This window comes from Gastrolobium bilobum, unplaced genomic scaffold, assembly GCF_033153095.1.
Source record: "Gastrolobium bilobum isolate Gb01-03AN ecotype WA unplaced genomic scaffold, APGP_CSIRO_Gbil_v1 utg2530, whole genome shotgun sequence".
Lineage (NCBI taxonomy): Eukaryota > Viridiplantae > Streptophyta > Magnoliopsida > Fabales > Fabaceae > Gastrolobium > Gastrolobium bilobum.
This window is the reverse complement of record NW_026899712.1, coordinates 391,949-462,574: the sequence shown is the minus strand read 5'-3', so window position 1 is coordinate 462,574 and position 70,626 is coordinate 391,949. Positions and strand designations below refer to the sequence as shown.

The 70,626-nt window shown below is 35.9% G+C and overlaps 9 protein-coding genes across 11 annotated transcripts; 3 read left to right on the top strand and 6 right to left on the bottom strand.

The window, feature by feature from the left end:
• Positions 1-1,645: 1,645 nt before the first annotated feature.
• LOC133292854 (uncharacterized) lies at positions 1,646-2,416 on the top strand. The gene is made up of 2 exons (XM_061491332.1): positions 1,646-1,917; positions 2,007-2,416. The coding sequence occupies exons 1-2, from the start codon at positions 1,885-1,887 to the stop codon at positions 2,391-2,393; spliced, it is 420 nt and encodes a 139-aa protein (XP_061347316.1). The 5' UTR covers positions 1,646-1,884; the 3' UTR covers positions 2,394-2,416.
• A 7,864-nt stretch (positions 2,417-10,280) lies between these two features.
• LOC133292874 (pentatricopeptide repeat-containing protein At3g62890) lies at positions 10,281-11,337 on the bottom strand. Its single transcript, XM_061491360.1, is given in 4 exon segments — positions 10,281-10,646; positions 10,648-10,716; positions 10,718-10,837; positions 10,840-11,337. Coding segments are annotated over 4 exon segments (1,053 nt in total).
• A 1,246-nt stretch (positions 11,338-12,583) lies between these two features.
• On the bottom strand, positions 12,584-14,268 carry LOC133292828 (large ribosomal subunit protein eL22z-like). Its single transcript, XM_061491283.1, has 2 exons — positions 13,978-14,268; positions 12,584-12,999 (listed from the first exon to the last, which is right to left on the bottom strand). Exons 1-2 carry the CDS (start codon positions 14,190-14,192, stop codon positions 12,855-12,857), a joined length of 360 nt encoding a protein of 119 aa, XP_061347267.1. The 5' UTR covers positions 14,193-14,268; the 3' UTR covers positions 12,584-12,854.
• An 8,799-nt stretch (positions 14,269-23,067) lies between these two features.
• On the top strand, positions 23,068-24,759 carry LOC133292845 (outer envelope pore protein 16-4, chloroplastic). 2 transcript variants are annotated; one of them, XM_061491313.1, is made up of 6 exons: positions 23,068-23,193; positions 23,291-23,342; positions 23,427-23,458; positions 23,544-23,577; positions 23,665-23,732; positions 24,401-24,759. In XM_061491313.1, exons 1-6 carry the CDS (start codon positions 23,125-23,127, stop codon positions 24,512-24,514), a joined length of 369 nt encoding a protein of 122 aa, XP_061347297.1. In that variant the 5' UTR covers positions 23,068-23,124; the 3' UTR covers positions 24,515-24,759. The 2 variants fall into 2 exon arrangements, with proteins under 2 accessions (XP_061347297.1, XP_061347296.1); XM_061491312.1 differs by having other exon boundaries at positions 24,370-24,759.
• A 3,416-nt stretch (positions 24,760-28,175) lies between these two features.
• On the top strand, positions 28,176-33,258 carry LOC133292830 (caffeoylshikimate esterase). The gene is made up of 8 exons (XM_061491286.1): positions 28,176-28,466; positions 28,577-28,667; positions 28,765-28,797; positions 31,262-31,408; positions 31,508-31,638; positions 31,780-31,917; positions 32,538-32,636; positions 32,755-33,258. Exons 1-8 carry the CDS (start codon positions 28,440-28,442, stop codon positions 33,127-33,129), a joined length of 1,041 nt encoding a protein of 346 aa, XP_061347270.1. The 5' UTR covers positions 28,176-28,439; the 3' UTR covers positions 33,130-33,258.
• A 605-nt stretch (positions 33,259-33,863) lies between these two features.
• On the bottom strand, positions 33,864-37,816 carry LOC133292859 (UDP-glucuronic acid decarboxylase 2-like). Its single transcript, XM_061491339.1, has 7 exons — positions 37,023-37,816; positions 36,762-36,909; positions 36,088-36,167; positions 35,829-35,912; positions 35,658-35,732; positions 34,866-34,958; positions 33,864-34,425 (listed from the first exon to the last, which is right to left on the bottom strand). Exons 1-7 carry the CDS (start codon positions 37,626-37,628, stop codon positions 34,213-34,215), a joined length of 1,299 nt encoding a protein of 432 aa, XP_061347323.1. The 5' UTR covers positions 37,629-37,816; the 3' UTR covers positions 33,864-34,212.
• Positions 37,817-54,450: 16,634 nt separating this feature from the next.
• LOC133292873 (pectinesterase inhibitor 6-like) lies at positions 54,451-55,695 on the bottom strand. Its single transcript, XM_061491359.1, has one exon. The coding sequence runs from the start codon at positions 55,693-55,695 to the stop codon at positions 55,099-55,101; it is 597 nt and encodes a 198-aa protein (XP_061347343.1). The 3' UTR covers positions 54,451-55,098.
• A 6,264-nt stretch (positions 55,696-61,959) lies between these two features.
• LOC133292866 (mitochondrial zinc maintenance protein 1, mitochondrial) lies at positions 61,960-63,664 on the bottom strand. The gene is made up of 2 exons (XM_061491352.1): positions 63,331-63,664; positions 61,960-62,358 (listed from the first exon to the last, which is right to left on the bottom strand). Exons 1-2 carry the CDS (start codon positions 63,572-63,574, stop codon positions 62,282-62,284), a joined length of 321 nt encoding a protein of 106 aa, XP_061347336.1. The 5' UTR covers positions 63,575-63,664; the 3' UTR covers positions 61,960-62,281.
• Positions 63,665-64,212: 548 nt separating this feature from the next.
• On the bottom strand, positions 64,213-67,931 carry LOC133292846 (uncharacterized). 2 transcript variants are annotated; one of them, XM_061491314.1, is made up of 2 exons: positions 67,050-67,931; positions 64,213-64,661 (listed from the first exon to the last, which is right to left on the bottom strand). In XM_061491314.1, exons 1-2 carry the CDS (start codon positions 67,768-67,770, stop codon positions 64,549-64,551), a joined length of 834 nt encoding a protein of 277 aa, XP_061347298.1. In that variant the 5' UTR covers positions 67,771-67,931; the 3' UTR covers positions 64,213-64,548. The 2 variants fall into 2 exon arrangements, with proteins under 2 accessions (XP_061347298.1, XP_061347299.1); XM_061491315.1 differs by lacking the exon at positions 64,213-64,661 and adding an exon at positions 66,590-66,889.
• Positions 67,932-70,626: the final 2,695 nt, after the last annotated feature.

Sequence of the window (70,626 nt, the reverse complement as noted above, 5' to 3'; positions counted from 1 at the left end):
ATGTAGATTGATGTTAATAAAGTTAGTATTTAATATTTATTTATTTATGCATTATGTAATAATATTAATTGTTTGATATTATTTATTTATAGGTAGAAAACTTAGGAGAGAAGAATTTTTTTAAGACCATAGGATAGAAGCTATGTATATTAATGTTAATAAAGTTAGTATTTTTTTTCTTTATTTATGCATTATTTAATATTATTTATTTATATTATTTATTTATAAGAACGAAACATTAGGTTATATTTGTTTTAACGTTATAATATTTGTGTGTGAATTATTTGTTATGTTAAAATTAAAATTTTGAACTATGTTAAATTATTTTTATTTTAATAACTTAGATTTTAGGTCTCTTAGGTAATAGGTTATGTTTTTTTTTCTTCCCTTAGTCCATGTTTTTATAATCTTATATTAATTTATATAGACGTAAATATAATATAATTTTTTCTATAAATAGATCCATGGAGCATCAAGACTCGCCCTAGAGTGTGATCGACCCAGGTCCCTCCGACCGTTCTCTCTTGACATTGCAGGAGAAACACATCTCCACGCATGTCTGGAACACGTTGGAGGACGCAGATGTCCAGGATCATGTGCTTAATGTTAGACATGCTGCCATACACAATCACACAGATATACCATAGGACATCCAGCCGTTCTTGAGGCAGGCTGGGTTTTATCACATTGCGCGTCTGCGTAACCACGAGATTAGTATACGATTATTGTAATGTCATGATTATAGTTTTGTGTGTGTTAAATTTTAATGAAATATTACTATGCACACATTCCATATTCCTATGGATAAGGTTATGATCACCTTATAGGATATACACCATCTGTTGGGTTTGCCCATGGATGGGGAGGTTATATGTGGCAGCGCTGGAGGCCATCCTTTTAGACAGATGATTATAGAGTTATTAGGAGTTGAGCCAGTGCGGTAGCGAGATTTCCATAAAAACTAGTTATCCCGCAACTTTCTTCGAGAGAGAGTTTTCAGCATTACGCGGAGCACGCGAGCACTATTATTGGCCACATGAGATACACGTGTGCTTTGATCATGCACATCCTGGGAGGGGATGTTGTTTGTCGAGACTGCATCCAGCTTTGTGCCGACACCCTATTTATTATTTCTCGATGATTTCCAACGGACTAGTACTTTTTCTTGGGGTTCGACCGTACTTGCATCCTTAAACAAGGAGTTGTGAGGGGTCACAGACCCGAGATGATCCGACATGGGAGGATGGGCTGTGTTACTACAATTATGGGCATGGATGTGTTTCCCGACGATTTCTCCTGGCCTCTTCGATATGGCTGACCTAGATGTGATATACGGAGCCAAGCATCTTATTTTAGGGTTTAGTTGTTATTGCTACCTGTATAGTTTGTATGTTTTATAAATTGTTAATAGTGTTTGGTTCTTTCTTCAGATTTAATGTGTATACAACGCGAATGATCGTTTACCTTCACATCAGACGTTATCATCACCACATTGACGTTATGGCCAGACGCTGAATTCAATGAAGGTCGTATCATGGATTCCCTACACATCGGCCTACAACTGACGAGTCCCGCAGATGGTTAGTTGTATGTCCATTCATACACTACCAGATTGTAGTGTACCAGCAGCCAGATAGAGTTCTCCGGCAGTTTGGTTTACGACAGCTGATCCCTAGTGATCCCATCTTTTGTTTTGAGCTGTTGACCGTCACCCTTACCGGTAATGGTGATGTGGATTGAAGAGATTGTCACAGTCTCTACATTGCGCAGTGGCATTTGAGGGATGCCCTCGTTGTTCAGGGTGTTCGGCCAGACACATCAGATGACCATATATCGGTAAATAGTGATTACATTCAGTGGTATTTCCAGCATACTCGTCGGTGGATGACCCAGAGATCGGCGATCCATTCATATGTGGTATGAATTTGGTTTGGGTGTTATTTCTTTTTTAATTGTTAAAAACGCTGATTTAGATTTAACATTTTTGACTGATTTATGAAACGCAGAGTGATCATATGGAGACGGTTGTCCACGTGTCATCAGATGAGGCGCGAGATACGTTCTTCTTTGGTCAGATTTACCAAGAGGCAGTTCGAGCTCTAGCCGCATTCGATGAGTTTGGTAGGTTGACAGACCCTGGTGATCCTGGATCATCGCCTACCGTTGTTCAGACAGTTGAGCCTCCCTGTCCCGAGAGTCGTAGCCAGCGTGCTCGCCACGAGGAATTACCTCTACATTTTCAGACTCCACCAGTTGAAGATCGGCCTGTGATTTTGCAGACTCTCCATCCCCGTCCCGTGGGCATGTTTTATGCACCGGGGTACCCATCTGGGCCATCGCAGCAGTATTGGTGGCCACCACAGTATGTGCAAGGCACATCCAGTAGTGATTAGCCGGGATTCCCACCATCGCAGTATCCCCCTTGGTTTTCAACCCAATCCATGCCGCAGCAAGGATTTTCGCCACAGACATATCATCCATTTCCAGGCCAGAGTAATGGACAGTTGATGCTGCAGGAGGGATTTCCCGCACAGATGCCACACGTGTTTCCAGGCTAGTCTAGTTCACAGCCGGATCATAGTCTTGACGATTTCATAGAGGATTACAGGCCATAATTTTATGCCCCTGTCATGGCCACACTGCAGGCTTACTCAACTAGTTTCATCCAGTCACCACATTCAGGTCCTACGGGGGTGATTTCGCAAGAGGGTATTGTGGGAGTTATGGAGAGTGTTTACGATGTGGACGGTGATTCTTCTAAGGATGGAGGTGATGACGGTGATGGCATCAGGAGGAGCCCTGCTAGGGAGGCCAGGGTTCACTATGGGTTGTCACCATATAAGCATGAGATGTCACATTGCGCGGGCTATCACCAGTCTAGGAGAGAACGCTAAGTTCTTATTATTGTAGGGGTTTTGTTATATGATGTATATCCCAGTACTCAGGACTTATGTTCATATTTATGCAGTTTGCTTATGTTAATTTGTTTATAATTATGTTTCGCTATGTTAATTTGTTCTAGCTGTAATTTGTTTAATATTTTTAACCGGCATAGTCTACAAGGAAGATAATACAAACAAAATACCTCAAAAACAAGCATCGATTTAATAACGTAGGGTTGAAATAGTTTACAAACAACATTTCCAATTTATAGGTTTCACTGGGCTTGCTGGCGCTGTAACCTCCCTGTCTCGAGCCGGTTCAATTAACATGCATATGATACAAACAGAAACAGCGGAAGACTAAACTTACGAAAATACGAGCTAACTTTTTCTTTTTTCTAGTTTATTTCTTATTCGGCGGAGACGAAAATCGGGCAGAGTAACCTCTGAAAATCGGACAACTGAGAATTTTCCAATCTCACTCTCAAGAGTTCCTGATAGATAGTTTATACAGCATATAAATTCAGAAGTACCAGACATCCAAATATAATCACATACCCATCCATGGGCGCATGCATAACTTGGCTCTGTGCCACTATGTCTAACAGCATACATATTTCAGCACATGCACATATCGGAATACACAAATGTACATGCATCATATATGAACACATATACAAAACATATACAGACCATATACTGTATAATGGATCAAACATCATGATCACAAAATGAATAGAACACTATACAACAATACATATTCTCCAAAAATACATCTAAAATAAATAGTAGCATCCAGCTACCCAGAACTCCATATCCTCGTACTAGTACCTCTAGCCACGGGTAGTGTCCTTGTCCCATGAGGGCTCTTCAATTAACTGTTTTCCTGAAATCATATCCCTAAATGGGGTTAGAGACGAATCTCTAGTAAGCTCCAGGTTTATAGAGAACTCTTCATACCCTGGCTCACTTCCTGCATGACAGTCAGATACATAATATACAAAACATCATATATCATACTATACTGAACATATCTCGTATAACATATCATATAATCAAATATCATAACTAAACAAAGCATATACACAAATCTTATCAGAGATGTACGCAGTCATTCCCAAGGGATGACCCCAAGCGGAAATCAACGCACGTAACAAATATCATATACAAAAATCATCACAATAATCACATCAGAACAAAACATATCATATCCGAGATGTACGTAGTCATTCCCAAGGGATGACCCCAAGCAGAAATCAACATACATGTTTCTAAGGGAGGACCCCAAGCGGAACCAAAAACATATTAGAGATGTACACTATCAGTCCAGAGGGATGACCCCAAGCAGACATTAGTGCACATAGGATCAATGGCCAAAGATCATCACATAACAGAGTGTGCACAATCAATGTCAAGGGAGGACCCCAAGCGGACATCAGTGCACATAGGATCAATGGCCAAAGATAATCACATAACAAAGTGTACACAATCAATCCCAAGGGAGGACCCCAAGCGGACATCAGTGCACATGTTCCCAAGGGAGGACCCCAAGCGAAACTCAACATATAGCAGATATATACACAGTCAGTCCCAAGGGAGGACCCAAGCGGACATCAGTGCATAAACAAATCAATGTCCAGAGATCATTACAGAAATCATATCGAAACATATCAAAGTAAACACATCAAAACATATCAAATTAAACACATCAAAACATATCATATCACATCATCATATAGCTCTATATGAATGCATCTATATCATATATCTCATACATATCATACAACTTGACCACAGTCCGTACATTATGGCGAAACACAAAGTAGGAGCGAACCCCACAAACATAGAGCTTACCTCTTGGAGCTTTACAATTTGCGTACTTGTCGCGCAAGTTACTTATATATCTCCAACGGAAGTTCAAACCCTCTCAATCCCTAGGAACACCTAGAGAAAGAATCCAAAACAAAAATCAATAAAATGCTACCATGCCGTGATTTTTACATAAGGCGTACATTTTATCGCTTACTTTCGTTTCTTTACGGTTTTTTTTGCCAATCTTATGCCAATACACAAGTCAAGACCATTTTATCATTGTTAAAGTTCCCTAAATTAATTAAGTATCCACATGAGAATTTTTAACAAAATTCATGCCATTTTTCTTCCTAAGATCGTGGGTACACATAAAGGGAACTAAGATTTCATTCAACAATCTTAAAGCCATTTCCCCTTCTTTAACTCATCAATTTCATACATTGAAAAACAACACATTTTATTAAAATAAAATGTAACTAAATCTACCCCTACATCACCCTCTAGGCCGAAATCCAAGAGGGAGAAACCAAGGGTTTTCTCTTCTTTTTCATACAATTTTCTTCACTTAGTAATTACTCACATATACATATGCCTATATAGATATATCTCTACAAGGTATCCAACTAAATTTTTGAACATCAAATCCCTCCAAGGTCCCACAAGACCGAAACATAGGGGACATAATTCATAGGATTTTTCCCACATTAGCATTCTTACTAATTCATCAAATTTCCATTTACTCCAACACATTACACCTTTCCAATACATAAGATAAAATTTTTGCACATCACACCCTAATTACTATCCCAAGGCCGAGACATGAGGAGCACAACACCATGGGATTTTTCCAATTTCACACATATACAAATGCTTATTTTACATTCCTATATCCCAACAAAATCAATAATCCATCATCAATTTAAATTTAAACTCAAGGTCTTTCCCACCAAAACATATTCTAATTTTTTTCAAACTTATTACCTCTAATCACTTATGCAAAACCTAGAGAGCAACCTCCAAGCAAAGCTCCATCAAAATTTCAATTTCCCTTCTTTGATGAATAGTGATTCGAATTGGGGAAAGGGAAAAACTTTCTCCACAAGCAAAATCAGCTCAAACTAAGTGGTGGAATGGATTCACCATGATCTCTACTTAAACTTTCATATATGGCACTTTGTGTTTTGGTGGCTAGATGAGTGAGAAAGAGAGGAGAGAGAGAGAGAAAAAAAAAACCCTAACCCCTCCCCACAACCATGAAGCCTCGGGTGAGAGAAAATGAAGTCGACAGTGGCGGGAGCAAATGGAGAAGAATTTAAAGGATTTTACGTTATGTAAAGTTAAGTTACTTTAACTGGATAACAACGTATCTATCTACACACCTCCATTCAATACCAAACTTTACCCAATGAACTAGAATATTTTTCTAGTCATATTTCTAATTTTACTTTCACTTTTCGGGTAACTTTGCTTACCCGAATTTTTACCCCTTAACTGTCATTTTAACTCATTTTTCACCAAAAGTGACTTTATTTCTTTTACTTCTAATTATTCTTCCATATTAAATCCACAACTACTAGTGAGGGTTATTATAGGCGCGATGGACAACGACGTTTGCCATGGCCAACAACCCTACAATAACCACATCTTGCGCGAGTAGTTGATCCTTCATGCGAGTCCATTTTATCATGGATACGTGTACTTCGTGGCCTTCTTTTTTATGTCTCATTGACACATCCGGGAGTATAGTTGGTCCTTTGATGGGTGGTATGAAATCTTCATTGCCAATTAGGTACCATTGTCCAGAATATACCTAACATTGAAATGCAGCACTATATGTTGGATCAATGTACTGCAATAGGTCATGGTTTGTTGATGTGCCTGTTGCAATGACATGAATACATAGGTACCTAAAAGCAGTGAACTCACCACACTGTCATAAGATGTTACCCAGTGTGTTGTATCCTTTTGTTGGTTCTCAACATATGAACGCCAGAGTACTTTGGCGAAACGATTACCTCTGTCTATCTCTTCCCGGGCCTCCTGGCCATGTGTCAAGAAGTATTGATTTAGCCTGGCGTATGTGATCCGAACCAATGGCGTGATAGGTAGGTTTCTGGCACCTTTAAGGACCTTATTAATGCACTCTGATAGATTTGTGATCATGTGCCCAAACCTTCTTCCCTCAGCATCATAAGTGATACTCCACTTCTCCTTGGGAATTCGATCAATCCATGATGCAATATGTGGGCTTGATTCTTTAAATTTTTCTAACACAACATCAAAATCTAATTGCGAGGTAGAATAACCTGCTCATACCAACAAAAATATTAACTATAATCCTAACATCTTAACACTGATACCAACAACATCCATAACTAGAAATGCATACCTAACTTCTTCAATTGCTTCTTCAACATGACATTTTTGAACTTATGATTGAAATTACTCGCCACATGTCAAAGGAAAAACACATGGTAAGCTTTGGGTGGTTGCCACCCTAGCTCAACATTGTTAACTGTCAAGATACCAATATGTCGAGTAGAAATAAGACATATTCCGTGTTTTTGAGCCACATGAATCTGTACCAAAGCCAAAAACCACAACAAATTATCAATATCTCCCGAGAAACAATAGCGAATGCAATTGGCAAGACATAATTGTTGCCATCAACTACGATAGAAATCAATAGCGTTCCCCAGTATTTCTCATACAAATGTGTCCCATCAATATGGATTACATGCTTACAATAATTAAAGGCATCACAACACTGTTTGAATGTTCAAAATACCCTTTTGAACACCTCTTGCGATCCATCGAAACGACCATCAATGAAATGATCATTCAAGTCCAGTTTATAAGCAGACCCTCGAGAAAACAGCAACATGTAATCCAACTACCTTGGCAGGAACGCGTATGACTCATCTCAATCCCTAAAAGTCCTCACAATTGCCTTGTGCTTTGCCTTCTATGCCTTCCTGTATGATATATGAAATCCAAGAATTGATGCAATCCTTTCCTGGATTAGACCAATTTTAATACTGGCTCCTCCTTTATCATTTCTGCATTTTGTCAAACAATAATGTATTAGCAAACATTCTGAATATTATTATAAATACAAAGGCTATTTGACTTTCCAATTATCAATGAACAAATGAAATTTTAGTCTAGTTGTTTGTGATCTTGAGAAAGTGATTGACTAAAACATGTGTGGATGTTGTTCCATGTGCCTATAAATCCTTCACTGCCACCCTTTTTAAGATATGCCCTCATCACTCCATAACCATTACACTAATATCCGTGTAATGGCTTATTTGCTACCAAAACGGTACAGTATCCTCCCATGTTTAATCCCATATGCATGTCGTTACTAATAGTTTTTTGAACTAAACTAAAACCCCACTAAATAAACTCACATGCCACTGGTGATGGGTCATGCGTTCTGACAATGCCCAGTAAAGGAATCAATTGACACAATGCACTAGATGGCTCCCTTTCAAAATCACCATCAACGTCTGTATCCGATAACTCACTGTCAAGAACAAGACCTTCGTCCACCTCTTCCTCGAAATTGTCTATCCGCCACGTAGAATCATACATGTCATGGGCAGGAATCACACCTGAAGGCATTGTTAGTGGGGGTTATGATGGTGAGGGTGATGGTGGTGGAGGATGACACATGCATATCTTCAGGATTGACTAATGGCTCCCTATTAATGTCGAACGAGTAACTGCAAGGGAGGGAATGTTGACTGTTTACTTGTCTACCAGTGTTTAGTTTCGCATACAATTCGATCTTGAGGACTCTACATGTTGTCGAAATGCGTCTACTACTAACTCTACATCTTCATCCTCGACAACCTCCACAGCAACCCACTGCACCGGGTTACCAGAGGCTTATTTAGCAATCAATCGAGAGAGGGATTGACCCCGTTGTAATGACAACTTCTTGTATATTATTTTCTTCAGGTCATTATATTTGCATTGGGGGCTCATGCGGAATATTTTCGTATCTCCTTCAAACACTTGATCATTCAGTTCAAAATATCTCCTCCCATTGTAATATAAAATGGAGATTACATCATTGCTACTCTCACTCGTTATGTCATCAAATATGAAATACAAAATACAAGAAACAAGAAGAAGAAAGCGGAGTTTTTTAAAAAAAAAATGTAGCAGATTTACAAATTGAAAGTGAGGGGTGGAGGGGGTATAAATAACACTGAGTTCGCTATTACATTTAGCGAACTATAACTGTCAGCAGCAAACTCCCAAGGTGCTACCACTTGGTACCTAGTTCGCTGCAGGGCCAAGCGAACAAGGTGAGATGCTGCCACATGGCACATATATAGTTCGCTGGCTCATCCAGCGAACTAGCAGGGAGCTGCCACATGGCATCTAGTTCGCTGGCCCTTGCAGCCAACTAGGTCTGATGCTGCCACATGTCCTACCAACTTGTCAGAGGTAAGGGCATTTATTGCAACCTAGTTCGCTACTTCTAATAGCGAATTTGAAGTCCACCAGAAACGTGTCACATCAGCAAACCAAGTTCGCTGCCCAATGTAGCGAACTTGGACTCGTGGCATATTGGAAAATAACACTGTTCGCGTGACAATTGGGTAAATAAGCCAGTGAACAGTGACATTTTGGGCATTGTTCCTAAGTATTAATTCGCACTCTACCTACTTAGAGAATCATTACCCTACTTTCTTTCCTTTCTTTTCCATCTTGATAAAGTCTCCACCTTACTCCCTTAGCCTTAACCTGAGCATGAGGTAACTTCATTATTTTTACATCCATCCATAGGTCTCTACTTATTTATTTATTTTTTTGATATATTACAATCGATTCATTGTTTCGCGACTAGTCCGATTCAGGGCGGGTGCTGGAATTAATGCTTTAAACTCCTTCCAAAGACGATACTGGGAAGGATCAAACACATGCTCTCATCTCCGACCTGTTTAGTTCCCTGGTGCCAACTGAGCTACCATTATTTGGTATATGTCTCTACTTATGGTTTTAGCGGTTTAACCGACATATTCATTGAACTTCACAATTAACTAAAGGGTTTTATATTTGCTACACCGGTTTTATACTTGCTACACCAAACATTAACTTTGCAGTTGAGACAATGGGAATGTGAGGACCCTACTTTTTTTTTTCTCTTTCCTCATCCCACTTTCTCTCTCTTTTTTATTGTCTTAGCTGCAAAGTTACTGTTTGATGCAACAACATAAGAAGTATAAAAGCGTTAGCTAAATCATCTAATACTTCGATTTTGTTTTATTTATCTCATCGTTGATTATAAGGGTGTTTAGGGAGTCTCAATTTCCCTTGAGAAGTATAGACGGAGGCACTTTGACTAAGGCTATTAGTCCTTGCTATTCTCTTCCAATCAATAACAAAAGAGAACTATGTTAAAGCGACAGCCTTTAAGCAACAGTCAAACTTGAATTGCCAGCTTAAGCGTATAATTTGCTAGTTTACTGTCAGCCTCACTTCTAACCCCGCCACTTTGTAGAGATTTGAAGAGATAAATTCCAAAGTTTCAAAAAAATCTATATTGGACTTTTCCATTATATTTACCAATTACCAGTAGTCTTTGCAGGAACACAGCCCATTTTTAAAAAGGTGAAACCGGTTGCAATCTCTATCAATAATCTCCTTATTAAATTCCCTTGATATCATCTTGATTGCAACATGACAATCGCTACATATCCTCAAGTTCTTTACAATCCGTATTGTGGTACCCGGGCTTGTCCTGAGGAAGCAATATGCAATTGCCAGCTTTTCACTATGAAGAGATAATGCAAACTCCTTTCCTTCCTCATCCAAATCAAGCAATACCTCACTTGTGTTACCTATATAACCATTCTTTTTTAACCTCTTCATAATCTCATCAAGCATCCTATGTATATCTTGGGTTTCGGGATGAGAATCATCCCCTACAAAAAAACTCATGAAGAACACCATCTATCTCAACCAAACTACAACCTGGAACTTTCTTGATGCCACTGACATCCATAAGATCTCTTCAAATGCCTCACTTCCCCCCACCGTCCCAGCTTTGCATACACGTTAGAAAGAAGCACGTAGGTACTACTATTTGTGGGATCCAACTCAAGAAATTTCTTTATTGACATGACATCTCACAAGTTTCAATGTCACCATGCATCCTAGCACCACTAAGCAGAGCTCCCCATATCATCACGTCAGGTTCCAAAAGCATAGATTTCACCACATTCCAAGCATCCTCAATACAACCAGCTCTGCTGTATAGGTCTACCATGCAACCATAATGTTGTATCAGAGGACTAACATCATAATCTTCCATCATCCTCTTGAAATATCGGTTTCCTTCACTAACCAAACCTCCATGTACACAAGCACAAAGAACACCCACAAATGTCACAGCATTAGGCCTCACCCCATCATTTATCGTCTTTGTAAATAGTTCAAGACATTCCTCTGAAAGTCCATGCATGGCCAGGGCAGCGATCATGGCACTCCAAGCCATTACATCCTTTTGAAGACCAATACCATGAAATATGCATTTGGCCCTTTCAATGTTTCCACATTTGGCATACATGTCTATCGACGAAGTCCCTAATATGTATATTTCATAGTATTGGTCTTCATTTGGCATACATGTCTATCAACGAAGTCCCTTTCAATGTTTCCACGTTTCATCTAAAGTTCGCTATTCCAAATACTAGATTTTGACAAACACAAACACTTTAAACAATATTCTTAATATCAATATTCTTTACCGTTCTTAATATCAGCTTTCCATAACGAATTCAACATTCTAAATATTACTTTTTTTTTATTCTCCTTCACCCGTCCCCTGGCTAAGGCAATCTCATTTCAAAAATATAATTAAAAAATGTAAACCAAATCACCCCAATCAAATTCTAGGTTGTTTGTGCTTAGTATATACTAGTATTTTAAAAACTAAATTCATAAAAAATAAAAGATTGTAAAATAATACAAGGGAAGGAGGGGAAGAGAGGGACACAGACAGCAGAAGTTGTCAAGTTTCACGAATTGATATACAAACAGTTGAATAACAAATCTACGTCCAATCAAATCAAATTTATAACCGATGACGCAGCAAATGGAGGGTTTCTCGTGGCAAAGTGCAACGGAATCACAATTCTATAGCGTAAAAAATTGGGTTTACCGCGAGGGAATCACAACTCGTAGCATGATCAGAATGTGTGGGGTTTGGTCTGTTTGGAGCTAGGAGACAGGAACAAGATAACTATCGGGCTAGGGATGATATTGCCAGATTCGTAGGTCAAGAAATGCAATACGATGATGAATAATAGCTTATCCGGTTCACAATTAAAGTCAAAATCAAACAGTTTTTGAATTAGTCAAATCAAACTCATTTAGTCAATTCAAACCAGTTCTTCATTTTAGTTCGAACCATGTACTCGAATCAAACCAATCTTAATGTTAGGAACGGAACGGTTGGATTCTCAGGTTTGTCCGAACCCGCTCCATTTCATGGCCCCTTAATAAGTATTGTTCAGGCACTATTTCAGTGGTAGAACCTTTCCAAACCCTTGCATGTTCCAGTACCCGGAATATAAAGTCTTGAAGTAAACTTTCAGCTGTCTAAATAATGCATTAGTTCGTGTTCATGTAGTAATATTTAATTTTATAGGCCTCGAACGGTCCCAAGTTTGCAGCAGCCATATTGTACTTCTACCGTTCTACGTGCTTATCCACAGTGGACTAAGAGGTAGACAAGTCAATGATGCGAATCAGGAGCTTTCGGTCGAAAACTTTGCCCTGCATAATAACGGTGAATCTAGCATTAAATCCTACGTACTGTGATTACCATCGACAATAAGAGCAATTTTATACCACATTGGAAGAGGAAAAACTCAAAAGCACATCTCTCACTGTAAAAGTAAAGGGTAACAAAAAAAAAAAACGCCATGCCAACATATAAGATGCATGAACTACATCTAAATTTTTAGGACAACTTCTCCAATAATCACTATAAAACTTCAAGAGAGCATAAAGTTGGTTTCCAAATTAAACGCAAGAATACTGAAACAACCAGTAACAAGTCAATTAACAACACAGATAAAAGAGAGTCAACAATAATTATGCCTAATGCAGAATGCCTCTCGACAGAGATTTATATTTTCAGTCTTCCTCTTCACCCTCATTCTCAGCAATGTTGAAGTATCTCAACTCATAGACATTCCGTTCCTTGTTGGAGGCAATCACCCGAAGCCAATCCCTCACATTGTGTTTTTTCAAGTACTTCTTGGTTAAGTATTTGAGATACCTGAAAAAGGGAACGAATAGGAAAGATAATCAAGTGAAGGAAATCAAAAAACCGGAGGAGAAAAGTCTTATTCCCACAGAAAATTGAGCTACGAATAAACAAATTTAATGTCAATGACATGTGAAGGTTCAAACTGCTACTAATAAAAGACATTAAAGCAGGTAAATTAAGCAAGGGCCACCATCCAGTTCAGTAACTGCTCCGAATCACAAGATTAATAACTTTCACTAAAATAAAGGTATATGAGGCAACAGTGGGGAATTTTAGAACATGAAGATTCACACGAGTCATAATTTATTAGATGTTAATTACAAAAACATAAGTTGACAATCACAATGCATGAAAACTGGTGCTGACTAGCATTTCCCTACTTTCCTCTCGCAATAATTGAAGCTTATAGTGAGACAAGGACAGACAATTCCTTTTGTGAACTCCAAGGTCAGATTTTCAAGATACAAGCATACGACCCCCATACAGCAACAACTAGTCTTTCTTCTTAGTTGAGAAGATAACTAAACAGCACATGAATATATATTTACTTATTTTTATTTTGAAACAAACTTAACAACTTAATAAGCAATCTAACAAGTCAAAACATAAAGAAAAAAAAAACACATTTTGAATCGACCATGATGAAGTAGAACTAGTGTACAACTAAACGAAGCATATTCCACCATGATCACTGTATTTAATCTTATGCCTCTAAGCCATTCCCATAATACGAAATTGCTTAAGATATAAGAATGTGTCAAACAATTCAGTAGTAAGCCCAATTCCCAATGACAGGAAGCTTTAACCAATGCTTCCTAACAAATTTTGTTATCAAGCTGATCTAAGTGCTGAATCCCAGTAACAGATAACTAGATCTACTCTCTTCGGAGTTCGAATATCTCAGTTAACAGAACAAAACGATTAATTGATAATGAATAACCAACCACATGGGAAATAAACGCCATTGGTGAAAGAAGAAGACGGTACCGTTTAGAGAAGTTGCTGTCGGAGGTGACGGTGATCTTACTCTTTTCCCGAGTGACGGTAACGGAATCACCGAGTGCACCGGCCTTGCCGCCAACTTTAATCCTCTCCTGAAGGAACTTCTCAAGGGAAGCTATGTCCATTATCTTATCCTCCACCGGCTTCGCGCAATCGATCACGAAGCTCGCCCCCTTCTTCTTCCCCTTCGTTCCGCTCATTTTCGCGCCTCTCTCTCTCTCTCTCTCTCTCTCTCTACCTCAACTCAATCACCACAGACACACAGCTCATAATATAAACTAGGGTTTCCTTCCATCTATAAAAACGCCAACAACTGCTGCCGTTTTACCCGTTTATTATGGTTCGAAGTATTTGGGCCAAATATATTTTGGTCTGGGCCTAAGCCCATGAAAAGAGACCCATTTTGTAAATGTATTGTCTCTAATGCCTTCCCGTTACGCCGCGACAAAGAGGAGATGGTGAAAGCCCTGCCCGTCCTTCCATGCTCCTCAAATATATATATATATATATATATATATAGAGGCAGGATCTTTTGACACCGGTGTCAAATTTAAAGTTTGACACCTCATCTAAGAGCCGTTAGATCAAAAAATATCAACGACTTTGATTTGTAAGCATGTGACACCATTGATCTTTTTTGATCTAATGGCTCTTAGATGAGGTGTCAAACTTCAAATTTGACACCGGTGTCAAAGGATCCTATCATATATATATGATAGGATCATTTGACACCGGTGTCAAATTTGAAGTTTGACACCTTATCTGAGAGTCGTTAGATCAAAAAAGATCAACGACTCTGATTTGTAAGCATGTGATACCATTGATCTTTTTTTATCTAACGACTCTCAGATAAAGTGTCAAACTTTAAATTTAACACCAGTGTCAAAGGATCCTACCTCATATATATATATATATATATATATATATATATATATAGGATTTTATTAATCTCATGTTAAAGGAAATAAGTTATCTCATGTCATAGAGACAAATTTATGGGTCCCATTATCTGAAAAATAAAAAGAAAAGAAAAGAAAAAGGTGGCACAGTTATCGAAGGGTGTGTGGGAGAGAAATTTATCACATGTAGCATGAGAGTAGTATTTCCCATATATATATATATATATATGAGGTAGGATCATTTGAAACCAGTGTCAAATTTGAAATTTGACACTTCATCTGATAGCTGTTAAATAAAAAAAGATCAATGATGTCATATGCTTACAAATCAGAGTCGTTGATCTTTTTTTATCTAACGACTCTCAGATGAGGTGTCAAACTTCATATTTGACACTAGTGTCAAATGATCCTACCTATATATATATATATATATATATATATATATATATATATATATATATATATATAGGGAAAACATTTTCTCCTACTAGTGACTCATAGTATAAGTGGGGTCTACAAAATAGTGGAGAGAAAAAAAAAATTCAAGGTGAGACCCACTTATGCTATAAGTCACTAGTAGGAGAAAAATTTTCTCCTTTAAAAGAAGAAAATATTTTTCCATATATATATGGGTTCGCTTTTTCTACAATCAATGTAGATAACTTATCTACATTGAACCCAAAACGACGTCTTTTTGAGGCGGAAATGAAGGTATTTTTGTAATTATAATTTATTTCAGGGTTATAATAGTTTTTTCAATTATAATTTTTTAATTTTTCAACCCAAAACAACGTCATTTTGAGAGCGAATGTAAATAACTTATCTATGTTCACTTTAGAAACATTAAAGCATATATATATATATATATATATATATATATATATATATATATATATTCAATTTGGTGATGTTATAATTCTGTATTTGAAGTTATCGCATAGTGAAGTTGGAGGATCATATTAAACATGAGTTTGGCATAAACAAGAAATGTTATATTTTTAGTACATTTTTATATTTCAAGATAAGTTGAGCCGAGCTTTGGTCTTAAAAGGAAAATGTTAAGCCTGTGTTTAAATATGTCAGAATGACCAAGCCTGTGACATGTTATAAATATAATTAACGACTTGACTTATTAAAAAAAAACCTGGTTTAGTTTTTTTAAAGAAAATAATAAAATAAAAATTTATCCAAACAGAATATACAATCAACAACACTAGTAATTCCATAAATATTCATAAATTCAATGTATATGCAAACAACATAATATAAAATAAAATAATTCAAAAAGTTTGTTTAACCAATAAAATGAGGTAAAATGGATTGAGGAGAAAAAGAGGGTCATTACTAGTATAAAAATAAAAAATAAAAAAATTAATATACTAGGCCAGCCTGAGAGACTTTAAGGCCGAGCTTTTGAATTAGACCCTGAGATTTTTTTTACAAATTCAAGCCTGATTTCAACAACCAATTTAGACATGTAAGCTTAGGCCTTCACGAGCCGATCCAAAGGCCCCCCTCATTCGTTTACCCCATCTATCCACAACTCAATTACTAAGGGTGTCAATAAAGGTTATCACATGCGGGTCGACCCCGTGACACGTCACAAAAATTTGTGTTCGGGTTGACCCGTAAAAATATCTGTGTCATGATAGTGTTGAGAAAAATGACACGCAAAAAATTCGTGTTGTGTCACATGTCAACAGGCAAACCCGCATGTGACCCGTATTTTTAAGTTATTTACGATTTTGTCCAATTATGTATAGGTGGGTGAACTAGCGCCAGCACGTTACATCTTAAGGGTAATTATGTAATGTCATATATTTTATTATTTTCCACACCCATAAAGTCACCAAGACTTGAAAAACACAAACATTACTAGGGTTTATTTTCTTACCTCTTTCTCATTTCACACGCAGCTGCTCACTCCTGCTTCAAGCTATCTTCAAGCTTCGTTAGGGTTCAACTGGTTTTCGCAGGAGCAGCCATTCAAGCTTCGTTTGAGAAGCTTTTTCTTTTTTTATCTTCGTTGAACAAGAAGTTGCATCACTGGTTCACTTTTTCTTTAATTTAGAAGTTATCGACTTTTTTCCTTTCTCATTTTAAAGATTTTGTTTGTCCTTTAACATTGTGTCCTTTTTTCACCTCAGATCTGAGCAAAAAAGGGGTCGAAGGGACCTAAATTTGTGCCAAGTCCAAATCTAATTATCCTTCGCTGAAATTTTGCCAACAATGTTTTCTCTGTATGTGTTTTCACTTTTGCTGAGGTAATCCATTTATATATTACTCATATAATCTGATTTTCTCTGTTTTTGTTTTGTTTTTTATGCTTAAATTTGTGTTTGCGATTTGTTGTTCTTTACTTTACTTTTGATCCTTTCTCCTACATCCAACCATCAACCCCTATTTTCTTCCTTCTCGCTAGTCCACCTAAATCCAACCATCAACCCCTCTTCACCGATAACGAACACCACCGACAGCCCAATTTTATTTTATTTATTATTATTTATTTTTCAAACCCATTTCATCCACAATGAACCATCTTCGTTCAATTTCCCGAACTGCCTCTATATAACCAATGAATAGAATACTTTAAACATAATAACAATGTGAGATAGATAAATAATTAAGTATCTAAAATCAAGACTTGGGCAATAATGCAGTTCAAAACTTCTGTCCATGTGAGCCTTCACCAATTTCACAGCAAATACATTTTTAGTAAAAAAAATATTAAAACAACAACCATTGTTGGGTGAAGTGGGCAAAGAGGATTTAGACCTTGGTAAAGTCCTACCTTCAAAGCTTAACTATATATCTTAAATAACAGGAAATAGAGTCTCTGATTGATTTATGTTTTTCGAAACCGTTTTTAAGTTTTAAAAACAACAAAACAAAAAAAGTTGTTTGGAAAAAGTGTTTTCACTATATTTGTTTTCAAAACACCATTTGGTTTTTTGTTTTAAAAACTGAAAAATGAAAACAACTAATAGATGTTTTCAAAAGTTGTTCTTTTGTTTTTTTTTGTGCGGTGGCATTCCTGTAAATATAGGGTTTCATTAATGGCATTTTCGTAATTAAATCGATTTTTTTATTTTAAATTATTTTACGGTGGCAATCTTTTAAATATGAGGATTCAATAATGGCATTTATGTAAATAACTACAACTTCTTTATAACTTCAAAACTAACCATATTCTAACAAGTTTTATTGTTTTTTTTACTCTAAAATCAATTTTCAAAATTTATCCTCAAAACAGTTTTTAAAAACAAAAAAACAAAAACACCTTCAAACACACCCAGAATCTCTAGATTACTTTTAGTAATGACCAACAGCAGAAAATAAATAGCCAATAAACAATAAACCATTCAGCGAAAATTTTAACATTCTTCAAAGTTTTTATTGCTTGTATTACTAGTTAGACATTAAATCATAACAGTGATACACCTTTTTTTCAACCACTTTCATTATCTTCAATTCAAATAACACTACAAATTGATGAAGAATGGATTTTTCTATCAGAGTCTGCCCAAACATATTAAATCATTAAGAATTGTTTTAGCCCATTGAAATGATTTTAAGACACAGTAAACATGGTCAAATTTTAGATTACACAGGCAAAAAACAAATAGGTTGTATTAGTTGTGGCCTCCTACGAACAAAGTATTTGTTCCTTTAATAAAAGAACGAGTAATTTCAAATTTGAGAGTTTGTTGAATACTCAATTGCTACATGGTCTATTTACAAAAGACGTGGAAGGTTCAATTTTGTAATTGTAAATAATAAATTGAAGGCGTTTAAAATAAAATCATTTGGTTGAAGTGAAGTTCTTTCATATAGTTACAAGTAGTACAATTTCATACGAAAATTTCTTGGACTAAATCTCACAAATTGATTAATGATCAATCAGTTGTTTTACCTTTGTCTTCCTTTTAACATATTGTCTAAGCTAGCAAATTTATTTGTTGCAGATGGAAATTCAATCAGAAAATAACACACCTCAGTTGGATGAGAATGTTCAGGATAAAAGTACAACCGATTTGGCTGAGACAAAGAAGCCACCAAGAAAAAAGAAGAAGCTAACATCTGCAATTTAGGCTCACTTTGAGTGTATTGCACCAAAGATGGATGGTGGAAAACCTCGATGCAAATGCATATATTGTGGACAAATTTACCAAGCTTATAGTAGACATTAGGGGTGTTCATCAACCGATCCAAACCGATTCAAACCGCGGTGACCGAACCGAAAAACCAAAAACCAAATAAATCGAAAACCGAAAAAAAACCGCAAATTTTAATTGGATTGGATGGGTTGATGAAAACCGATCCAATCCAAACCGATCCAATATATTAATTCTCTTCTACTTACTTGGGTCTTTCCCCAATCATAGCCCAAAAATTTCTAAACCCAAGACCCATTAGGTATCAACTAAACCCAAGAAAAAATCTAGTCACATCTCATCAATAAAATTTTATCTTCGTAGAGCTTCATATCTCATTGCCAAAAAAAATCTATATTATAGTTTACTAATGCTTTTGTATTTAAAAAATAATAATTTACAAAGCCAATATATACAAAAGATGTTATTTGCATAATAATCATGAAATAAATTTTAGGATTTTCAAAAAACCGAAAACCGATCCAATCCAAACCGAAAAAAATTTGGATTGGATCGGATCAGATTTGAAAAAAAACAAACAGAATGGATGATTATATGATCAAACCGAAGGGATTGGATCAGATGATTTTTGCTTCCAAAACCGATCCAATCCAGACCGCGAACACCCCTAGTAAACATGGACGAGTAATTTTAAACGTCACTTAAAATCATGTGTAAAACGAGACAGTCGTGATATTGGGCAGATGATTCTTTCAAATCAAGGTAATAATTCTCTAAGTTTAATTTCTAAATTTGACCATGATAAATTTAGAGAGATATTAGTAGCTCTTATTGTGAAGCGTGATTTGCCTTTTATATTTAGTGAGTGGCCAGAAGTTAGGGAATTATTTCTGCATTTGCATGGGGACTTAAACATTGTGACTCGAAACACTATAAGGACATATTGTCTTAAGCTGTATAAGAGGGAGAAAGAAAGATTGCTTGACAAGTTGAAGGAAAATTCAAGCAGTTTAACATCAGATTTATGGACTTCCATAAATACTGATGGATATATATGCTTGACAGCTCATTTTGTTGACAAAAATTGGCATCTCCATAAAAGAGTTTTAAATTTTAGTTATATGCCACCACCTCATAATGGCATATCATTGGCTGAAAAAATTCACACTTTTTTGAAAGATTGGGGTTTAGAGAAGAAGATAATTTCAATTACATTGCATAATGCTTCTCCTAATAATGTATATGTTGACATATTGAGAGATCAATTGAATTTAGGAGATGGACTAATGTGTAATGGTTAATTCTTTCACCTATGTTGTTCTGCCCATATCCTGAATTTGATTGTTCAAGAAGACTAGAAAGGGATTGACGACTTAGTTGTTATAGTTCGAGAAAGTGTCAAGTATGTTAAAGGTTCACAAGGAAGAAAAGAAAAAAAATTGAGTAGGTTGCGCATGGGCACCTTGACTCTAAAAGAGATTTGAGACAAGATGTCCTAACTAGATGGAACTCTACTTTTCTCATGCTAGATTTTGTACTCTACTACAAACATGCTCTTATGCACCTTGAGTTGAGTGATTCCAACTACGTGCATTGTCCATCTAGAGACGAATGGGATAGACTTGAAAATATCAACAAGTTCTTGGCCGTATTTTATGATATCACATGTGTCTTCTATGGAACCAAATATCCAACCGCTAATCTATACTTTCCTTTAGTATTTACAATATATTTGACTTTAATGGATGGGCTGAATAGTGAGGATCCTTACATTAGTAGTTTGGCAGCCAACATGTTCACTAAATTTCAGAAGTATTGGACTAATTTTAATATGATTTTGGCTATAACTGTCATTTTGGATCCTGGATATAAGATGCATTTCGTTGAATGGTGTTATACAAAGCTATATGGTTGCGATGGTATCAAAGAAGCAACGAAGGTCAAGAACAATTTGTTTTCTCTGTTTAATGAGTATCCACATGGTGGATCTAAAAGCTTATCTTCAAGTGGTTCAACGGGAGCTTCATCAAGCAATGTAAGAGATTATGGGTAGGCTTGGAAATAATGAGCCAACCCATCATAACCAGGCTAAAATGAGCCGAGTTGGGTTAGGAAAAATGAGTTAGTAACTCGAGTCAGCCCGACTCATTTCTGCTCGAAAAAAACCGAGCCAACCCACGGGTCAAACGGGTTGGCTCGCGGGTTATGGATTTTTTTATATAAAAGTATAAAAATTAATGAAGGTAAAGTGGAATGCTAAAACCTAAAATTTCAATTCCAAAGACCCAAACGAAAATACCATGCAGCAGCCAATAAGTCCAAAATCGTACATTAAGGACCTTTTTTATAGTATGTGTGACAGTGTGAATATGGTGGCAACTGCCAATAAGTCCAAGTCCAAATACAAAATTTTCTATGGTTTATCTGTATAATGTCTTTGTATTGAATAAATTAATAATTTAGGAAAAAAATATAGAAGTTATAGCATCAATGGAATTTTTTTTTCCATTTTTTCGAGCCAACCCGCGAGCCGACTCTAACTCGACTCGGGTTGGGTTGAGTTTTCCGGCTCGTTTATTTTTCGAGCCAACCCTAACCCGACTCATTTTTTCGGGTTGAACACGGATTGAGCCGGGTTGGCCCATTTTGCCAACCCTAATGGTGGGACCAAAGCACCCCATGAAACTTCATATTCTGCTATAACTAAACATGTCTTGAGTGTAAGTTTATTTACTTATTGTAGTCTTAGATTTGTTGTCATTCTACTAATTAGCATCTACTAATTTATTTATATAAATATTAATATATGTGTTGAATATGTTGTTAGGAATTTGACTCTTTTAATGAAGTGATTGTGTGCCCAAAGACACAACTTGAACTTTATTTAGAGGACCCAAGGATTGATAGGAATTCTGATTTGGATGTAATGTCATATTGGAGGGCTAATCAGTATAGGTATCTAGAGGTTGCAACAATGGCTATGGATGAATTTGGAATACCTATTTCTAGTGTTGCTTCAGAAAGTGCTTTTAGTGTTGGGGGAAGAGTACTTGACCAATATAGAAGTACACTCAAATCTAACATAGTGGAAGCTGTAATGTGCACAAGAGATTGGCTATTTGGAGGTCAAGGTATTTTTATACATTATTTGTTCAATTTGTTGTATATCCAATCATGTAATTATTATTGAATAATTTACCAAACTTGTGTGTTACTATCTAATTCACTTTTTTTATGCTAGAGCATGCAACTTTCTTGGAGGACTTAACAAAAAATGCCATGGAGGAAATGGCCACAGAATCAAACAAAAATTCAACTCCTTGTGAAACTAATAGTTTCCCAATAGCTCAATATTGATAGTAGAATGTACTTATTTGTCTTTGCACTTTTGTAAGTTATGTGCAGCTTTTGATTAGCTATGTGTTGTCTTTGGAACAATATTAGTTTTGTTCAATACTGGTTGTGATGATTTATTTGGAAAATTTGATGGTGTTGCTTTGGAAATGTGAATATATTCACTTTTGTGATGTTGGAGATCTATATTCTCTTGCTAGCACATAGCTTGATGAAATTTAATGCCCAGTAATGTGATTAATTGATGCGTTAGTGTTGTGCTGCCTTATAAATTTGCATTTATGGATGTAATTGTGCTTTTCGTGTAGTGTCAACTCGTAAAAAAGGTGATTTGTGTTGTGCAAAAAATTTATAAAATTCAATTTGTGTGTTATTCTTGTTGTGTCGTGTCAACCCACAAATTTTACAGGTCATGTTCGTGTTGAAAATTCTGACACGAATAAAAATTCGTGTCGCATTAGTGTTGACGTATTCATATCGTGTCAAATTCATATCATATCAACACGAATTGAGATCTCTATCAATCACCACAGACCCAGAGCTCACAATATAAACTAGGGTTTCCTTCCAAGTTCCATCTATAAAAAAACAACTGCTGCCGTTTTACCCGTTTATTCTGGTTCCAAGTCTTTTTTTTTTTAGTAACTGGTTAGAAGTCTTTGGGTCATAGATATTTCGGTCTGGGCCGAAGCCCAACAAAAGAGACCCAGTTTTGTAAATGTCGTGTCTCTAATCTGTTACAGTTACGCCGCGACAAAGAAAAGATGGAAGAAGACCTGCACGTCGTTCCATGCTCATCCCTCGCCGTTGAGTGTATCATTCGCATAGGAACGGTAATGTCGTTTACTCTAGCTTGCTTCTTATTCTTCTTCTCCATTTGCGAAATCAGAGACGGTGAAGATGAAATGAAACTGTGAATTGTTTCTTTAGGCCGGTGCAATCTGGGGTTTGTGTGTTGGTCCCTACGACGCTCGTCAACAAGGTAAATTTCTGTTATACATCGAGACTCTTAATTTCTATTATGATTGTGAATTCCTAACTCGTAACCATCGTTTTATGTATGCAGGTCTTACAGGCCTTGCCCAGGCTTCTTTTGTGGTAAAGTGTTTTTTGTTTAGTCGATCGAATTCATAGATGTTGTTAGGGTTCTCTGTTGCTGATGATTTAATTTGGGTTGCCATAGGCAAAATCAGCTCGCAATTTTGGGATTCGATGCGGTAATTAAACTATAGATAAGATAAGATGATGTTTGAGCTGTGCAATCATGTTTTGTAACATTAACGTTAATTGATTTGGGGTTTTAGGACTTGTAGCTGGACTTTACAGCATTACACGATGTGGAATTCAGAGTTACAGGAAGCAGAATGATTGGGTTAGTTGGTTCATTCTCTCTTATTTATACTTTTTTAACTAGTCCAGAAAATAAGTGAAATTGACTTTGTGATTGTGCAGGTAAGGTAGTCATTCTTCCAACAATTTTGGACCTGTGATGAAGCTTGGACTCTGTTCTTTAAAGATAATGTCAGAAAATATAATTTCTGCTTCTACCAAGGCAATAGAATAAATATATTTTTTTCAGCTTTTAAAGATTTATCATTCTCTCCTCACTGATCACTGATCAGTGATGGCTCGTTATGGTCTCGGTTATACTGTTTTGTGGCCAAATTCATTTTACCAGAGAACGAACTTCATGTGATCAGTGGTTTTGGCCAAATGATGTGCTTAATGCAAAATAATATAGCATATTTGTATGACTGTGCTGGAACATAACCTATACATTGTAGTTTTCCTGCCAACTTTGGCGTTGATCATTTTATTTTTGACAGTACCAAGCATGTTTGTTGGAACAATCATCTGCACTAGATTTATGTTGATGTGCACTATATTTATGTATCTACATGGTTGCGTGTGTAGGCTCTTAACAAAGATGATTAACTGCAACATGAACATAGCTCAATAAGTTGCTAAAAACTACTTTTAAATTTCTTTTTAATTAACTTCCCCAACAGGTAAATGGTTTGATTGCGGGTGCTGTAGCAGGTGGAGCTGTTGCTGCTAGGTCTCGAAGTTGGAAGCAGGTTATTGGGATGGCTGGATTGGTTTCTGCCTTCTGTGCTGCAGCTGACTATTCCTAGGTTGCGATTGACAAGCTAACAGAACAGAAAAACACTTCCTTTTCTGTTTTGTTCTCTTTTGTGTTGAACCTTTTTTAGTGAAACCTAAATGTATGACTATTTACCCTCATGTCTTGTTCTGCGCTATTTTTAAAACACACCAACATAAAATAGAACTTATCTTTGATCCGTGCTGTTGTAACACATCTATCAAATACTATCTTAAAAGTGCATTTGTTAGAAGGACTGACTGAAAGAACACGTCAACAAGCAAATTGTTTGTTATTTGGCATTTTTGAATATCTTATATTTAGCTATTTACAGCTTATATCTGTGTTTAGATTAATCTTAATTTTGGTTCTCTTTGTAGTTGTTTTCAAAAAAAAGTTTTAAAAAAATCATCGTTATTCTCAGAGTAATAGAAGTATCATTCATTTCAAATAATTTTTTGAATTCGACCTTTAAATCGTAGTTTGTATGTGCTTACACTCAGCGTTAGCACTATTGTTTCGTGGTCATTGAGAAAAAAATATTATAATATATTTTCGGTTCTTATGTCTGACATTTATTTTCAATTTGTTCTTTATATAATTTTTTTTTTTAATTTAGTAGTCTTCATATGTATATTTGATTTCAATTTGGTGATGTTATAATTCTGCATTTAAAGTTATGGCATGGTGATGTTTGAGGATCATATCAAAACATGAGTGTTATGCATAAGAACAAGAAATGTTATATTTTAATTACATTTTTATATTTCAAGATAATTTTCTGTTAACTTTACCGTATTATAATTGTAAATAATATGGGAACCGATATCAAAAAATAATTATAGATATATCGACAATTAAAAACCTCTTTCTAATAAGGATTGTTGTAAAATATTTATGTGAATGACTATATGAATTCTCGTGACTTTTGATGTACCAAGTAACTCATAGTTGAAGTATAACTCGTGATTTTTTTATATACTTGTAATGATAAGATGATTCATAAGTTGATGACTACAATAATTTTTACTTTGATCTTCTTATTTTTTCTCTTTTCTTTATTTTTCTCCCTATAACAAACGTGTTGTGAAATTGATATAGAGTATAAGAAAAAGAAATGAAATTATGAAGAGAAAGAAAATATAGAAATGACAAATAGCAAAAGAGAATATAGGAGAACTTGTGTCAAACATTCAATTTCATGTATCTTTACAAGTTTACAATAACCTATATGTAAAGATAATCACCATAAACATACACAAGTGGTTACACTACAAAGGGTTACTGGAGAATATGTAAAGACAATTAGCTGTAAAGTCAAAGAAGTGAAATATCCACAATTTATTTCATAATACTTCCCTTGTATATTCATCTTTTGTTATACGCTAATTTATACTGGCTTATTAAAAACCTTTCACAGAAAAACCTAGTGGGATACACACATGGTAAAGAAAAAAGAGAGTTGTGCATATAACTCTCCTTTAATTTAGCTATATAGCTACTCCTGGAGCTAAGGAAGTGGAGATATAGTTATAATTTTCTATAATGACTATCTCGTAATCTTCTTCCACTAATAAATTATAGTAATGTCCATTCAATTAAATCAGCAAGCCTCTTTAAAACCTTCTTAGAAAATTCAATAGTGAAAAAAATCTAGCTAAAAAATTGGCAAGAAACCACCTCATTGCAATCTTCTATAATGACTATTTCGGTATCGAAGTATTGCACAAACTGCCTTATTAAAAACCTTCGGCAAGAAAAAAATTTTGAAAAAAAAATGGCAAAGAATAAAAGAGTATAGTAATAAACCTATAGGGCTTCATTCATCAAGAATTTTCAAATAAAAATCATCCTCAAATGATCATGCAGACACAATGCCCATAAAATGTATCATAATTGCCACACTAATCAAGTGAACATAATAAGATCCACTGCGAGAGAATAAGAAACATCATAATTGATGTTGGGTCTCTGCACAAATCCTTGTTCTTCCTTAATTACCTCCTTTCATTCTTTCCTGCCTAAATGCTTTTGGCAATCTCAAACAGTTTTAGGCTCTGGATCTCAATTATATCTTGAGACAAAAGAAGCTACTGAGAATACAATAGTGTCGTCGACGACAGTTATAATATTATCGTATTTTCCTCCAGCATCAATATAATTTATTGCATACGTCAATATCAACTAAATCTGTCGTTTCTCGTGACAAATAGATTCGATCAATTGGTCGTTCCGAGATTGTTGTAATTAGCGGCTCCACTTATTTTATATTCACTTTCTTCAAGATTAACCTCTTCCAGAGGCACGATAGTGACTTGTTTTTCTTTTTTCACAAATTTATGTCTTTAGTCTCTACGGGTCATTTACGCTTCCAACGTTGACTAAACTTCAAAAAATTTAGTCCCAATGGAATCTTCCACGTTGACGTTCTCAAAAATAGTATTTAAGTTTTTAAAACAATAAAGTAAACAAATATATTTGGAAATTGTTGTTTTGAAAAATGATTCCCAAATAATGATTGTTTTTTGGTTTAATTTTTTTTTAAAATTTTAAATTTTTATGGTGACAATTTTATTATTTTAAAACTCCATAATGACATTTTTGTAAATAATTATAATTTTCCTGTAACTTAAAAAAATTCGAACCAGTTCATCCTTCGAATTATATCCAATTCGAGCACTTGTTGAATTCTATTAAAGGGAGCAGTTCTCCCAAATCCAAAATTTTTTATTATCAAAATCAGTTTTCAAAATTCATATTCAAAACATTTTTTTAAAAAAAAATTATTCAAATAGATCTATGGCTCGAGTTTCAAATAAATTTTTTTCAATGAATTAATTGACTGAAAAGTAAATAAATATAATGACATATGTGGTGATAATAGTATAAAAAATAAAAGTTGCTGAAAATAGTGAATTACTAAAACTTCAAATTTCAAACAGATAATTTGATAAAATTAATAGTTGAGTAATATTTTACTATAATTTCTAATTGATTTTAATGTTTTTATTTTTGCTGCAGAAATTTTTTTTTATCACATTTATATAAAAGTAAGTGAAACATAAATATTTTTTCCGTTATAATCTTACCGTAATTTTTATCCTAAATGACGGTCTCATTATTCATTGCCATAATGCTAATTAACATAAACTTTAAACAATCAGAATAATTCCTATGAAAATTCGCATCTCATCGGCTCAATAATTAAATTCCGTAGGTGAAATTTGTGTTTGAAAACTTTGTATATCTAAACTACGAAGTACGAAAGATCAACGTATGTGACGGGTAGAATTCAAATATTATAATTTTTTTTGGATAAACCATAAGTATTCTCACGAGAGTCAATCTTGTTCGGAGCAGGTCCAAAAAATTTCTTCCAAAAATGGTATAAAAAATGATCGAACACATGCTCTCACACTCACCTAGCTTTTATACTTCAACTGAACTGCTATATTTTTGGTCAAATATTATAATTTTAACATTGCTTAATGTCCCTTTTATTCATCAGATAAAACAAAAGAGGATAATAATAGCGTATGCTCGAAGAAGACGGTTTCGGAAGTGTGGGCATGCGTAATATCCACAAATTGTGTTAGAACGAGGATTAGGATAGAAGTTCTCTGCAGATACGGAATGGGCTCTTTCGAAAAAAACGCCCACCACATAACCTTTTTGTTTTGTGGATCTTCTTATTCTAAAAATAGATAAACGCAAAATGATGCAAATTCCTAGATAATAAAAAAAACACTATCACGAGTCTATTTCTCTTTGGGCAAAGGAGTAAGACCCCCCCTCGCCCCTCGCTATTCTTCACAAATTGGAAAAGGCTTTTCTTTGCCCCTGTTTGAAGAACTTCATTATTGCTGCTTTCAACTTAATTTCACTCTTCTAACCAAGGTGTTATTAAAGGTCTATTTCTCGGTGAACGTAACATTCATTAAACTTTCATCGGATTATTAATTTGCCTACCCTTTCATGGATTTGAAGTTTGAATATCAAGAAGTAAATCCTCACCAAAAAACTCATTGTTCTTCTTCTTCTTCTTTTGTGTTATTAATTGTTATTATATTAAATATTCTGGAGATTATTGTATTATACGTAATTAATATCAGGAGTATTGGGAGAACTCAAGGAAAGTGAAGCTCTTCACATGCAAATGGTTGCCGGTTTCTTCTCCTAAGGCCCTTGTTTTCCTTTGCCATGGTTCGTTTGTGTTTTCTCTCCTCTCTCTCTCTTTCTCAGAATCTCTTATTACTATGTTTGATTATTTAACATGGGATTCGGCTGTTACTTATTGCAGGTTATGGCGTGGAATGCAGTAGTTTCATGAGAGGTACGTAATTCATGTTCTTCGACAACTTCCTTTGTTATTTATTTTTTTTTCCTTCTCTTTTCTGTTATTGGTAATTGTTGTTTTCCACTAATTATTACATGTTTCCAATAAGTTATGTTTCTTGATGAATGATTAACTAATTAAATCATCCCTAAAATGATTTTAAGAAAGCGGAAGTGAGTCTATATACATGTAATGTTTCTCATTCTAAATTCTAATAATAGGAAATTATAATAATATCCTTTACTAGAATGGCAAATTTGACACCACCCATTAGGTAAGCAATCTTTTTTTTAGCCAAAACTTTCTTCACCATATACAGTTAGAAAAAACACAATATAGCAACCAGAATTTGTCAAGATTCAGATATAATTATTTAAAGAAATTAAATGAAAGAAATTACCTATTCATCTAAAAATAAATAATAATGTCCACTAATTCTGATGAATATTCTAACAAAATAATTATACTTGTTTATTTTTTTTTTTATCACAAAAAACTGTAAACCGCAACATGGTTTTAGTTTTTTTTCAAGCTAGGTCAAATTTTTCAAAGACAACGATGGATTTGGTACGTACTCAAGTGTCATATAGATATAGTACAAATTGATCCAACTAAAATTTACAGCACTACAAAAATGAATTGGGTAGCTCAATCAATCTTTGAACATAAAACATTGATGAGTAGCATGGATCTATCCAAAAAATAAATCTTGTAGGGGTAACAAATTGTCTTTTCATCTGGGTAGCCACTTGCCATAGCAGCGTTGTGATTTTGGCAACAGCTGCATGTGTGTGCTCTTATCTTATCTGACATTGCCGCTATTATCAGCCAAAGGTGACCTTATTGAAAATTTTATTCTATCATATATCGGTGGTGGTGTTGGGGTGGCCACATTATTCTATCTTATCTATTTGCTAATGCTCCTTAATTTACTCTCATTCTGCCTATCTTTTCCTTCTTTATTATAATATGCCCTTCTCTTTTACCTTTTTTCCTTCTTTATTTCTCTTTCTGAGTACTATTGCATACCTAATTTTCTCTCTTTTTCCTGTTCCCAAGACCAAAAAAAAGAATATCGCGATCAAAATTCAAAACAGCGTCCTATCAAGACAATGAAATTTGTGCACTTCTCTTTCATTTCTATCTTTTATATAAGAGAGAGAGAGAGAGAAGTAATTGATGTTTAGTTTATTTTCTGTTTTAATTTTTAATCGATTTGTTGGCGTTAAGTTTATTTTTTTTATTTCATTTTTAATTGATATATTTTTATTTATAATCATAAAATATTATCTTATTTTCACAATGCTAACTGTTTTCAAGGTGTTGTGATTTTATCTTTTTCGTGAAAATAAATATCGTTTTGTTAATTATTAATAGAAAAAAGTATTTCTCCAGTTACCAGATATAAAGTTATCTCCAGTGAACTCAAAACGACATCGTTTTGAGTTATAAGATTAAAAAAATTATAATGATAAATATTAGTATAACCCTGCAATATATTATAATTATAAAAATACATTGATTTCTGTCCCAAAACGACGTCGTTTTGCGCTCACTTGAGATAACTTATCTCCATTGACTTTACCCTTATTAATAAGATATTATATTAAACATGTTAACTAAAATAAAATAATAAGAGGAGGGGGGGGGGGGGGGGAGGGAGAATGCACTATAGCCTCTGCTATGCCTAGCGATGCAACCTTGCTGTCCTTGCAGGTTACCACTGGGCCTGTGTAGTTTCATTTAACCCAATCGTTTTTATGTTTTTGGTGAGACCCTTTCATCTTCTCACTTGATAAATATTGGGCCTATTAAAGCCCATTGTTTTCGTAGATGAAGACACAGGCGTCCCCGAGTCTGCAATCTGCATGACAGAGTCGTCCAATCAGAGAAGAAAACCCAATATAAAACCACTGTCCGTATCAAAAACCCATAAACCCATATTTCAAGGATGGCGCTTTTTCAACCTAATTAGTAATTATCAACATAATCACTCAAATAATAATAATAATAATTGGAATAATGCCAGATGAAGGCAATAAAAAAATAACAATAAAAAAATAATTAAAATGTAGAGCTATTGTGCAGAGTTGTTTATCTTTTTGTAAATTTACATAAAATAAAATATTACTGTGACCTTAAATAAATCTAGAATTAGATCTAATGACAAACCAATAGAGGTGAATTTTTCTATGCTGTATATCTGACATTACCCTAAAAACTAATACCTCTCATTTTCAGTTAAGAATCTTATATCAAAATTAATTACATTACACGATTTTAGTAGGGTATGGAAGGAATGAGAGAATGAAAATTTTACGAGGTGTGCAATATTTTAAGTAGTGCTATTAGTCCTTGTTCTTTCAGCTACTAGTAGTGCTAAACCGAAGCTCGTAGTAGTGTCAGAATTGAATACATGGTAAAGCCTTTTTATGATTAATTGCTTGCTTCATGGCTCTAGAATGTGGAGTGAGGTTCGCGTGTGCTGGATATGCGGTGTTCGGGGTCGACTATGAAGGACATGGACACTCTGCAGGGGTTCGTTGTTACATAAAAAAGTTTGAAAACGTTGTTAACGATTGTTATGATTATTACAAGTCAATTTGCGGTAGGTATTCAATTTCTTATAGCAATAATAATCTGAGTGTTGAAACATTCAGGAACTTTTTTATGCTGGGTTACTTACTGACTCATTTGCGTGTTTCAGAGCTCGAAGAGTACAAAGGAAAGACCAAGTTCTTGTATGGAGAGTCAATGGGAGGGGCAGTTGCCCTACTATTGCATAAAAAGGACCCTTCCTTCTGGAACGGTGCCGTTCTTGTTGCACCAATGTGTAAGGTATGAATGCCTTTCGTGTGTAGTGATGGACATTCATTCAAAAGTTCCTCTTTCTCTCCACTTTGTTGAGTATAACATGTTTTATTGTTGACCCAAGAAAGTTCTGACAGTGGTTTATACATCTGTTGAAATATATGCCAGATATCAGAGAAGACGAAGCCACATCCCGCGGTTGTGAGCATGTTGACGAAAGTGGAAGATCTTATACCAAGTTGGAAAATAGTTCCCTCAAAGGATGTCATCGATTCATCTTTCAAAGATAAAGCCAAACGAGAAACGGTGAGGGCTTAATGTCCTTTTTCTATATTTAATGAAATTTCCGAACATATACTATAATTGTGGCTTAATGAGTAATGGTTTCAAATAGGGGTGTAAATGGGTTAGGCCGGCCTACAAGAGCCTACGACCTAGTTTATATTAGGTCAGACTTGACCTATTACAAATAGTCAAATAGAACAGTCCTAGGCTTAAAAAAAATTATTTAGAAAGCATGCCATAAGTTTTTTTGTACATGTTGGGCCTATAAGCCTATAGGTCGACCTATATCATATTATTTATTTTAAATAAAATAAATAAAATTATTATTTTAATAATTTTGAATAATAAAGTAATAACATTTTAGTTATTTTTTTAATTATTGAATATTTAATAGGCTTAAACAGGTAAATAGGTCTAGACCAAAGTTTTTAATTTTTTTAATAAGGTTAGGTCAAACTTGTAATTTGAGGCCTACACAGGCTAACAGGTCAGGTCAGACGCGAATTTTTTTCACATAAGTCTGGCCTATTTAAGTTAAAGCCTAGTCCAGCCTAACCTATTTACACCCTTAGTTTCAAATATTATTGTTTTTATAGTGCCAAAGTTAACTATGTGTCCTTTAATGATGTTTGCACTTGCAGATAAGGAAAAACAAGTTGATCTACCAGGAAAAGCCCAGGTTAAAAACAGCATTGGAAATGCTGAGAGCCAGCATGAGACTCGAAAACAGCTTACACGAGGTGATCTGCAATTTGCTTTTTTGAGTCTAATTTGTAATGAAAGTACCACACCCTCTTTTTTTTCTTTGCTGAAAAATCAAATTACCCCTTTTTGGGCCTTATTGTGAGTTTTGAGCAGGTGACACTGCCGTTCTTAGTGTTGCATGGAGAGGAAGATATAGTGACAGACCCAGAAGTAAGCAAGGCATTACATGAGCGAGCCAGCAGCATAGACAAAACCATAAAAATCTACCCAGCAATGTGGCATAGTTTAACATCTGGGGAGCCTGATGAAAACATCGAAATTGTCTTTGCAGACATCATAAATTGGCTGGACAAGCGCGCTAGCAAGGCAGGTTTTGAGTGTTTTCAATCAATTCAAACTTGTGACGATTGCAACGAGAAATTAACAACGGATGCATCACCGGCTAATGTTAACAAACAAGATGTACAGAAAATACAAAGGCAAGGAAGCAATCTTGATGAGTCGCAAGGACGCCGCTCATCAATGTAATGGGAATTTTCAATTGTTGCCATGTAGATACATATTGTTTGAAAATTATGCCTTTACCCTGACCAAATTCATTCTCCCTCCGGAGTAAATTTTCTATGGTCCGGGAGTACCAAAACTAGGTGCTTCCTTCTCACAAATAAGGAGGTTAAAAAAGGAAATAGAAAAAAGAACATGGATAAGATGAGAAAGAAAAAAATTGTGTTTATAAAAAGGACCACCAAAATTTTGTATGATACTACTGACCATACAAAAAAATTTCCTCCCCCTGGTGCATAACTTAACAGTAGCCCCATATTGTTTCCAAAACTACAGCAAAATATTTAAGGCTTCAAAATCAAATCGGTAAAATTTTCATAGCAGTAGAAATATTGGGAGAGAGATTTTCAGAATAGGCACATTCACTGAACACAACCATATGATATTCACGTGGGCGGTCCATTTGGTAGGGCTCAAAGTAGCTCAACACATTTCCTTTGTTTCCTCATATTACCTTACTATTAGACTATTTTTTTGTAGTTGCAAATGAACTATTAGACTATTTCGTTTCACAATCCCGGACTATTGACAAATAGTGGAAATTTGAAGAGAGAAATAGGAAGATTTGATGGCACTGTGATCTAGGTCTGAGAACTAGATTCACAGGATAATAATAATATTTTCGTTTTTCAACATGAGGGTAGCAATTTCAAAAATAAAATAAAATCAAAGAACAAATTGCAAACGGGAGGTGGTGAAGTTCGAGTAAAATAGAATAAGTGAAGGTAAAATGTCAAATTACTATAACTGTAGCCTCTCGAACATACCAATTACATCCCAAAAAGAAAAAAAATATATATAAAAATAAAATATAGATGGCAGGAATTTGATAAATGAAATCATGGCTGGCTACCAATCATGAAAGAGGGTAATAACCCGCATATAAAGATTGACGGAGAACAAACGACACAAGGAACAATAAAGTCTCATGTTGCTGTGACTAATGGACCTTTGGGGGGATGGGAAACACCCTAACTGTTATCCTCGGACTACTATCTTTTCCCTTTTTCACTCTAAGGTGTACACATAACACACTCCAAGCAATAATTAGGCGAAGGTTGCACCTTCCTTCTGGTCACCAAAAATGCGTTGCCGGAAGTCAGAAACCATTAGAGGGAGGCCCTTGTGCAGGTCCACCTTGGGTTCCCAGCCAAGTAGCTCCTTAGCCCTACTTATATCAGGCTTTCTCTTGTGCGGGTCATCCTCTGTGTTGGGCCTGTACTCTATCTTAGCATCTGGGTCGATTGTTTCTTGGACCACCTACATCAGTATCACCAACGAATATAATTTTAACCATGCAATTATGGGTCTCTTGTCTGGGAGACCAAAGCCACTCTCAGTCCACCGACAAAAAATAAATAACTCTTTCATCCAAACTAGCACTCTTCATTTGCATCCACATTGTTAAAAATTGAATTGCAAATCTTGACTGTAGAAATAATCAGGCAACAAGACAAATTGCAACCATCTAACTCTGGTTGTACTTGCTCAGGTAATAGAGAATAGGAGAAATGAAGAAACTGGTATCCCATACCAAGAATGATGTAAAAGTACGAGTAATGCACATTAGTATGAGTAATTTATTCTTATGGCCAGTTTCTTTCAGGCAGGCTAAGGCATGACATTATAGCATAGTTTAAAAAGAAGAGAGTTTCGACCTTTCCCTAATGATTTATAATTCCAGAAAAACCCAACTTCACCTTGGCAAGTTCAAGCATGGTAAATTCACCCGGATTTCCAAGATTGAAAGGTCCCACATGTTCTCCTTCCATAAGGCGCATTAAACCTTCCACCTATTCGAACAAAAGCATCACATTAATTCAGCAAACAGCAGCATTTTGAGCTAGATTCCGAAGGTATAGCAACATCTCACTGCCAATTGATCTATCTAGGCTATAATCTTAGTAATATCCCAGATAATATTTAATTATTTACAATACACGTGTTAGTCCTCAACACCGTGCATTCATCTTACACGTGAGGTTGCCACTTTGATTTATTTATGGCTTCATATTCCATTATTTTCAGAGTTGAGGTTTTACACTTTTTTTAAACTGCATTAATAAGAGCTGGCCCACTTGGGCCTTCAAACTCGCTTCCAGTCACATGAAAATGTTTCTTCGGTGAAATGAGTCACTCATCCCACTACCGCATGGACAATCTAGTCATTTAAACACATGGCAGAACCTTTATTATTTACGAAAAGAAAAGACCCTTTGCAGAAAGCCAGGAATTGTTTTGTTAAATTTGCAGCACGCACATGGGGAAAATTTGCTTTGAAGTTTCGACCAAAAGATCAAAAGCTACTTAAAATCCAAATCCAACCTTGCAAAAACAAACAAGTACCATATACGAACTTATATGGATTGAAGAAAAATGAAATGTTAGCGTTTTCAGCAAACAACAAATATCTGTTAATTTCATTAGAATTAAAAACAAAGTGCAAGCTAATAGCACATGGTAAAAGTAATGAGAAAAGTATATTCACTTACCAAATCAGAAACATACTGGAAACTCCTTGTCTGTTTCCCATCCCCGTAAACCGTCAAAGGTTCCTTCCTTAATGCCTGCATTAAGAACACCGGTTAGAGACATTTACTACAAACAGTGCCAACAAGAACCCGTTGCTTACTAATTCAAATTCAAATAAATAAAAGGGCCACCTGAGCAACGAAGTTACTAACAACACGGCCATCATCTAAGCACATGCGGGGCCCGTAGGTGTTAAAGATTCTAGCAATTCTAACCTGAAAAAAATAAAAAATAAAAAATACATAAGAGGCACGGTTTAAATTTTCACTTCGATCGTAACTTGTGAGTCCATATCAAATAAAGTAAGGCTCAAGCTCAACTCAACAATGGAATTAATTAGCAATGAGAATAGAAGAGAGACAGAAAACAGTTAGGTCCATGGAAAATGACCTCGACACCGGCTCCTCGGTGGTAATCCATGGTCAACGTCTCCGCCGTGCGCTTTCCCTCGTCGTAGCAGCTTCTGACACCTGTCACACTCATAAAACGATTCATCAGATAACGGATCAACACTTTGCACTCAAGTATTCAGCTTTACTTGTCCATTTCTCCCTCATAACTCCTAAAAATAATTAATTAATTAATAAAGTTCTGAGCGTTGCAGGTCACGATCTTACGGACCAAAGTGCCCCCCCCCCCGTCCCTGAAATCAAATCACAAACCAAACCTACATGGTGCTGCCACCCCCGACCCCCACCCTTAATTCACCCCTGCTAATCCTTTCTTGCTTTTTCAATTACAGTTTTACGGCATGGTTTTCACCTTTAACCACCGCAATGCAATGTGAACATGAAGAAAAACGACAACAACTTCATTATGTGGACCCGCAAATCACGGGTTCCTCGACGACGAGAGCCTGAAATTCCTAGAAGGTGGTCCAGTTACCATGTTCCACGTGTATTACTAGGTAACAAAAAAGCCCAGAAAAGAGTTTGCAGTTTCAGAAAGAAAGCACGCAAGCCCTGCTGCAAGGCTGCGATGCTTCTGCCTCGAAAATTCTAATCTGATGCCGGTCACCGGAGAAAAGTAAATATATAAGAAAAAGAGAAGAAGATGGCACTGACCAATGGGATTGACGTTGCCCCAATAAGTCTCCTTCTGAGGGTGCTGCAGAGGATCTCCATAAACCTCACTGGTACTGGTTAGCAAGAACCTAGCCCCCACTCTCTTAGCCAACCCCAGCATGTTTAGGGTCCCCACCACATTGGTCTTGTGAACACAAACACAATTAAGGACTCCAAACACAAGCACCAGATCCCTAAATAAACATTGAATTGAATGCACAAAATAATACTAATAATAATAATAATAATGAAAAAGGATATGATAGTCTTGACTGGGTTGAACTTGTAATGAACAGGGGATGCGGGGCAAGCGAGATGGTAGATCTGATCAACCTCCAGCAACAAAGGCTCAACGACGTCGTGTCGGATGAGCTCGAATCTAGGGTTACTAAAATGGTGCATCACGTTCTCTTTCCTTCCCGTGAAGAAATTATCCACAACGATCACGCTGTCCCCTCTCGCAATCAACCGATCCACAAGATGCGACCCGACGAAACCCGCCCCGCCCGTTACCACGATCCGGAGCCCCTTTCTCTTAATCCCCAACGGCACCTTCCCCACCGAATGCACCGCCGCCATACGGTTCTGATACACCGGCTGCCTCGACTCGCGCTCGAAGTATGAGATCGGAAGCGCCTCGTACGAAGCAGCGCGTGAGGAGGACGATGAGGAAGAGGAGGAGGAAGGCACGAGTGTGAAGAACAAGGAGGCTATGATGACGCCGACGAGGACGAAGACGAGTCGCTGCTCACGGAGCATGTAGCGAATCGGGCGAGTCACGGAGAGCCATGGCTTGTGCGGCTTCGGCGAGTAGGCATCGTTCACTGGTTGGGTCTCGTGCCCTCTGAAAATCAATTCCGAACCCATTCTCTTTTCTGGTTAGTCAATTCTGGAATTTCCTTCGTCCAATGTCCAATCTGAGCCAAACGAAGAAGGGAAAATGAATTTGTGATATGAAGAGAAGAAGAAAAAATCGAAATGGGGGAAGGAATGAGTTCCGAGTTGAGAAGAGACCGGAACTCGGTCACCGGCACGGTGATGACTGTGATCAGATGCAGATGGAGTATGTGTAAGTATAGATCTTTGGAGTATTTAAAGAGAAGCTTATGTGTGTGTCAAAAAGGGTCATGCGATTTCACTGGAATGACGGAAGTGCCCTCACTCAGCTTGGTTGGGTTGGGTTGGGTTGGTTGGGATTTGAGGTTCGGAGAATCTTCAGAAAAAAAAAAAAAACAGAAAAGAAAATGGTGATTAAATAGAGTTAGAATAAAATGGAAACAACAATTAATATGGAGTGAAATAGAGGTATTAAGTATTATTAACCATGGGAATGGTGAGTTTGGAAAGTCTCATTAACCATTAAGACGCTTTTAATGATGGTCAGTTTTGAAAGACTCATTAAGAGTGGGATTTTTTTTTTATTTTTTTTTTTTTAATATTAAATAGGTAGCTTGCTTTGACTAGGCGTCGGAATTGCAATTTGCAATAGGAACTTGGCACTCGTGTCAAATCCTGAATTGGTCTTTTGGTTCTTAGTCAAACATGTATTGTCTGCCGCCACACGTGATGGCACTAAAACACTCCTCGCCGACCCAAGCCAGGCTTTTACTCTTTTTCTCGGAAAAAAATTTAAATATTATTATATAAATAAAAAAATTATAAAAAGATAATATTTTACCAATTAGTTGCACCCAAAATAGACGGATTGGTTTGCGTCCAAATAAATATTAGGGTACTTATTCCTGCTTAATTTAGATGTGATTCATCTAATAATAACACATGACAAAAACAAAAATTAAAGATTTTTTTTGTAAAATTTTAAAATATCGTAACTTTTGATTTGGGTGTTCGAATCATCTATTTTGGATGCGACTGATTGTTATAGATTAGTAAATTAGTTCAAAATATTATATTTTACTAATCAATTATTTAAAAAATAATATATTAATTTTCTCCCTCTTTCTTCATTGTTTTATCCACTAGGCCCAAATATTTATATTTATATTTAACTAAATTAAGTAAAAGTGAACTAAGAATTATAGTAGTGCATAATAAGAATGATGGCGTAAATAAATTATTAAATTGGATAGGGCCCTATATATATTCTAAAATAATTGTAATAATGCAACAATATAAATGCCATATTTTGTGGGTTATGTATCGTAATCATTTTAGTTGGAGCTACTTACTATATTCCAAAATCCAATTTTGTAGTACAGTTCTTGGTGAAGATACTTCCAATGAGTGATATATTATGCTCTGGTTGTTGTTTTCTTTTTTAGACGTGTTGATGATTAGTTTTTCAATTTAGTGGAATCATTGTGTGATACATATGTTGGGTTGGCCCACGATGGATCGATCCAAATTAATGGATGCTCTAATCTCTTGTTTATAAAAGAGGTTAAGATGTTGAGTCGTTAGAGTAAAAAAAGAGAAAATAGAGGGAGACACGAAGAAAGATAAACATGCAAGATAATCCACAACCAGATACAAATATCATTTGAATAAGATCTCTATCCCCTTTATATAGGGTTGGCAAAAACGAGCTAACCCAACGGGTTGGCTCGCTACCCGCCATAAATGAGCCGGGTTGGGTTGGCAAAAATGAGCTGTCAACCCGAACCAACCCGACTCGTTTCAACCCGTGAAAAAACGAGCCAACCTGCGGGTCAAACGAGCCAGCTCACGGGTTGGGTTTTTTTTTATAAAAAAAACAAAATATAATATACAAAAATGGACAAAACCCACACATGTTGTCATCATTTTTCTTCCTTTTCTAAATCTAAGTCTCTAATCTTCTCACATCCCTGCCATTTTTATATTGTTAGGTGTTGCTGGCTCTGTTTGGTTCAAATATCTTACCCACTTGGTAGCAATCGGTTCTGATTGTTTCTGTGGATGTTGATGCAAATTTTTTTTTGGAAATATTTCAATCGGTTCATTGCTTCGCAACTAATCCGATTCGAGGCGGGTTCAGGATTAAGGCTTTAAACCCCTCCCAAAGGTGGTACTGGGGAGATTCGAACGCATGCTCTCATCCCTACCTGCTTAGCTCCCATGCGCCAACTGAGCTACCACCATTTGGTATGTTGATGCAAATTTGTTTTGAAGAAATTTCGAAACTAAAATATTTTGCTTTTATTTCTCATTTTGTAACCTTTTGTTTAAGCTAATGGAAGCCACATAGCTGATGCATTAATACTACAGGGTCATTTAAATAGATTGAAAACGAGCCAACCCGCGAGTAATTTTCGAGCCAACCCGCGAGCCAATTTTCGAGCCAACCCGCGAGCCAATTTTCGAGCCAACTCGCGAGCTATTTTTTCAAGCCAACCCACGAGCTATATTTTGAGCTAACCCGCAAGCCAACCCTAACCCGACTCAGGTCGGGTTGGGTTGAGTTTTCTGGCTCGTTTTTTTTTTCGAGCCAACCCTAATCCGGCTCGTTTTTTCGGGTTGAAGACGGGTCGGGCTGGGTTGGCCCGTTTTGCCAACCCTACCTTTATAGATAGAAATGTTTGTGCGAGACATTTGTGAGTAGATCTATCATTTAGAGGGTGAAATCCCTTGGTTAGTGAGTTAGAAAGAATCTTTTGTAATCTCATTATTCATAGTGGAAGTTTTCTAGACTTGGTTCCATTATTCATAGTGAAATCCCTATCTTTGTTTAATTTATGATTTACTATTCATCAACACTTCCATGAACTGATTTGAAGAAGGTCGGGCTATTTGACATAGAGGCTAGGCTACAAATTGTCGAGCTTCGAGACACAATAGTGGTATAAGAGTCAATGAATGATTGACATGTGGTTATTCGAGTATTTGAAGATGTGGGAAGCCAATGTCTTGATTAGTGTAACCAAGCCTTGATTGAAGAGCCAATGCTCAATGAGAAGTTAAGCATTGATGAACCCCATAAATACTTGAATAAGCCTCTCCTTGTAGGTAAAGAATGTGGGCCTAGGACTCACACTTGAGAGAGAGATATTGAGAAATCAAAGTGTAAGCAAGTAAAATTTCACATTGATTAAAAATGAACTAAGTGAGCCTCATATAAGTGGGACTCATTTTAAGATTTTGAATTTGATTGTGATATCTAAACTCTCTTAATATTATTAGTCACTTAGTCCATAAATAACAATCTCTCCACGCCATCAGCTCCTTGCTCCTCCCAACAAAATATTTTGGTTCTCCTATCATAATTTTAGTTTGGTACTTGGAAACAAGGTAGCGGGCTGCTAGTGTGTCCCCCGTTTTTTAAAGGAAAGAAAGCTGAAGGATGGGAGAGTACGGAAATAATATCTTATATTGATGAATTTCGACAAGTTGATAATCAATATGCAGTTTCTAATTATACCGTTTAAATTCATGAAAATTAACCCCACCAATTCCTACAGTTATTATATGAATGGGTTTTCATTTTATCCTTTAACATAACACAACAAACTTTCCTACACTCACAACATTTTGTGGGGCCCACACTTTTTAAAACAAAAAAATAAATAAAAAATTAAGGCACGCAAAACGAATCTCTATAACATTACACAATCACTTTTCCTACAACATAACTCTTATAAAACCATATATGAATATAATAAAAATAATTAAAGTTTCATTCACTTTATATTATGAAATATGCCCTTTCTTTTTCTCAGGTACCTCTGCAATGACTACAACCTGATTAAGCCAACTGTAAGACTTTTACCCCTTATGTGTGGAAAAAGAGAGAGGAAAATATTGATGCCCATAATGATTTACTGGACTAGTTAAATGGACTGAAATTATTATATAAAACAAATCTGACATATTCTAATAAATTTTCCTCAGAACATAAACCTAGACAGTGGTTTGCCAAACTGGATCCCATTCAGTGGTTATTGACAATCATACGCACATTTTATATTGAAGATTATATATATAGTTGACCTAATACGTTACTGAGCAGGACATGAGAACCTAGCTAACTAAATTTTAATCAGGGTATAAAAAGGATCAAACTAATAGAAAAATCTACAGATACATATATATCCAAATTTTGTGGGCCATTCATGTATTCGCATGTTAACAATACCTGTCGTCATACATCATTTCATATTTTTATTTCCCTTTTCCTTATTAAATTAATTCTATAGGGTACCTCGACAAGAAGAAAATGCATTCTCTTGAGTGACTCTGACTATTTCTTATAATATTTTTGCTTTCAAAAAATAGATGGAACATACGCATTACGCAAATACCTGTTATTTATGTATAACAAAAAATGAGTTAACATTTTCTCCTTCTTAAGCATTATTCTTTTTCATTCAATCACTTGATGAGTTGATAAGAAATGACATTAGTAAAAATGGACAAGAACTTGAGATGCAAAACACTATGTCGGCTTTATGACTTGTAAAAGGTAATTTGGAAATTAATTTAATTAACTTAACCTCAAGAAAAGGTTTGGCGTAATACTTTCATATGCTTCTGAAGAAGGGAAAGTCCTAAAATAATTACAATATGAACTTTATTTAATGTAAAACACCTAATACCCGCACAATGGACCACTAGATTTTGTTAAGACAATGCTGGTGTTTGTTAGCAAATCATGTGCGTATTTCCACTTCAAATCTTGTGATAAGGGCATTTACCAAAGTGGTACGAATCTCAATAAAAAATTTTCATTTTAGCTTAAGGCAAATAAGTATGTTTACACAAGGACCATTAATATATTAGGAACTATCCCATTTCGCATGATGCAGTTCAAAATGATCATATAGAGATGATAATATCCAATTCTGGAATAAGGTTTGGATATCATCCTTTACCATTTTGGTTTGTGGACTGAGCTTATTCACAGGTTTACCAGGCATTAGCTAAAACGTAATTCAAGTTTGGCATCGCATGAGGACCACAAAGTGCCAACCATAAACCAATTTCCAACTATACTGAATCTTTCCATAGTTTGCCAAAGGCAGTTTCTCATTTGGATCAATAGAACGAACATATTATTATCCCACGTTTATCGTATGTTTGAAGGAAAAATGAATAAGCTAACTTATTTGCAGCTTTTTTTTATATTCTTTTGATATTATAAATGATTTTTCTTTTTACTTAATAATGATATTTACTATAACCAATGTATTGAGGGCCACCAAAAATAAAAGTCCCTTAATTTGATTGGTCGATAAATTAAAAGGAGAATGAAAGAGCAATTTGGTGGGGAACTTGGAGTGATTTCGAAGCTCTTTATTTGACTAAACTACAACTTCCACTTCCGAAAAGTGATTTATATGAGTAAAGAACACTTTCATATTTTTTATTCTTAATTAGTCCCTTTCCCTCTACTCTCTATCATGGAAAAGAACAAATTATTTTCACTCCAAAAACCCCTTTACGCGATAAACTAACGGGCCATTAGCTTAAATGAATCTAGACACATCCTTCCTCTTTCCCCCATTTCATTCCAATACAATAAAGTTATGAGTAACGGTTTATACAAGAAGTTGCTATAATGGAGGGTAAATATTTTACAGAAAATATATTTCTCGTATTGCATGAGATAAAATTATTTCATGCAACATGAAAAAATGAGTTGAACTCATTAAGAAGAATAGAGAGAGAAAAATTAGATTACACTCACTTTTTGTATATGGATGAGACAAATTTATCTCATAAATATATTTTATATAGGGTAGACATATAATTAAATTTTTTTAATTAGTTCATTTATTTGAAATTAGGCTTCAATAAATATACTTATAAATCTTTTAATCTCAGCATAAATAATTTATGTTTACTTGGATTGGAAAAGTCAATTAGTTAAAAGTAAAAACAAGTTTATTTAAGTACGAGGAATGAAAAAAGAACAGAATATTACAGAATAAAAGGTCGAGTCACATGACCTTTTTTTTTTTTTTGGTAACACATGACTTTTTTGTGTGTGTTGCTATGCTACTGTTTGTGTTTGACGACTAATGCAAAGCATAATGGTAAAAAGTTTGCGATATCTATTGAATCGGGGAAGGGACTCGTGCACTTAGGATTCAGACTCACATAACATCTAAGAATTTTTTATTTTTTTTAAAGTCTCCATTTAAAATTTAATTTTTTTTGTATCAATTCTAATTATCTGTTTGAGATGAGCTAGTCTCTGTGATATCTCATAATCTTTATGTGTGTATAAGAAATAAAATTATTTCTTACAACATAAAAAAAAAAAATTCTTAAAAAAATAGTAATTAAGAATGTGTTGGGCTGAGGTATGTAATTATGTATGATTGATGATTCTATTAAGGGTCTTTTGGGCTGCAATGTGCACATCGGCGGGTTCTTTGATTCGGAAACGACGTTGACTTATCTTGGTATACGTGGCGCTTAAAAAAAATGCACGTTTCTTCTACCATTTTAGGACCGGTTTATTTCACACCTGCAACCATCATTTATGAAGTATTGACACTTCAAAAATTTTGACGTGTCATGTCCGACACTTCCTAACACTTTTCGAAACTTCAATACATGTTGTAAAAACTCAAAAAAAGTTCAGAGATTGCGTTTCTAGTTCTAACTATTAAATTCATTGGATTACTATTACCATTTATTAAATTTAATATAAATATTTGTGATATCTTATGTTTCTTTGCAAAATTAATGAGTATTATAAGTTTAGTTTCATTTTTGTTAAATTATTGAATATTAAATATAACATATGTAACATAAATTAAAAATTATTTAATATTAAAATGTGTCCTAACGTGTCAAAATCTAATATTTTTTAAAATTAACGTATCGAAATATCGTGTCATATCTCGTATTAATATCGGTGTTACATAGATCATGATTGCACAAAATCTCAACCAATAAGCAATTATTGTTAAATTTCTTTGGCCACTTTCATAGTTTCGCCTTTATAAATCATAAAACCAATAAGTTAGTTGTGCTCGGTCCCTTATCATGGATACATCAACGACGAATATAAATCATGCCATAAATATATTATGTACCAATTAAGTCAGGCTTTGTAAGAAACACTGTCATATTCATCTGGTCCTTTTAGTTTTATATATTATAAGGAAAAAAAAGATGTTCCCTAAGAGGGACCCGCATGGAATAGCATGACCTAGGAAAGGTGTCATCTGCCTATGACCTATGAAAGGTTTGGCATGGAAGAGGCTAGCTCATGCCAAACTCATGAGAATCGTCAAACGAATAAATGAATCCAACGGTGTCAAGTCCTTTGAAAGACTTTTCTAAACAAACGGCAAAACTAAGGAATGGGTATCCCTTTCCCGAAGTAAAGTTTCAGTTTTTGGTACTTCGCCATACAACAATTTTTTAGGCATCTTCGATTGCGCAAGATGATCCGTGATGGTAGGAGACAGCTATCAAGCCCAACATGGGTTTGACTTTAGCAAAATTTAACTGAAGAAACGTCCAAAATAGAATTTTATCAAGTCCAACATATACCATAAATTTCTTTTCTAGAGTAATTAATCATTCCGATCTACTACATGTGATACCGAAGACTCCATTTCCATTTTGTTGTCCACTCTTCAAAATTCTAATGCGATTAATCCCATGAAATTTCAGATGTATCATGCTGTGTTACATCCTGGCACGTAGCATCATTGGTTATATGTATTTGATTGAAAGTAGTCTAAAGTCTAAACATCCTAACTTAAGTATCATCATATCTTTTTGGTAGATTTTTGATTTCGGAATAGAGTTTCTCCTGGACCAATGCACTTGGTCTTATTGTTTCTCTTTTCACATTATAAGTCTTAGAAACTCCTTTTTTTTTTTAAAAAATAAAATTATGATGGCTAGTTTTACTATTAAATTTTTATGAGATCTTCTTCAATCCCAAAATCAAGGTATTTATCTATTTTATTGACATTTTTTACTATTTGGTTGTTATATGTGTATACAATGTTATGTATTAAATATTGAATATCATTATTTGTTTGGTCCTTCTCCAATGAACCGCCTCTTTCTAGCTGCATCTTAACAAGAATATTTGAAATATGTGACTTGATTGATTGAACAGCTAAAGGCTTGTTTAAATAAAGCCATGATACAAAGAAAAATCAAAACAACCTAACTAAAATCTTATCAGAATATTTAAACTATCCTAAAAATAATACAAAAGATTTACACTTATCAAGAAGTACTCGGATGACTGCATCATAATGAGCTTGCTTCGGATGCTGCATGAACTGAGATAAAGAATGGACTGCATAGCTGAGCTCAGGACGGGTGATAGTAAGATATATTAACCTTCCTATAAGTCTTCTATATTGTGTAGGGTCTGAAAAAGCAGGACTATCATCTAGTGCTAACTTTACAATCTGCTCCATAGGAAAATCAACTGGTTTGCAACCAAGTAAACCACATTCTTTAAGAAATCCAGCGCAAATCTTCGCTGGCATAAAAATAAACTAGTAGAGCTTCTTGCAAGTTCAATACCGAGGAAATATTTCAGCTTACCAAGATCCTTGATTTTAAACCAAGTGTGGAAATGTGATTTTACTTGAAGACAAATAGCAAAATTATTACTTGCTAAAATAATATCATCCACATAAACCAAAACTGCAACAAATTTATCACCAGTAGAATATGTAAAAAGTGTATAATCAGCTTTGGATTGTTGAAAACCAAAGGAAATAAGTGAGAGGCGAAGCTTGGCAAACCAGTTTCTAGGTGATTGCTTTAAATCGTAGAGAGATTTTTGAAGTTTACAAGCCTGACCTGGAGAACTATTAGTGAATCCTAGAGGGAATCTCATGTAGACTTCTTCATGGAGTTCACCATGAAGAAAAGCATTTTGAACGTCAAGTTGATGTAACTCCCAACCCTTTGCAACAATCACGGATAAAAAAGTACGCACACTAACCATTTTTGCTACAGGTGCGAATGTTTCTGTATAGTCTTCTCCTTCAATCTGATTATTGCCAGCAATGACTAAACGTGCTTTATAACGTTCAAAGGAGCCATCAGATTTGTATTTTATGCGGAACACCCATTTGCAAGGAATAACTTTCTTTCCAAGAGGCAAGTTAGTAATAACCCAAGTTTTATTTGCCTCCCATGCATCAATTTCGAGTTGCATAGCTACTTGCCACATTTTATTTTGTATGGCCTCCTTGAACGTAGTAGGTTCAATATGTGCACTAACAACTGCAATAAATCCCTGATGCTGCGTAGAAAATTTATTGTTAGACAAAAATTGATCTATATGATACGGTTTACCTGAGGCGACTGAAGGAGTGATGTTGGTAGAAAAGGGTGTAGTCGTGGAATTGCATCGATAGTCACTAAGATAGGCAAGAGCTTTATGCTGTCTTCGCGCACGTTGATTTGGTGCAACCACTGGCAACATGGCAGATGGAGAGCTCCCCCTATCGTGAGAGGTAATAATAGGAGACAAATAAGAAGAATTAGCATTAGTATTCTCGGAAGAGGAAGGCACATTCACCGCTTCGGAAACTGCTGGGGATACCACTACCGCGTCGGAAGCTGAAGTCACCGCGTCAAAAGCTGCAGGAGATACAACCACCACGTCGGAAGCTGTTGAAGACGAACTCACCACGTCAGAAACTGGTTCGGGTAAATTTGCACATGGTGGTTCATAAATTTCTGTATTTGCATGCGGTATACCAGTTTGAGAAGAAGAAAGCATGTTGTGTAGAGCAAAAGGAAATTTATCCTCATGAAAATTAACATCGCGAGAAATAAATACCTCATTTGATTCCAAATCAAAAAGCTTCCAACCCTTCTTATTGAACGGATAACCAAGGAGAATGCAGCGTTTCGATCTAGCAGCAAATTTGTCTGATGGTTTAGGCACTACAGTAGCATAACATAGACAGCCAATAAATCGCAAGTGATCATATGATGGAGCTTTGCCATGAAGAACTTCAAAAAGAGTTTTGCCATCAAGGAGTTTTGGGGGAGTTCGATTTATGAGATGAGCAGCGTTCAGAATGCAATCACTCCAAAAATGAAGAGGCAGATTACCATCAAATCGTAATGCACGAGCTACATCAAGAATGTGACGATGCTTTCTTTCCACACGTCCATTTTGTTGGGGTGTGTAGGTACATGATTGCTTATGAAGAATACCAAAATCTGCCAATAAAGTTTGCATCATAGATGACATAAATTCACTTCCATTATCTGTTTGAATGCTTTTTACTGATGTTTGAAACTGAGTGGAAACCATGTTAAGAAAAAATCGAAAATGTGAATATGTTTCTCCTTTATTTTGCATTAAAAATACCCATATATTTCGACTGTAATCGTCCATAATAGTCAAAAAAATATTTAGCACCAGTGAAGGAGACAGTAGCATAAGGACCCCAGAGATCACAGTGAATTAAATCAAAAGCATGCAAGCTGTGTTTTTTATTTATTGGAAATGGACTACGAGCTTGTTTAGCTCTAGAACATACATCACTAAAACCAGCATTATTCGAGCTTGAAATAAAAGGAAGCAGTGAAAGATAATGTCGAGAAGGATGACCAAGTCTTCTATGCCACAAAGAGGAAGAATCCGAAATTTGTATTGCATTAGTGAAAATTGACGAATTCCTCAAGACATACACCCCTTCCTGCACATCACCCCATCCAATCGTTGTCCTCAAGTGTTGGCCTCGTATGATGCAATTTTTGTCAGTAAAAATTACGTAGCATGTATTTGACTTTATTAACTGAGAGACTGAAATCAAGTTGCAGGTGAGAGATGGAACATATAGCACATTAGTTAGAACTAATGAAGAAGTTAATGAAACAGTGCCACTCTTTACTGCAGTTGTTCGATTTCCATTAGGCAAACCCACAGTACAAGGGGATATAGATCGAATATCGGATAAAAAAATAACGTTACCAGTCATGTGTTGGGATGCATCACTATCAATAAGCCATGAAATAGAAGTATGTGTGTTACCAGAAAGCTTGTCAGATGACTGTTTAGAAGAATCTGTTAGGAATGTGGCTTCCATACTCAAGAGGCGGTGAATTGAGTATTACAAGATTTTCGCAAAAGCCCCCTTCTAGTTTCTAAATAATCATTTCAAACAAACTTTGATGTGTAGAAAGTTAATCAATATATTCATACAATCCGTAATATATAATAAATCATAATTATAGAACTTATACTAGCACATACAAGATATTAGAGAAGCAATTAAAGTGCTAAAAATAAATAGTTTAGAGTTTAGAGAATTGCAAACACAATATATCCTGGTTCGGTCACCACCACTTATGACCTACGTCCAGACTGAAGCCGCTCGATCAACTCTTTCACTAATGGTCAAGCTTCACGGGTGCTTGAAAAACATTTAAAATCTTCCAAGACTTCGGGTTCTTGGATACCTTTCAATCTCCAAGTTTACGGGTACTTGGTAACCTTACAATTCACTCCAAATTTACTTAGGTATTTGGCCACCTCTCAAAGAATGGGTCTCACAACCCTTTCAACTCAAGAATACAAGGAGGGAAATATTTAGAAATGAATATACACTCTCAAAGTGTAGATATACAACTTGAAGCACTATGGGTATATGAATTTTCAAGATATGAGCTCAAATATGTTTGATCTTTGAAAGATATGAAAGAATATGCAAATGATAGTGTAGAAGCTCTCAAAGTATGCTTAATATGTGTAGAAATGATGCCCAATGTTTTTGAGTCGTTGGGAATGCGTATATAGTGTTTCATTGAAAACTAGCCGTTTATAACCGTTGGGATCTCATTTGAAAACTAGCTGTTTATAGCCGTTGGAAAACTAGTCGTTTATAGCTGCTGAGAAACTAGCTGTTTATAGACGTTGGGAAACTAGCTGTTTATAGCCGTTGGGATCTCATTTGAAAAACTAGCCGTTTTATAGCTGTTTATAGCCGTTGGGATTACTTTTGAAAAACTAGCCGTTTTATAGCCGTTGGGATATGTTTCCTAACTTGACAACAACAACACTGTTTCGTATTTTGGCTATAATTTGTGTTATACATGTCGGCTTGATGTGATCTTGGTCTCGTTGGAAAGATAAAAGATATATCTACAACTTTTATGAAGAACACAAAATCCAAATCCATCATCTTAGATACGAAAAATTGTATAGAAGACAGAAGCGAAATTAAGCAACAAATTTTAAGTTCAAATGTGTTCTAGCTTGCTTCCAACTACTTTTTGTGAAAGATCTTGACTAGATAAATATGTTTTGAAGTTATAAAATATGTCAAGGAACTTTTCCATGGATTTTTCAAATTTCTTTCAAGTATATAAAGTTTATGATTATGCAATTTGAAAAACACGTTTAATTTGAGAAAAACTTTGAGCTCATGCAATGCAATCTATCATATACCCTCACATATATTCTAAATATGATTTTAGATTTAGCTTCATGTCTTGTGTCTTGGATCTTTACCTGAACTTGAGGCTTTGACTTGTTGAATATGACAATACTTGACACTTTGTTGGTTTTGATCATTTGTCACCATGGTTATGATATTGAGCTTCTCTTAGATGTTGTTCATTGTTAGTTGTCTTTGATCTTGATGTTGCTCTTCTAATTATTTCTTGTTGCTCTTGATCCAGTGATCTTGCCACTTTGATATGACATCACTCTTCTTGTGTGGCTACATCATACATCTTCAATATCCACATATGGTTGATGCTTTTTGCTCTTGATCAATACTTCTATCTTTTTGTTGTTGCCACTTTGTTATCATCAAAACATACCTTATATCTACAGAATCAACCAGAGCCAGCAATTGTTGAAGCACTTCCGGTGTAAGGCTCGGCAAAGAGGCAGTACCGGTTGTGGAATTTTCTGGTTGGGTGGTGATGGTGTGCGCAACTTGGGCAGAAGAGGCAGCATGACCGCGTCCTCCGGTGTGACGTCCACGCGGTGCTGAACGGAAGTTGTTGCTGCCGTCGCGGTTTGGGTAACCGGGAAGCTGGTAACATTTTGAAACATCATGATAAGGCTTTCCGCAATGAGTGCAGATCACCCTTGGCTTAGAAGAATCAGCGCCATCTTTGGACGAAATCTGAGTTTGTACCGCATACCCAAGAGCTTCTGATGGTTCAGCATGAGAAGAGACGATTAAGTTGTGAGTTTCTTCTTGTGAAAGCATTGCAAAAACTCGATTCATTGAAGGAATGGGATTGGTGTTGAGAATTTGAGTTCTGACATGACCATAGGAGGCATGATCAAGACCCATCAGAAATTGATACACATGATCCCATTCTGTTTCGTCAGCTACGGATTTTTCGAATTCACAAGCGTCTCATGTGGAACATGGACGGAGAGTACGACTGGATTCTAGCTCATCCCAAATGGCTCGCAATTTTGTGTAATAATCGCCCATGGAGGAGCTTTTTTTGCGAAGAGCAGAGAGGTTGCTCTTGAGAAAGTGAGAACGATTGGAAATGGAGAACGATTCCTTCAAATCATCCCATAAACCCTTGGCAGTATCAAAACATTTGATGAAAGGTTGCAGTTGAGGGTCAATGGTGTTATGAATCCAGTTATTCAGCATTGAATTGCATGTATTCCATGTGAAAAATTCATCAGAAAGCTCATCCTTTGGAGCGACTACGTCGCCAGTGAGAAAGTGAGAAAGCCAACTTTGTTTTTGGCTTTGAGAGCAGAGGTGATTAATTTGGCCCAATTATCATAGTTGGACTGACCACAGAGGGGAACTGTAGTAAGAAGAATTCTGGATTATCGGAAGGATGAGTGTAAAAAGGAGAACGAGGATCAGTAATTTTGAAATTTTTGCTTGAAGCAGCCATGGTTCTGGCTAGCAAAGCAAGGAAGAAGAAAGGCCTAGATCTTTTGGCGCTGATACCATAACAAGAATATTTGAAATATGTGACTTGATTGATTGAACAGCTAAAGGCTTGTTTAAATAAAGCCATGATACAAAAGAAAATCAAAACAACTTAACTAAAATCTTATCAGAATATTTAAACTATCCTAAAAATAATACAAAAGATTTACACTTATCAAGAATATTAACTAACAACTCATATCAGCTAACAAACAAAAGAATAACAAATTAATCTATACAATCTTATCTCAGTACATCTCTCTTCCTTCAAACTTAAAGAGAAGAAAAATGTGAAGAATTGAGCCGAAAGCTTGAATTGACCTTTGCCGCTGTAGCATAGCTGGGTTTGCCCAAATTTCGTGACCTTGGTGAAAATGGGAATTAATCATCTTCCCAATATAAATGGGAATTTTTTAAAAGTAGAAATTGAAAACAAATTTTGATCAAATTACAGGAATCAGGACTATATTTATTAAGCAGCAAATTTAACAAGCTACATGCATTGGACTTACCCAAGAGTTTATCGGGGCTTCACTCTAGATTGAAAAGCAACCAGTTCTTTTTCAGGCAAAAACTCTCTCTTTTTTCCTGGTTTTAAAATTTTTGATTAGGATTCACGTGAGATTATTCATTCCCTTAAACCATTAAATTAAATAAAACTTTCAATTGCTTAGAAAAAAGTTTAATTGAAGAAATTAGAGCTAGCAATGAGGAGTTTAAGTAATTTACATGAAATTATAAATTCAAATCTCACTGTCATTATTTTATAAAAAAAGTTTAAATTTAAAAGCAAAGTCAGGTGTAAAATTGAATACATCACCATTCATAAAGACAGCGGTGGAGCCATGTTGGCTCCGGTTAGTGCATTAGTCTTGGTTGATTTTTAAAAATTAGTGACGTTTTAAATGTAACTAAATAACCAAAGCTCGCCACGTTTTAAAATTTTAGTGTTTCACATTGGTTAAATTTTTTTTACCCAGACTTAGTTACTTTGCTGGCTCTACCACTGCATATAGACGTATAGATACTCTCAAGATTCTTGTCATTTTCATTAGGGAATTTTTATCATCTTAGCCAAAATCCTCTCTGTAGTATTGGGATACTATGGGCATGATTGATTTGTGTTTTCAAAAACAGTTTTTAGTTTTTAAAAATAATAAAATAAAAAATCTTGTTTGAAAACCAGTTTTCATGCATCCTGCTTTAAAAACCGTGTATGCTTTTTAGTTTTGGAAATCGAAAAAGCAAAACAAGTTTTACATGTTTTCCAAGTTGTTTTTTGGTTTTTAGTTTTGTGCGGTGGCAATTTGGTAAATAAGATGATTCATTAATGACATTTTCGTAATTAAATTGATTTTTTATTTATTTTAAATTATTTTGCAGTGGCATATTTGTAAATCTGAGAATTCATTAATGGCATTTTTGTAAATAATTACATCTTCGTTATAACTTTTAAACTAGGAGAAGGATATTGTGACAACCAAGTTGTGTTACTACCAAGTGACTACCAATCAATCTTACCGTTAGATCAATTATATTGATCCAACGTTTATATTTATTTCCATCTTTGTATGGTCATGATTTCTCAAATTTAATACTTTATATTTATTTTCACCTTTGTATGGTTATGATTTCTCATATTTAATGTTTTCACTTTAAATATGAGAAATCATGACCATACAAAGATGAAAATAAATATAACCGTTGGATCAACATAATCGATCTAACGGTGAGATTGATTGGTAATCACTTGGTAGTAACAAAACTTGGTTGTCACAATATCCTTCTCCTTTAAACTAACCATATTCAAACAAGTTTAATTGTTTTTTTACTCTCAAAATCAGTTTTCAAACTTCATTCTTAAAACAATTTTTAAAAACAAAAAAACATTCAAACACACCCTATATCTCCTATCACCGTATAAATATAACATCATTCGATATCAATGCTGGCGGAGCAACAAACGGCTTCCATGGTGAAGTTGGAGTTTCTTTCAAAAATCAAAAAAGAGAGAGTAAGGGACCGAGACTAAAATATAAATATAAAAATAGTAAAAATTATTCTCATGTTATATAAAATAAGTTATCATTCCTACACATCCTTCTATAACCGTACAATTTTATTTTTTATTTTTTTTACTTTTTTAGGTGATGAACCCTATCACTATGACATAAGATTTTTTTTCTCATGCAAGACTAGATAAACTCTAAAAAAATACATATAATATAACTTACAATAACGGGCCTACACTAAACATAAGGTCTGCAGGTGATTCCTTTTGCAACGTGTCCACTGTAAAATCCATCCCATTATTCTTTACAAAATATCTCTTATTTACATTTACGTACAAGCGTAAATTTTACTATTATAAAAGTAGTAAGATAGCTCTTGAAGATAGCACTTATTAGTACAAGAGTTTAAATAATAATAATAATAATGTATTATCACATTATAAAAAAATTTAATGTTTTGATAATCATGATTAGATAAATAATGCAAGAACGTTTTATATGGACACTAGATTAAAAGTAATTCCTTATTATAAAGGGGTAGTCAAGTATGTTTGATAGGAAAAAAAATTCATGTAAAATGTGCGCACAAAGCCTTTACCAAAGCAACAAATAAATGGCTGAAAATTTTGTGTATATAGAAATTGTTGAAATTGTTTTAATTACTTATTTCTGTTTTTGTGTGTTTATGAGTGGTAAAAAAAAAATGTTGTCTATCGATCATTTCATTTTTTATTAATCAATCAGATTCAGAAGACTCAGAACTAAAGAAATAAAACTAAATAAAAGATAGCTTCTAGGATTCCATATCATGATTACAAAGAGCAAGCACCATCACAGTATTAATTGATCCAAACTAATAATTCACACAACTCGGCCTAGCTAGGCTATTCTATTTCATCTCATGGCCACATTTTCTGGACAATTTTTTCTTTTTGGGTACGGCAGAAAAGAAATCAACAATGCTCCTTGTTCGAATGCTGGTAGAGTCTGTAAAGAATCTTGGAATACACCACTCCAAAAGTTAGCTCAAAAAGTGAGAGTGTCCAAGGTCTTATAAACTCCACATTAGTTGCTCATACAACCAATGTGAGACTATATATCTCAACACGCCCCCTCACACAAGAGCGATTGGGCTTGAAGAGTGGACAATGCAACAAGCTCAGCCTACCTGTGCTAAGAAACTCCACAAGAGAAAGTGGGGGACTGCGAGCTCTGACACCATGTAAAGAACCTTGGGATACACTATCCCAAAAGATAGCTCAAAGGGTGGGAGTGTCCAAGCCTTATAAACTTCACATTAGTTGCTCATACAACCAATGTGGGACTATATATCTCAACAGAGTCCAAAAAAAGAAAAAAAGAAATCAAGAGCAGAGGACTCAAACAAGCATGGTGAGTATCACTGTACTTTTTTTTTCTCCCTTTGCTGAGACTATCACTCCCCTAGCTACTACTATTCACAGCTTATTCTAGTTCCTTGGAGAAACATTTCTTTTACAATATTCAGAACTTCTATGGATCAGATATGCTTCCTAGACCTGTAGTGGCAAGTTTATTGACAAGAGCTAGAGCGTTACTGGTTATATAATATACTTTAAGAACCCGATTTCGCAGCAATTTGGTTTTCCTCTCCTTTTTGCCTTGAAACCCATCAAGGCAAGTATCTTCATCACTGAGTGCTGCACTTATCCATGTATTGACGTCCCCCATTTGGGTACCAAACGTGCTTCTGCTCAACCTTCTGAGCACACTCAGAGATCTGTGAAGCTCATCAAGGGCATCTGCAAAAGACTCAACACAATCTGAAAGTGCAACTCTGTTTCTTCCTCTTATAAGCCCGTGCTTCTTCAACTTTGCAAGATATGCTTGAACATTCTTAACCTCGCCAATTGTTACTGACACTGCTTCCCTTGCCCACTTGCTGGGACTTCTTCCAACACTGTTAGAGAATGGTGCTAGCGAGCGGATACAAAGGTCTGGATACCTAGTTACTCTGCAAGCATCTCTAACATTCTCTTTTCCCTTTGCAAATACCAATTGGCCAGTATTTGCAAGGCAGGAAAGAAACATAAATGGAAGGAATAGCTTAAGGTGTGATATTCTGATCATTTTAGAGAAAGACCAATGGAGAAGTTGAACTTGAAAGAAGATGAAACAAAGTAGTTTTGCTGCTAGTTTGATACTAACAGTATGGAAAAGTTGGGAATGGCCATATAGAGTTCTTATAGAGGAATTAGATAACTTTTAGACTAGTTAGGCTCTTTAAAAGCATTATGTCAGTCTCACTTTATTGCACCTTTTCTAGTTGAGTTAGATGCATAGGCAAGAGGCTAGTGAGTTCAACTAAAAAGGTATATGGGCGGTGAATCGAAATAGATGGAAAAAGTAACGCCATTGGAAGGTGAGTTTCTCATTAATCTTGGACAAGAATAAGAAGCTCCGTTTTTTAAGTATTGTGAAAGTTTCTACACTGTTCATTCTCATGAAGATCAAACAATGAGAATGAAATATAATTAATATCCACGATAATCAATTTCATCAACCGGCCAACAAAGACCCATCAAAAAACTCAGCGTACTTCGAGCCATCAATTATTTGAAGAACTTTTTGTTACTCGTTCCCACGTATAAAACACTAAAACCCCTCAGCTAACAAGAAGATGTCATATTTCCATTACTGTATTTAACGTCTAGTTTGTAATTACAATTCCATGACAATAGCCAAAATGCTAATGATTAAGTGAGAAAAAGACGACGACGCGTAACCAAATCCAGCCTTAATCTTATTGGCGCACAAAGCTCAAGTTGGGTTTAATTTCAAGGTTTTATGAATATTTTTTTTTTTTTTGATAACAAGGTTTTATGAATATTATGTTACACGACACATGATATTTTTCCTACTAATTCAAAAAGATGTGGAAACTATTTCATTTTTTTTTTCTTTTGGGTGAAACCCACTAGTTGTTTGTCTATGACATGACACATTTGGTGTTATGTAACATGATACTAATAAAACCATTAATTTCAAGAGGTCTATTTTTGCTTACCACTTTCCTCAAAATTAAAAAATAATAATAATAATTTGAATAAGAAATTGACTATTATGTGCCTGACTAAAAGGCCGTTATGCAAGTGGTAATGAGGTTCGGTTCATGTCATTAAAAATAGAGTTGCTTATTCGGTTCATCAACAATGTGGTACTTGAATTCCTTCCAATTATGGCATGATCTTTTCTGACAGAAATCTCAACATCTTCATCTGTCGATGCCAACTTAACCATTGCTTTACACTAGTGTGTCTAAGTGACAGTCTGTGAAATGTCAAGGCTTGTATGAGCAGCAAGTCCAACCTATGTTTATTCATCAAAGTAATAACGAGCAGGATATTTTCTGTCATGCTAAATTGAGTGCAGAAAAACCATGAATTGCAAACTCTTAACTGCGGTGGCAACATTCTCTTTTATATAGGCAGCCTTATATACCGACTGCAAATGGTCAGTCACTACTCAGATTATGATATGCGAAAATTTTGAGCATATAGGATTGTTCTGCTTCTTGCACTTCCTCATGAGAAAGAAGGCCTTTGGTTAAGCGGCCAGATTGGGAACCTTGTTTATGACCATAGCTACATCTAAAATTATATAACTAAAAATAGTTCTAGTGCATATACAAGTCCGAAAATTGAATTACACTATTCAGCGTCTTAGCCTGAAGTCAGCAGTCTGCAATACCTGAAATACTCGGCCAAATATATATCTACGTCCATTGATTGTGTCAAACTGTTAATTGAGTAAGCTTGTTAATTACAATTATCACTCTACATGGTTATCAGGTGCATTTTCATTTTTTTCTAAATGTATCGAAGCGCCAGTGAGGTCAGTGCCACAAAAATTATACAGAGTAACTTAGCGATGGCCTCAAACCGCAATACAGGAGGAAGGTATAACATAACCTTAAATTTGAAGAGATAGGTTGTACTTGTTACGACTTATATTAGTGAGTAGTTAAGGCATTAATTAGTGGCCCATGTTAGTATTATTGTTGTATAGGCAGCTAGGCTTGTAACTAGATGGTTATACAGTTACTCAGTTAGGCCTTCAGGGGAGAGGTTTAGTTTGATGCATAAAAAGGGATAGTGCGACCGTAGAAGGGAACTTTTGGTGAATTCATTGTTTGACTGATGTATTGCTCAGTGTAAGGGAGAGTTCCCATGTAAGAGAGAAATCTTGTGTTCTTAATAAACATTGTTGTTTCGTACCCTTTTCTCAATCTTTTCCCATCTCCCCTACTGTCATTCATCTTTCAAGGATCCAGAGCCGTAACAAGTGGTCCCACCTGCCAGATCTTGGGGGAAGCTGCCATGGATGAAAGAGAGTTCAACAGTGATCATGAAAAAGGAGACCAACGAAGGTGATTCTTAGGATTCCAAGATTGCAGAGATTAAAGAGATGTTACAAATATTGCTAAATGTAAAGAACTTTGTCTCCTTCTTCCATATTTGCTCTTGGTTCTTAGTGGGACTCTTGTTTGGCGCGTTTCTTCCTGTTTGGCTATTGGTTTGATTCTATTCTGTTAGTTTTTATTGCATTCATAAAGGCAGCATCGTCTTCTGTTCACTCATTTAGAGAAATATAAAACCAAGATTGTAACCTCACCCATCAGCTTAAGCTTTTGGGTTAAATTGGTTCTTTAATAATTAATAATTAATTAAGTCTTGTGTAGTTTCTTAGCACAAGTAGGTGGCCTTGTGTATTGTCCACTCTTTAAGCCCAGTGGACTCGTGTGAGGGGCATGTTAGAGATATATAAAACCAAGAATGTAACCTCACCCATCAGCTTAAGCTTTTGGGTCTTACTATCAAAATATTACCCGGACAGGAGGAGCCATTATCTGATCCTGGACATTATCGGAGATTGATTGGGAAGCTCAATTATCTCACTGTGACCAGACCAGACATCTCTTTTGTTGTTAGTGTGGCTAGTCAGTTCCTTGATTCCCCTTGTGATTCTCATTGGGGTGCTACTGTGAGGATCCTCCGCTACATCAAAAGAGCACTAGGGAAAGACTTATTATATTCAGATCAGGGACATACAGAAATTTGTGGTTATTCAGATGCCCATTGGGCAAGATCACCCTCGGATAGATGCTCTACTTCAGATTAGCGTATCGTCTTTGGGGGAAACCAAATTTCTTGGAAGAGTAAGAAACAAACTGTTGTTACCCGATCCAGTGCAGAGGCCAAGTATCGTGCAATGGGAGCTGCCACCTGTGAACTAATCTAGTTAAAGCTGTTGATTTGGGAGCTCCATCTTTGTGAACATAAACAACTCATGACACTCATTTGTGGCAATCAAGTTGCGCTACATATATCATCTAATCATGTATTTCATGAGAGAACCAAGCATATAAAGATCGATTGTCACTTCATTCGAGAAAAGATTCAGTTAGGAGAAATCAAAAAGGCATTTGTCAACTCCAAGGATCAACTTGCAGATGTCTTCACTAAAGTTCTTAGAGGTCCTCGGGTTGAATACATTTGTAATAAGTTGGGTGCTCACAATATATACGCACCAGCTTAAAGGGGAGTGTTAGAGTAATACAATGTATATAATAGAATAGTCTCACATCTTGTATATGATACTATGATAGATTAGTTTCTGTACTTGCTAATATAAATATATTCCCTGTATGCTCGTATTAAACACACAATTATTCAATCTTAAGTCTAAAGATGGAGGAAAAAAAGGAGAAGAAACTACCCTCTAAAATCAAGAAGCAATCCAGGAAAGAGAAGGAAGTTATTTCTGCCATGGTGTTTATAGGTCGAAAATAGTGCGCTACATAGAGAAAGAAGAAGGATCGAGAATGTACGAAAAGGTGCAAGCAAATTCAAAACTAATACCGATGAAAACTGATGAGGGATGTGGAGAGTAGATTCAAAACATGTACCAAGATGATAATTTTCAGAGTTGCGTGCAGGATGAATGGATGATGGAAAAAGGCCCATATTTATTTGTTGGGCTAGACGGAGGAGCAATATCGCTGGAAGGAACAAACTCTGGTGCGGTGGGGGAGGAACATCATGTCACTAGCTATAGCACCGAGTTTGTCACCCGATCCCAATTCTGATAGTCCTTGTCAAGTTTCAGTCGCATCTTGCCATTATCAAATCGCAGGCACAACTCAGGAGGAATCACCGTATCTCAAAGCAGATCATTTGGGTTAGGCTTAGAGGGTTTAACCAATGGACTATCGGACCTAACGTCGTTGGGCTCAAATGAAATCATTTCTGGCCCAAAACAAATATTGAATAGGTGTTTTCAAATTGGGAATAAATCACCCACAATCCAAACCGCCAAGTTCAAGGTTAGGAGATTTTTTCAATCAAGCATCGAAGGGGGAAGATAGCCCCGATATCAAAAGACTCAGTAGAAAAAGGAGTGGAATTTGTGTTTCCAAAACGATCAATCAGTTTTTCCAATCTACTGATGGGCGAAAAGAAGTACGTTGGAGATGCCGGCTAGGCTGCCTCCATTAAAACCGCCGGATCCAGGCCTTTCTCCGACAACTAATGAGAGATCGAAAGATAAGAAGCAAGCATGTAGGGTTGTGGCCGCAATGAGGGGTATCGTGAATGGAAGAAAATCGTGGGAATTACAATCATGGGGTTGCTTTCTTGGCCTAATGGGCCAATCCCGAAAGGTCGGGATAAAAAGGGGAGCCAAAGTCTAACTATAAACATGGGAGAAGTGTTAAGATCAGTGGTGGAAAATCAAGACCATATCTGACCTTGAGAAGGTTCAATTCATGCAAATAGCAAGCGGAGGATATCACTCCCTTGCATTAATTGCTAATGGCAAAGTACTTTCATGGAGTCATGGTGCACAAAGTCAGTCAGGTCATTGATCAGTCCGAAATCAGAAGATGTCAGCACTAGTTGAGGCTTTAGTTCAAGAGCATATTATAAATGTTTCTTGTGGGGGCTCTTCATCAACAACTGTGACAGATGAGGGATTGGGATCTCATAAGATTGGACCAATTGCAAATGGTGGGAGCAAGGGAGGGCTCTGAATCTTAATTTAAAGCTGCAAGGAGTTAAGGAGCAAAATTCCAGCAATCCAAACATTTTTTAGGGACACGACTCGGTTAGTCTTGTTACCGAATACTTATTTCTATATGTCCTGTCAATTTGTCATCTGGGAAATAGAGGCAGCGAGCTTGATAATTTGCTGATAAGTGACATGAAGTTGAGGAGACAAGAAAATTTTATACTAGTGTCAACTCTGCAGGGAGATAGTTATATTAGGCTGGATTCTTACACATGTGATGTATGGATGAGAACTCTTGCCACTGTTAACGATATTTCTGGTGTTAAAAGGGTTATTGTTCTTAAACTTCAACTGCAATCCCAACTTGCAGAAATAGTGTTCAGGATAGTAGAAGGGAATGTGAATACTCAAGCTGCTGAGAACACAAACAAGCAACATTTGGATAATGTCGTTCATGTCTACTGACAAGTTTTTCTCAATGATTAGTGGGCATGAGAAACTTCAGTAAAGCCTGAGGCGATTAATTCCCATACACATGTTGCAGGGGGGGATATTGTGCAATGCCTACAAATTTTGGGGCCTAGGCATGCTAACCGTGGCAGCATCAACTGGAAGAGGGCTCGTGTTAGGATATCACTAATGATGCATAAATAACCATGCAAGGCCAACTTTCCCGATTCCAACCTTGGGGACAAGGTCGTTTCAAAGGGGGCGGCATTGTTACGACCTATGTTAGGGAGTACTTAAGGCATGAATTAGTGGCCCGTGTTAGTGTAATTGTTGTATAGGCAGTTAGGCTTGTAACTAGGTGGTTATACATTTAGGCCTTCAGGGGAGAGGTTTAGTTTGTTGTATAAAAAGGGTTATTGCCACTGTAGAAGGGAACTTTTGGTGAATTCATTGTTTGACAGGCATTGCTCAGTGAAAGGGAGAATTCCCTTGGAACAGAGAAATCTCGTGTTCTTTCTTAATAAACATCGTTGTTTCGTACCCTTTTATCTATCTTTTCCCATCTCCCCTACCCCATTACTATCATTCATCTTTCAAGGATCCAGAGCCATAACAGTACTTAAATTTTTTTTCCTTACAACAATTTGTTACCAATAGATCAAAATCAAGTTAATGCATTTGATTTTGAACCAACAATAATGAAAATAATTGTAAGAGGTTGTAAGAAAAAAGAGGTTGTACTCTTACATTAGATCAAACTCTTACATTAGATCAAAATCAAATTAACTGCTCTCATTCGATATCAATTTGTAACCATTGATTTGATTTTAATCGAACAATAATGAAAATAGTTGTAAGAAATTATAAGGAAAAAGAGGTTGTAAGTATAACCTTCATCAATTAAATAATCTGAAAAATGGCCATAAATAAGCTACCTTAGGCAATCACACAACAAACATAGAGTAGGATAAGGGTAGAATACACTTTTACCCATCATCTCTATTTTGTGTCACTCCGCTCGATAAATTTGAAAGGAAACAAAGGTATTGACAAGAAAAAGCTACTACTACAAAAAGGAATTAAGCAGAAAATTTCAAGCACTCCCATAAAAGCACTAACAACACGACTTGTAGATCCTAAACAAAAATAAACAATCTAGAAGAGGAAACATTTCGTTCTAACCTCTTAGCTCCTGTCCTTATCCCGACTTCCGAATAGTTTCTTCTGAAGGAAGTTCAAGCATTGCCCCTGCATGCTCTTTACCAGGCTTCACTACTGCAGCAATAAGTTTGTAAAATTGATGAAAAGGACTTAGTCTACTAAAATACAAATTTTATTGAATAAAATTGCTTGCCCCTCTGTAAAAAGAAAAAAAAGAATAGAAGAAAGGAGAAGCCAAAAATATTAGCACGTGAATTTATAAGGACACACTTGGTAGGCAGGCAGGTGGATATAAGATGTTTAGACATCTTGCATGGCTGCTTACAATGAGCGAGTTTGGAATATGTATATGAGATAACCATCGACATCTCAAATAAACTCAATTCAGCTGAGATACCCATCTCATCGTGTGAAAGCATGTGATGCACTTTCAAACCCCTAGGAGTCTTATATGCTGGCGATCAAATTCAAAGATTTTTGTAGGTTAATTCCTAATCGATAGTGCATAGCAGACAGTGGCCGAAACCTACCTCAGAAATTAATGTCACAGCAGTTGGAAATGCCATTCTCCTACTGATCAGGAAATCCACAGATCATTTCCCAAATAGCATTATATTAACCAAATTTCATGAAATAAGATTTTAGCTCAATCTTGGTCCACACAACTGACGCAAGTAAATTCAACCTAACATAAGAGTACACAGGAACAGGGAAGGGATCTATACAAGTCATAAATAGCACCCTACAACACAAAATAGAAAACTAAAACACATACACCCCTCTTGATAATAAACAGAACCATATTGCAATGACATTGTACATAAACGTGCTGAAATGCCATATTCATGTTATAAGGCGCTAACGCAAGCACCATGGCATATTCCCATTTTTTCTATACAATTATTAAAATGAGAGTCTTTCTAGTCGTTAAAGATATATTTCTATGAGGATGCAGTATAATTCAAAGATCAAGCAACAGCGAAGAGCTAAAGGTGATTAAAAAAATATATATGTATTCCAAGAGAAACAAATTAACAAACAGGTGGAGCGCATACAGCGAGAGAAGCAAGACATTGGAAAACATACCGTAACTGCCGGCATCGGAATTAAGTTGTGCCTGGACGAGCATGTTGGTGATGAAATGGGAGGCCTCGCCGGCCTCTTCGAGAAGCTTCTGGATCTCTGTATTGGAGGTGACGTTCCTGTTCTCCTCGAACTTCTTCCGAACCTCCACCGCAGACTCCTTCAGCATCAGAGTGTCGCCGGCAAATGTTTTCCGAGTGGCCTTCAGAAGCGCACGGTACGCGCTCAGAACTTCTACTCTCGCCATCTCTGATACTGACGATGTCCGATTCTCTCCTTTTCACCTTCGTTGTAATTCTGCCAACACCTTAATGCTATTAGTTTATTACGATTTGTACGACGTCGTTGTTTTTCAGTCTTCTTCTTGTTTTCTTCTTTTCTTTTCTTTTTTAACTTAATTATTTTGATGAAATAAATGTTTATTTTTTGAGTTCGTGAATAAAATAACTGATTATATCAGCTGTTTAATATTAGGGACTAATATTTATCATGTCAAGAGATGAAATTATATTATACACATATATAAAACTATGTTGAGTCCAATGCCTGAAGCTCATATTAAGCTATATGAAATGTAAAAAGAAGAGAGAAAAAAAAATATAAACCCAAGAAAATAAAATTATCTTTTATAACATAAGAAATTATAAAAAAAAATTGGTAAACAGAAATTATAATCCCTTAATAATATATATGAACGACAAAACAAATATTTTTTAAACAAAAAAATTATGTATAGAACGAAAATAATGTGCTTAGTAAGCATTTTTGTTGAACAGCCATCAAACAGGAATTAACTCGCAAAAAATAACGGATTGTAATCAAAACTCAAGAATAATAGCGGCTTTGTTTTCTCATTTGATACTCCAGAATCATAATTTGGAAACGGAAACTGAGTATGCATGCTAAAAGTATGTTCTTCATTGTGATTTTTTTTTTTCCAAATGTGTTCTACAAATTTGTATGACTGAGATTAGAGGTGGTAGTGGTACACATCCCAAACAAAGAAATAAGAAAAGCGCAATACTTTTACACATTTCCTCATCATATATCAGTAAGTAGATCACTTTAATATTTGGATCAAAATTTACAGAAGCTGAATTATCCCATTTCGGACATTGATTTGGCGAATGGGTAAGGACGAGGGTACGCAGTATCATATATGAACCAGAAAAGAAGCCGGTTCCAGTCCCTTGTTGAAGGAAAGATAGATTTCTGCTATCCTCATCTCAATGCATCAACCATTCTACAGTCATGCTTCCTACGACGGCATCTATGATGAGATCTTTGATCTAGCAAGGTGTTCTCCCCAACCATCTCCATTTTAGAATCTACAGCTGGTACAATGAAGGTCAAGTTAGTCTCTGAAACAGCCAAATTATACTACTATTTTATATGCTGCAAATCCCTTAATATATTATGCTTGGAAGATATTTGTATGAAATCTAAAAACTATAATCAGACAAGAACACAATAAATATAGAACCTTCCAAATTATTCGCTTTCCCATATATGTGTGCGTCCACAGGCACATGCAACAGAGGATCACTAAAGCTTACTAGGGAAACATATAGCTTCCAATCCTAATGACAACAAAGCATATAAAATGAAAATTCCATTTAAACTTTCATGGCATGCTATAGAATAGTGACATTCAAAATCGTAGTTTGCAAACGAGAGAGCAAATTGTCACCAGGCATTAGTAGAAATAGCACAAACAAATATCTCTTATATTTGATTTGACTATTTCTGGTGTTCTGCCATTTCCTTGCCTAAAATATTACTATTCAAACAGTAAGGTTGCATTTCCTTCTTTTTTTCCTTCTCATTTTCAGTTGATATGTTTTCAAGAATTTACAAAGGAAACATAATAGTCTTAAGATGATGATTTAATCACTGGAAATAACAAAAACACATTTTACGAGAGACTGCGCTTTTGTTATTTCTACTGATTCTAGTGACAATTTACTCTTTTGTTTACCTAAAAAAAAAATCTTTCTTTTCACCATTTCCTTTGTATATTCTGGAAAAAAAGATAAAAATTGAAAATGATTTGGTATTTTTGTCATTCTTAGGGAAAACAAATGAACTAAAAATGAAAACAAAAAAGAACCAAACGCATCCAAAGTTTTTGCCATAAATATAACATGTAACATCATATTAGCACTTCTAGAAAAAATATCTCTCAACAATGTTCATTTCCACCACACTATGACCTATTCTCAGCTTCAGCCAAATCACATGTTTACAACACTACCAACATAACTGTGTTGTTCCATCCATCAACTTATGCACACTGAGATCTCGAGCCCCAAACATTAAACCTAGACTTTGCTAGTATGTTTGTGTCAGATTTCTGACTATTTAAGCAATGCATTATTTTAAAATACATCCTGCAAATAAGACTTGAGAAATCTGCAAAGTGTTTTCTTGGCACACGCTGCAAACATCTTTCTGAGAATCTAAAAAGTGGGAATCAACATTGTTAAAGAACATAGGAAAATTGGAGGTCTTTTCTAAAGGGAACAGATTGTCTAAAATATGCTTTAGATTTCCTCATTCAGACACTACATAGTTGAGCAAGGGGAGGAGGATTGAGGCAATAGATTGTCATTGTTGTCTTCCCATCAAGATGTATCTTCAAATAGAAAGATGCTTTAAAAAATTGGGTTGCAGATTATATGATCCTTTTATCCACCAATAAGAAGCTTCACCAAACTCCAACATACACGGCAGATGAAATCCAAGCATTACACTCCCAATACCAGATATGTTATCATTAAGGCTAAGTTTGGTTTGGGGGAAAATGAGGAGGAAATTTTAAGGGAGTAAAGTTTTCTAAAAAATGAGATGTTATGTATAACAGGAATCAAAAGAGAATTTTATGGGAAGTAAATTTTCACTCTTTTAGTGGTTAAATTTTACCCCAGGTGAGACTAGGGTAATCTTTACCGTCTCTGCCTCCGATTTTCATTTTTATCGACATCAATTTTCATTCAGTCCATGTTATCCAACGAAGCCTGGTTTTCCACCTCATGTTCTCTGATGTCAGCCTCTAATCTCTTCGCTCCACCCTCTTCCTTAGACAATTCGACCACTGGCACCTTGAGTTTGTTCACAGGAAATAATGCCCTCATTTGGTGGCTTCCAACACTGCCTTGTTTTTTACGCTGTTGTTGACTTTGCTAGTAACAGCAGCAGTTTTGAATGCCAGCAGTTCTACATGGCACTGCATTGCTATCATGATCCTCAGGGCACGGTTGGGTATGAAGTTTGCATGGGCTAAGTCAAATCCATCCTGGGAATACCCAAAATCTATCCAGAGCTTGGAGTCTCCATGTCTATTCTTTTGCCATCACAAATAACCAATGGAAAAGTTCCTCTGATTTATTTTCGTCTTTTAAACTAAGATTTTTATTCATGTACCAATATATCTCAAATATTAAGGTGTAAGAAATTTTACTCCATCAATATTTACTCTACAAGAAGCTTCTCCCAAAAAAATTTAATCCATTGAATTTTAACTCGCCGAACACAAACTCTTTCATTTCAAACCCACCTGCACCTACTTAAAAACAATACCACAAAAGCGACGCACCAAGTTACAAAGGAACTAAATAAAGAAAACCAAAAAGTTTAAAATATCACGCAAGCCACAACACAAACAACCAACAGAGAAAAGAAATTAAAGAAACTAAATCTGATATTAAAAATAGAAAATTTACCTCCAAGATGGTCACCCCAAAACAACAATCTTGCATCATCCTCTTCCTCATCAAACTCATCCCCATATCCAAACTCAGCATCCCCACGATAACCCGGTTCACTCCCATACCCTGATTCATTCCCATTAGCATCAGTACACCCACTTACCCCAAACCCTAAACCCACATTCTCCTTCTCTCCACTCCCACCATCCCTATCCCTCTCCCTCCTCGAATTCTTGGCTTCGCTCACATCCGAAGACCAATTCGCATCACCATTTCCGAACAACTCCCCGCTCGAATCGGTTCCCATCGCCACCGGAAAATCGGAACAAGTCCCGTACGCCGCCGAAGCCCCAACGGAGCAGCAGCGGCGCGTGCCGCTCCGATCGCTGCTCCGGCCGGACACGGATCTGGATCCGCGGCGGCGCCTCTTGCGAGCGATGAGGCGGTAATTGCCGGTCCTGTTGGGCTTGTTGTCGTCGTCGGCGAGGGTGAGTTTGGACATGTCGAGAGAAAACGACGTCGTGGCACGGTCGGAGAGGCAAGGACGCTTGTTGTTGGAGGAGTAGTTGTAAGGGCAAGGCCTAGTTGTTTGGTTGATGAGGTGGGACCCATCGGAGTCATGGATTTTGGTGGGAGTCGTTTGGAGCTTGAAGGGTTTCCAGCTGCGAAGCTGCAACATGCACGAGTCCATGGAGTGGCGTGAATCGAGAGGCTTGTGCGACATCGATTGAGTCATCACATCACACGAGAAGAAGAAGAAGAAGAAAGAGGGGTTTTGTTTTGCTTAATTGTGAATTGTGAAGTGATTGGGACGTGAGATGAGAGGACTGTGAAGTGCAGGATTTTGAGCTCACGGGAACTGATACTCGTTATTTCACGAGAATCTCGAGACGAAAAATGGCCCCCACTGTCACTGCTCTTCCACACCACAGCCACTATTTTGTAATTTGAGATCTTTAACATTGGAATAACATTTAATATCTCGATTTTAGTGCTAATAATGTTTTTATCTATATTACTATACAAAATTTTCATACGCAAGTAGAGTGTTTATCATTTTAAAGTAGGTAAAGTTATGTTATTTTAAGTAAAAGAAAGAAATAGATAAAGGAGAAAGTGGACAAAAAAAATATAAAGGTATGGATCTTACTTTTTTGTGTCATTTAAAAAACACTTTTCCGAGATAAATACATCTTATTCTCTGTTAATGTTTTAAACTTTTTTAAAAAAAAAAAAATTGTACATTTTTTATTCTCAAATTATAGTTAACTTTGCGTACTTTCGATTATCCGTTTGTTAAAAATTTTACAATTACAAATGGATGTTCACATGAAGGATAAAAAAAAAATTAACCACAATTTTTACTTATTAATGCTCTTCAAAAGTGGGAAAAAGATAAATTAGGGTGGGTAAAACCTCAAGCAAACATGTTACAAACTTCTTTCTAATTAAAATTTACTCATTTTTTTCCTATTTATAATTTCATATAAGATATTAAAGATTGTGAAAAGTTGAAAAATATTTAAAAGCAACTATAATTACAAAATAAAATATATTTATAATTTAATCTTTTCTTAGGACTTTTTTTCATAAAAGTGTTTTAGGACGAACTAAATTATAATTAATGAGAAAATTTCATATCTAATAACATCAAAGATAGATAGTAAAGATATCCATCGGTATCTTATTATTATCAGTATTATTAAAATTGTAAACTATTTAATATTTTTTTGGGATATGTTATTTTACCTACTTTCTTTTCATACCTACCTTACATATCATTATCCAATACCGTTAGGTCAGAATCTTGACTAACTTTTATCATTTTTCTTTCCTCTTAAGATTTTAATCTAACGATATTGGAGAGTAATAGGTAAAGTATGCATGAAAAAAAAATTAAATATAATAATTGATCTGACCGGATACAATATGGGCTGGCCAATGTATATCGGGCCTAATCACACACGGTTGAAATAATGAGGATGTTCAGCTTCTTGGGCTTGAGGTAGCTGATGATGGAATATAGACTCTGGTCCTTTGCTAGCGCGAACGTTGAGACTAGATGGGGGTACCTGCAATGACACTTTGATTCTTAAGTCAGTATAAGTTGCAGATGTATATGTATTCTTAATGAATTAGATGATCATACATGGGCATGTACCCTCTGTTTATATAGTGGTTCTGATGCCGCCTTCAGAAGGCGGTATGGCCTCTGATTGGCCATTTCTGGGCTGCAGGTTTGGCTAGAACCTTAATAGCCTTATCTCTTACAGCCATGCTACCTTGATAGAGTAGCGGCGAGCTGGTGCTGTCCTCTGTTTATTAGTACAAAGGTGCGATGGGTTCGAATTAGTTCTTGAGATAGCTTCCTTATTTCTGAAGTTATGCAATTAGGCAGTTTCTTGCGCGATAGGTATGGTGGATATCGCGCCTAATTCTGGGCCCTCGTGGGATGGGGCTACGTTGTATGTCTTTGGGCCTCCAATGGGCCTATTATATTTTATCCAGATCAGTTTCCCCCTAGCTCGCAGTTTTGTTACGTGGCAAAGCTGTGAGGTATATATATGTATTTGTGCGCGATAGACCTTTGGGGCGCGATCTTTTGTTGCCGCAATAACCATGTTTGAAGGATCATCATGACTTAGCTGCTTAAAAAACGGTTGATTAGATGTTAACTATTAGAAGCATTAAATGCTACCGTAATTACGTGGGTGTTTAATGGCGAGCGTGGGCTGTTTTGAAGTGTAAACGTTTTACCTTCCTCCCACGTGTTTCTTTTAATCCATTTTACTTGACACGTTTTTAACCTTTTGGGTATCCGTTTAAAAAAGGCTTTCATATTCGTACTGAGTTATTTGGTTTGGAGGGAAAACACTCTCTGTGATCGCAAGAGTTCGTTCCTTCCTCTGCCTTCGTTTGCTTCCTTTTCTCTTCCGGTGTTGACACGTCCTGTTCGTTGTTGGTCCAACTGAAGTATAAATCTTAGGTATACCCTTCATCTAGTTTTACTGCTCGTTTTTTACTACTTCATATGTTTCCATTTGTTGCTTTGGGCCTGGGACATGTCTTATAATTGCAAATTTGTGCATTTTATTAGATTATCTGAGCGGACTAGTTCATCCAGTCCCCCACCTAGGTCGTTACCTAGGTCGAGGTCTTTTGGGACCGGGGAGGCATGGCTTTCTGACAAGTGTGCTGCTCCCTGGAAAAAAGTATTTGTAAATGATAACTGTATGCCTTCTGTTCGACGGTTTGAATTTGGTTCGTCTTCGCGAAGACCTAATCGCGATAGCTCAAAATCTCTTTCTCAACAAATTTCATCTCATTTTCCCAAATTTTCATTTAAAATGACTAATTCCATTTTGATTTCGAGTGACTCTACTTCGAGTTCTGTTTGCAATCATAGGTCTGTTAATACCATAAATCCAGAGTCTTCCCCTTCAACCTCTGCACGCGATACTTCGTCTGCTATCGCGCGAGGTCATCCTGGTCAAAGAAGTCCAAGTCTTTTTCCCTTAAACATGATATACCCAGCGGGGTATCCCTTTAAGAAAAGGAATTTTGACAATTATAAATCTGCATTTGTTGTCTT

What these genes read in the sequence shown, in the direction of transcription:
- LOC133292866 (XM_061491352.1), bottom strand. Translation starts at nt 63,574, where the DNA reads ATGGCGAGAGTAGAAGTTCTGAGCGCGTACCGTGCGCTTCTGAAGGCC. An exon ending in TTCCGATGCCGGCAGTTACG is followed by an intron (nt 62,359 to 63,330) that starts GTATGTTTTCCA and finishes TTATTGCTGCAG; the next exon opens with TAGTGAAGCCTGGTAAAGAG.
- LOC133292873 (XM_061491359.1), bottom strand. Translation starts at nt 55,695, where the DNA reads ATGATCAGAATATCACACCTTAAGCTATTCCTTCCATTTATGTTTCTT.
- LOC133292854 (XM_061491332.1), top strand. Translation starts at nt 1,885, where the DNA reads ATGACCCAGAGATCGGCGATCCATTCATATGTG. An exon ending in CGGCGATCCATTCATATGTG is followed by an intron (nt 1,918 to 2,006) that starts GTATGAATTTGG and finishes TATGAAACGCAG; the next exon opens with AGTGATCATATGGAGACGGT.
- LOC133292845 (XM_061491312.1), top strand. Translation starts at nt 23,125, where the DNA reads ATGGAAGAAGACCTGCACGTCGTTCCATGCTCATCCCTCGCCGTTGAG. An exon ending in CAATTTTGGGATTCGATGCG is followed by an intron (nt 23,578 to 23,664) that starts GTAATTAAACTA and finishes TTGGGGTTTTAG; the next exon opens with GACTTGTAGCTGGACTTTAC. An exon ending in ACAGGAAGCAGAATGATTGG is followed by an intron (nt 23,733 to 24,369) that starts GTTAGTTGGTTC and finishes CTTCCCCAACAG; the next exon opens with GTAAATGGTTTGATTGCGGG.
- LOC133292828 (XM_061491283.1), bottom strand. Translation starts at nt 14,192, where the DNA reads ATGAGCGGAACGAAGGGGAAGAAGAAGGGGGCGAGCTTCGTGATCGAT. An exon ending in GACAGCAACTTCTCTAAACG is followed by an intron (nt 13,000 to 13,977) that starts GTACCGTCTTCT and finishes TCCCTTTTTCAG; the next exon opens with GTATCTCAAATACTTAACCA.
- LOC133292859 (XM_061491339.1), bottom strand. Translation starts at nt 37,628, where the DNA reads ATGGGTTCGGAATTGATTTTCAGAGGGCACGAGACCCAACCAGTGAAC. An exon ending in TCCAGTATGTTTCTGATTTG is followed by an intron (nt 34,959 to 35,657) that starts GTAAGTGAATAT and finishes TTGTTCGAATAG; the next exon opens with GTGGAAGGTTTAATGCGCCT. An exon ending in CCATGCTTGAACTTGCCAAG is followed by an intron (nt 34,426 to 34,865) that starts GTGAAGTTGGGT and finishes ATACTGATGTAG; the next exon opens with GTGGTCCAAGAAACAATCGA.
- LOC133292846 (XM_061491314.1), bottom strand. Translation starts at nt 67,770, where the DNA reads ATGACTCAATCGATGTCGCACAAGCCTCTCGATTCACGCCACTCCATG. An exon ending in TTGGGGTGACCATCTTGGAG is followed by an intron (nt 64,662 to 67,049) that starts GTAAATTTTCTA and finishes TCATTGTACCAG; the next exon opens with CTGTAGATTCTAAAATGGAG.
- LOC133292830 (XM_061491286.1), top strand. Translation starts at nt 28,440, where the DNA reads ATGGATTTGAAGTTTGAATATCAAGAA. An exon ending in CCTTGTTTTCCTTTGCCATG is followed by an intron (nt 28,668 to 28,764) that starts GTTCGTTTGTGT and finishes TACTTATTGCAG; the next exon opens with GTTATGGCGTGGAATGCAGT. An exon ending in TCGAAAACAGCTTACACGAG is followed by an intron (nt 32,637 to 32,754) that starts GTGATCTGCAAT and finishes AGTTTTGAGCAG; the next exon opens with GTGACACTGCCGTTCTTAGT.